Below are 72,089 nucleotides of genomic sequence, written 5' to 3' on the forward strand. Positions count from 1 at the left end.
TCATCTACATCCCTGCAGCTGGTGAGTCCTTATAGTTCAGGGACTTAGCTATTTATATTTTTAGTTATTAGTAGACGCTTTATTATTCATTTCAGACAGTTTGAGTTAGATTGGCCCTGTCCCAATGCCTCTCTAGATTTAGTCAGAATTTTCTTGTCGGACTACTAGATTCAGTTTTAGATTTTAATTACAGTATTCAAATTTTCAGAATTTGCTTATTCAGACAGTTTTCCGCATTTATTATAATTTTTCATTTATAGTTTCCCTATTTTGACATTTAGATTTAGAAAAGGCAGTCAGGGTTAGCTTAGGACTACTTGTAGTTTGGAGTACCGTGTGGCATCTCGGGAATTAGATTTCGAGGCATTACACTCATAGTGGTGCACTTTATTTTGCGAATTTTACTGTTGATAATTCTCTCAAACTCTGGGTTTTTTTTTTAAGTTCAAGTATCAAGTACTTGATGTGTTCACAGATTTTTAGGATTTGGTTGAGAGGCAGACAATAAAGAAATTAAAAAACATCTGCTCAGATAATGGTGGTAAGTATATTGGTCTTATTGATAGATATTTTAGAAAGCAGGGTATTCGACATCAGAATACTCCTCTCAAAACCCCTCAATTGAATGGTTTAGCAGAGAAGATGAACGGAACTCTAGTTGAGAGGGTTAGATGTATGCTTTCAGATGCTAAGTTATCATATTCCTTTTAGACAAAAGCACTTAATACTAATGCTTATGTTATCAATTTATCTCCTACTGTTGCTTTGAATGGTGATGTCCCTGACAGAGTTTGTTCTAGTAAGAATGTTTTTATGATCATCTTAGAGTCTTTGGGTGTAAATCTTTTGTGCATGTTCCTAAAGATGAGAGGTAAAATTTGGATGTTAAATTTAGGCAGTATATCTTTATTGGTTATGGTCAAGATGAATTTGGCTATCGTTTCTATGATCCAGTTGATAAGAAATATGTTAGAAGTTATGATGCTGTGTTCTTTGAAGACCAAACAATTAAAGATTTTGACAAGGCTGAGAAGGTTGATTATCATAGTAGTGAGAACCTAGTTGATGTTGATCCAGTTCCTTTGACTACTGCTCCTGAAAAAAATCTTTATGATGATGATAATCAAGTTGATGATGAAGATGATGATAAAGTTCACTATGACCAGCATGATGTTGTTAATGATCCAGTACAAGTTGATATGGTTGATCAGCAACCAGTTATTGATACTTCAGAGAGTTCTCTCAAATGATCTACTAGAGAGAGAATACCTTCATCTCGTTATTCTCCCAATGAGTATGTACTCTTGACTGGCGGGGGAGAACCTGAGACTCTTAATGAGGCCATGAAAAGTAAACAAAAAAAGTGGTTTGATGCTATGGAATATGAGATTAAATCTTTGCATGATAATCATACCTTTGATTTGGTTAAGCTGCCTAAAGACAGAAAAGCTTTGAAAAACAGATGGGTTTTTCGGGTGAAGCATGAAGATGGTAACCTAATTCCACTGTACAAGGCTAGATTGGTTGTGAAGGAATTTAACCAAAAAAAAAAGAGTTGATTTTGATAAGATATTCTCTCTAGTTATGAAGATGTCATCCATTCGTACGGTTTTAGGCTTAGCTGCAAGTCTAGATTTAGAGGTTGAGCAAATGGATGTTAAAACTATTTTTCTCCATAGTGACTTAGATGAAGAAATTTATATGGAGCAACCTGAAGGTTTTGAAGTCAAGGAAAAAGAGAATTATGTTTGCAAATTGAAGAAGAGATTGTATGATTTGAAACAAGCTCCTACGCAGTGGTACAGAAAGTTTGGTTCCTTTATGAGTCAGCAGGGCTTCAAGAAGACTACTTCAGACCATTCAATTTTTGTGCAAAAATTCTCTGATGATGACTTTATGATTGTGTTGCTTTTTGTTGATGACATGCTTGTTGTTGGTCATAATGCTTGCAGGATTCAAAAGTTGAAGCAAGAGTTGAGTAAGTCTTTTCTATGAAAGACTTAGGACCAGCAAAGAAGATTCTTGGCATGCAGATTGTCCGTGACATAAAGGCCAATAAGTTGTGGTTATCACAAGAGAAGTATATTCCGAAATTACTTTGAAGGTTCAACGTGTATAAGGCTAAGGTTGTCAGTACACCTTTAGCTATGCACTTCAAATTGAGCACAAAGCAGTGTCCTTCTAGTGATGATGAGAAGGAAGATACGAAGAAAGTTCCTTATGCTTCAGTTGTTGGTAGTTTGATGTATGCAATGGTTTGTACAAGACCAGATATTCCTCATGTTGTTGGTGTTGTTATCCGTTTTCCTTCTAATTCGGAAAGAGAACATTGAAATGTTGTGAAGTGGATTATGAGATATCTTTGTGGTACTTCTAGTCTGAGTTTGTCTTTTTGTACAGGAAAGTCTATTTTTTATGGTTATACTGATTCAGATATGGCTGATGATGTTGATACTCGCAAGTATACTTCAGGGTATTTGGTTACTTTTACAGGGAGAGTTGTGTCTTGGCAATCTAGGTTGCAAAAAAGTGTTACTCTGTCTACTATAGAAGCTGAGCTTATTGTTGCTGTTAAAGCTTGTAAAAAATTACTTTTGATGACGATATTCTTGGGGGAACATGGTGTTGCTCAAGAGAGGTATGTGTTTTGTTGCGACAGTCAAAATGTCATACATCTTGGCAAGAATTCTACATTTCATGGTCGATCTAAACACATTGATGTGAGATACCATTGGATTCGGGATGTGTTGGATTCTAAGTTGCTTGAACTTGAGAAGATTCATATGGATGATAATGGTTCCGACATGATGACTAACGCTTTGCCAAGAGGAAAGTTTGAAGATTGTTGCATGATCGCCGAGATGGCGGTCTCCTCCACATAGTTGGGAGAGGGAGAATCATTGGAATATGGGTCTTTGTCTCTTCCTATGTGGATAAATAAAGCTCAATTTGGACCAACCCACTTATGCCCATAGGCCCAATACTATGGGTCATATAAATATATCTTTTTAGGTATTATTTCACCATCACAAAAGAGAGTTTGTAGCATCCAAAGAGAGAAAAAGAAAGCTGATTTTCCCCCAAATTTTCAGTCACAACTGTCAACTTCAAATTGCGATTCCCGCTTGGTTTCTTATCCGATTGAGTTGATTTTTGGAAAAATTATTTCTCTCATATCAATATTTTATTAGAAACTAACGGAGATATATTTGGTGGCCTGTAGCTCCTGTTATTTATTCCCAAACTGACTATGTATTTTTGGTGTTTGTGCTCCTTTTTAGTCTATAGTTTTGGTGCTATCTTGTTGTGTTGTTGCTCATTGTTTGGCACTTGTTTGGTTACCATTTTGGATAAAAATATTGTAACTCTGGGTGATTATAGTATAATTTTGGTCTCGTAGTTTTTTACTCTTCACATTGAAGGGTTTTCCACGTAAATTTGGTGTCTCTTTTGATTGCCTTTATTCTTATCTTGTCGTATTTGTGTGGTGATTTATTTGCTGCCATATTATTTTATTTTTATTGAGTTTGCTTGTCTCCGCTCAGTTCAAATTGAAAGAAAAAGTTTAGATTTGGGTATTCTTCCGCTGCTACCCTGTCGGGCATTTTGATTGTGCCCTTGCCTTTCCCAACATGTGCCACCCTGAGCCTACTGCATGACTCTTGGGCTCAAAAATGAAACTTTTGAATAAATGGAATGATCCTATTTTACATTGACATACGTAGTTATAGGACATGAATTATCTAAACTCATATCCTTCTTGGCGTTAAATAGCCTCCATTTATCCATCGATTTAGTTGTTGTTCAATTCTGATTTTTTTTTTTGATTAACTGGATACTTGTATTTAGTAAAATATAGTTTATTACATAAAAACAAAAAGCAATACCCGGCTAAGTTAGTCCAAATTAATTATTTAAGTACATGGGACATTCCATTCCAGGATTAGTAGTAGAGTTTATCCTTCTTTCAAAAATTATATATATCTATGCTCATACTAATGCATGAACATACATGGGATGAACTACAAAATCTTAGGTTGTTGCAAAATATGTTGAACATGCCTATTTTTTGGCCAAGGCATCTGCGGCCCTATTTTGCTCTCTGTAATTATGATGCACCACCGGACATCCCAACCTCCTTAGCCTTGACCTGCAGACATGAATAATGGGGTTATAGTGGATATTTCTATTTTTAAGCATTCTAATGATTTCCTTTGAATCAAAATTAATCTCCAAAGGGATAAAATAGTTTTACTCAACTAGTTTAAGACCTTCATTTAGAGTTTCATCTGTATATTAGTAGCTTTGTGATTGCTCTTGTGAAAACCCAAATCCCAATCACCCATGTAATTCCTGAAAACTCCACCAATTCCACCTTTGTCAGGATTACCAAGGCATGAGCCATCAGTGTTCGATTTGTAGTAACCCCTGACAGGGGAGTTCCGCTTTATATTTACAATGATCATTTTGTTGAAGAAAGGATGATATTTGTTCAGATGGATGCATTCCACAGTTTCTGAGCAAGTTTGTACAAAGACGGGCTTATCAAACTTATTATTGAAAGTGTCATTGTATTTATTTTTCCAAATGGTCCAGAGACCAAAAGGAAGCAGGGTCTTCCAAGGAACATTGTTGGAATGATTTTGGTGATTGGCATGAAAAATGACACATGTTAGTTGAAATAGTTTTCACGACCCAAATGGCCCTGAGTGGCAACCACACTAATCTTCCTGTGGGAGAACCATCAAACCAAACCATTACTCAATCACTTAATCAATATTAAGAAGATATTATTATAAAATCAACATAATAATAATAATCCAGGACTAATCATTATTGATGAAAAAGTCAAACAAACTACTTACTAAAATTCTCAAGACTCAAAAGTCATCGTACAAGAACTACTAACAAAGATCGTGTCTAAAGAGATATTCAAAAATAAAGTAAATAAAGAATGTTTTATTGCCCGAAAGATGGACAAGAATAGATAAGATGACCCATAGCAGCCTGGAGACATAGTGTTCACCCTTGGATCAAGATCTACTATCAAACTCTAGATGTGAGGTCATGTCTAAGCCTCTAGAATACTTTCTGCACTCAACAAAAGAAGAATATCGGGTAGTATCAGTACAAATCACTATGTGCTGGTAGGTATCATATATAGGCCAACGCAATTTAATAGCATGTACACAACATAAATCAAATAACAAGTAGACAAGCATCGTCACATAACAAATATTCAATGAATCAATAATAAAGCAACAACAGGTCAAACAGTGCTCACAAACAAGTCACATAACCATCAAGAGTATCAACCATACTATAAACATACACAAAATCAACACAATATGTACACACATGCAATGGTACATATTTTTACCCAAATAGTCATGATCTGCAGGGAACAATCTATGTTCATGTATAGTACCGGCGTGGTACCTGATCTAACATATGCATATTCGTACCAATGTGGTACCCGATCCAACATATACATATCCATACCGGCGTGGTACCCGATCAAACATATACGTATCCATACCGGCGTGATACCCGATCCAACATATACATATCTGTATAGGTGTGGTACCCGATCCAACATATACATATCCGTATAGGTGTGGTACCTGATCCAACATATACATATCCGTACCGGCATGGTACATGATCCAATATATACATAACCGTACCTACGTGGTACCCGATCCAACATATACATATCCGTATCGGCGAGGCACCCACTTCAACATACACATATCCGTAGCGACGTGGCACCTGATCCAACATATACATATTCGTATCGGCGTGGTACCCGATCCAACATATATATATCCGTACCGGCGTGATACCCGATCCAACATATACAAGTAATATCAATATCAAATTTACACTACCTCACAGCATAAAATACGATGTATCAAGTTTACAAGTACACTTATAGTTATAACACAATTCCATCAATTAAATTTTCAATAATTATTTATACACGCCTCAATAATCCAAACATCATCAATTTCAAGCATGTCAGAATACCAATCAACAAGTATCCAATTTAGCAGCATACACACAATTAAATCTGAGTTTAAACTCTAATTAAACGTTAACCTACCTCAACTAATGAATTCAAAAGTAGTTAGTCCGCAAGCACCTTGCCCTTCCTCAAAGTTTCGAAATGGTCAAAACTTGTTCAAATATATAATCTCTATAAGATTATAAACTGGACGGTGAAGTACAACCAAAACATATCGTTATTCGATCCCAAAAAAATCAAGAGTCTTTACTCTAAAGTCCTAAGCCTAAGATCTTAATTTATCAAAATTATAATTGATATTCATATAAAAATTCTCGGAACTAAAAGTAAAACTGAAGACGAAAACATTCTCTGTAAGACCATCAAAATATGAAAAGTGTAATATTATCGTATTCGATAATTAATTACTACCGAGATATTTATTACAGTGATGTAGTATCAACTCCTTATGGGAGTGATACAATGTATTATTACTGCTAGAAATCTAACCTAATAACGAAACATACTTTTGTACTACTATATACATTAATTTAGTATAGTTTAATCTAAGGCTAACCAATTGTTTTAGTAACTAGGCAATTGTCAATTTCCTTAAAAAAAAAACCCACCAAACGCACATATACAACCATACTAATGATTTCTCGTCTAACACCTATTCACATGCACGCATCAGTTTACACAAATTTTTCTTAGCATATAGATTGTAAAACTTTACCTGAGGCTGATCGAATTCTCCTTTTCCCAATTCATTCAATGTTGTATGCCCTTGTTCAGCCGCCACTCTTGTGTTTAGGATGTTGTTTTTAATTTGGAGAAGTTAAACCCACTAGTTTAATTAACTGGAATGGAATAATATGATATAGGAAAAAAATAATGAATTTTGACTCATTAAATTACTAATTACACTAATTATCTAAAAATATCCCAAACTTTTAATAAATTCGTAAAATTTATTCGAAACCCCATAGAAATAAATTAAATATATAAATTGACTAAAAAGTAGGTTCTGAAATGATTAAAAATATCAAAATTCTAAATTGAGGTCGTCTTGACCAAAGGTTTCCTGTAGTCAAACTTAAATTTATCAAAACTCAATAATCCAACTAATGACTTCAATAATTTCTGAACACCTCAAGAATTGATACTACTCATACCATGAGCGATAATTCACATACACCAACTACGGGGAGAGCTAAAATAGGAAAGATGAGGAAATTTCACAAACAATCGGGAAGATCGTTACACTAGATACCAAATAAACAATTGTTCGTCCCCGAACGGACAAATAAGCGACAAGAAAGGAAACTAAAAGAATTACCTGAATTATCAAAAAAAAGTGGATACTTGCTACGCATTTCTGCTTTGGTATCCCAAGTGGCCTCCTCAATAGGAATATTCTTCCACTGGACCTTCACAGACGCAATCTCCTTAGTCCTCAACTTACGAACAACCAAATACCTAGCCGAGCCTATGCTACCCCCACCGGCCCAAACTCAGAAGGTTCAATCATTATACAACAATACAAGACATATTTTTCACTCATATATATACAACCTTCCTATACCGGCTAACAAATATAGGTGCATACTCACTATAAAAAAATAGCATTTAGCGACAGTTACTTATGGTCGCTATTCTATGTAAATTCGTCGCTAAACAGAAATTGCCATGGAATAGCAACGAATTTGTGTATGTCACTATATTGCTCGTTGCTAGCCTCTTATCGGTTATTAAGTTTACCGACGTAATATTTTATTGCTATATCATTGCTATTTCCAAAATTTATTTTCGTCGTGGCTAAATTTACGACAATAAATTTTGCCGCTGAGCCTTTGCAACATAGTTTGATCGTCTGAGTAGCCATATTTAGCAACCAAATTTATATTTTTGATAATCCATCGCTAAAGTTTTTCAATAGGAATGATAAAAGTTAGTCACTAATTTTTTGTCGCTAATAATTTTGTTAGAAAATTATTGAAACGCGTAAATTATTGAATGATTAAAATAACCAACATTCATATAAATAATTACTTAAATTAGAATGTTCAAAATATATAGATAGCAAAATGCATCACATAATTGTGTCCAAACATCCACAAGTTCAAGTATTTTGTCAAAATAAACTAATGTCAAATTCACATTCATCAAAATTAGTATTTGTTACTGCATAATTATTTTCTTCTTTACTCCTCCCGCAGCTTCATAACATGATTTCAATTGATCAATTTTAGATCCATTTGTCTTTTTGTCGTACAATTTCTTCATACTTTTTCTGTAATTAACAAGTGGAGATATTAAAATAGACTCGACTTCCTGTTGCTTCTTTTATTTTTATGTATAATAAGAATTTTCGGCAGATGTCAATACAAAAGAAAAATAAGAGAAGAGCATATCTAATGATGTAAATTATAAACTTATGTGGAGAAGTCGGGAATGCTCAGCAACAAAAGATTTACCATCATGATTATGTGTATGAACGTGCAAATGTAACTCACTTGGACTTGGATCTCGACCTATTGTAATAGCCTATACAAATAAATAACAGTCAATATTTACTTCATCAAGTATTAGAGAAGAAATAAATTGAAAGAAACTAAAAATTTAGCCTATTGTGATAGAGTCACTTGTGCTTACAAGTTGAGAGAGAGGAAACAAACAGCTGAGAAGGGGAAGGACAAGAAAGGTTACGGATTATATTTAATCGACAAAAAAGAAGTCTATATTTTGTAAGCCGTGTAGTATTTCTTTAATAAAATTTTATGGTGGTCTATTAACACACTAGTGCAGAAACACTCGAGAAATCTTTACAACAGCCCACCTAATTACACAAAGTTTTCCCATAAACAAAGTTCAAGGCTTCAAACAATATAAACTAAATTATAAATGAAAGGGTGATTGCTAATTTCCTAAATTTGTAAGACACCAATCCTCATGGTTTCAGTTTACAGTAACAACCTTGTCTTTTTTTCTAAAACTAGAAACATTTTATAAAATGTGAACAAATTTTGTCTAAAATAAGAACTTTTAATAAAGGGCAAAAAGTTCAAATAACATTCATAAGGCCCTTCACATTTTTAATATATTATAGATTATAGATATAGATTATAGATATAGCCTATAGATATAGATTATGAATATAGACTATAGATTATAGATATAGATAGCTTATAGATTTATATAGCTTGTAATTAATAAAAGTGATATAATAAAATTAACCTTTTATTTATGGTTTGACTTTGTGTCTAATGGTCAACTTGGCATGTCTCTATATGATTGCGTGTGTGAACTACTTTACAAGCTCGCCAAATGAGCAAATAGAGTCAAAATTGAGTGTCAGCAAGTAATAAATTTAAATCGAATGAGTTATGAGATTATTTTTTTAATAGGCCCTTGCAGATAAATTAATATTTGCACACCAATTTTGGACAGTAAAGAAACAAATAAATTGTGCAGTTGGTATATATGTACACCAAGCTACAATAACAAAAGTTAAAATCCAACTGGATTTCTACAATCTCTACCAGTATAATTAGTTACAACCAAAACTAAAAGGACTATACCAGTCATAAGCTCATGCTCATATGGTGTGAGATTCAAATCCAAGAACAAAGATTAACATGCAGTATTCATCATAAATTAGTCAGACAATTAGCACCCACAGTCATAAAAAATTTAAACAATAGAAATTGGGTGTTTTAACATATGTAGAAACACACACAAAACAATAAGAATCTTCTCAAAATTCAAAGACAAATTTTAACTATTTCAAATTTAAGAATCTATTTAGGAAACAGAAAAAGAGTAGAAGAAGATGGTGATATTAGGACAAAGAAATCCAACCTACGATGGGCTCTTACGAACTCATCATTGCCAAAACTGACCGGAGCGCTTGGCTAGATGATTTTTGAGATGGTAGCGGCGACTAAAAAAACGGCAGCATCGGGTTGCAGGCATCCATGGCGGCTTATCGGTGGTTGTCTTGTGGGAGAATAGAGGAAGTGGTAGCGGCACTGGTCTCTGCGCTATCCAGAGAGGAGAGAAAAGTTCGCCGAGAAGGGAGAGCGGTGGAAGACGATGCTTGATTATGGTTGGGCTATGGCTGAAGTTGAGAGTTTCATTGTCTGTGGCACAGTGACTGGACAAAGGGAGAGAAAAGGGCGACGATAGCAGTGCTCCGACGTCAAGCAGACGAAGATAGTGATGAGGGAGAAAGACCGTAGAGAAAGAGTGGAGAAGAAGGAGAGGTGCGGCTGAAGTGGAAAGAATGAATTAGGGTTTGTTCTTTTGGTTAAAATGGAGAGAAAGAAGGTTTTAGATCTCAACCGCTGGATCATTTTTTATTGACGGCTGAGATCAAATTGATCTGAAAATGTTTAATTAAAAATTAAAAATAATATTTTCGACAGATAATTTGGTCACTAAACCAAATAATTTTAAAAAAAAATCTGAAGCGCACCGACGAATTTCCTATTGCTAAATCCGTTGCTCCAAAATAATTAAAATAGACACAAATTTTTTGTTGCTAATCCGTCACTACATTTAGACACTAATTTTTTTCGTAATTATTTAGCGATGGAGTACTCTTATGTCGTTGATTCGTTGCAAATAGCATACGTAAAAATGAATTTATTGTGCATGCGACCAAATTGATAGTTCCATTGCTAATTTGTCGCTATATAATGACGGAAATTGATCTATCGGTAAATTTCGTCGCTAGACGCTATTTTTTTGTAGTGACTGGTGATAAGCGATGCACATGCAGAAATGAATGCAAAGTACATAATCAATATCACAACTCATCATAATTGTTCTCATCAGGATCATCATCATCGTAATCAACATCCGGCCTTGCCGGATATCAATATATCATCAATAATATCCTTCAGCCTTGCCGGGTATCAATATATTATAATTATATCCTCTGGCCTTGCTGGGTATCAATATATTATAATTGTATCCTCCGGCCTTGCCGGGTATCAACATCATCACAACAGTATCCTTTGTCCTTGACGGCAATCAATATGATCACAATAGTCATTACTGAATAACATACACTAAAATACTCAAAAAAAAAATAGTCATATCACCATAGAATATCTATCTAGTCAATACTTCCCAACTACTCTTTATTAGCTAACCGATACTTATTATAATAAAATCACTAGTTCGCTAGTCATCACATAACCTCTAGTTATTAGCCTAAACATTATCCTTCACATAATCCTTATTCACAGGATATCAACTAACCACTATTTATTTAATATCCAACATCTAACATCTAGTCAAAGTTCATCACTAGACCAAAACCGTCATTTATCCACCATTCATTATTATCGAATAATCATCCTATATCTGTTAATCATTACTAGACAACACATTACTACTTGTCACCTAACCATCTTTTATTAACTGACACCATTCATTATCTAACCATCATTTACCAACTAATCTTTGCCTATGCTAGACCCGACCTCAGCACAAGTCACGCATTAACCATCGCTAGCTACCATGTTTCAACTAAGGAAGATTCATTAACTAATACATTAGATTCCTAGCCATCACCAGTATCAAATCAATAAAATCGTAGGCAGCATACCTCTTCTTCCTCCGTCCCATACCGGAGAGATCTGTATACAAACATATATATTCATAAACTGTAATCATATCCTTTACACTGATAAACACTCCTCGGATATTCAATCATTATCATAACACATCCCTTGGCCCACTATTTTATCCAGAATAGTCATAACATCATTATCATATTTATAAGTCGTAGCATATCTCTAATCATCTCACATATAAGAGAATCTCATATATTGGATGCAAATTATAAATAGGTCATACATCATGACTACGAGGAATATCACCTCTCTAGGCCAATTTGCATATCGAAGAGGAAATAGAATCTCTATAGGTCAATCATCAAGTCTAAGAGGAAATAGCATCTCTATAGGCCACATAACGTATCTAGGAGGAATATCATCTCTAAATGTCCAATATCACTTCCACAGGAAGTATCATAACTATAACTCAAAAGCCACAATCAAGGAACATCAATACAAGTTACCAAGTTACGAAGTAACCTTATTCTAAGGATTACTAGCCTCATCTATGTCTAACATTCGCAACTAAGTCCATAAGACTTAACATAATTTTAGGCCTAAGTCGGCCAGACGATCTCACTTCTAATCCTCAATTTTCATAATTAGGCAAACTATGCCTCAAACCAGGTTAAGGTATCTAGTTCATCTTCTAGATGTCAAGTAAGTCACATTCAAGCCTAAGATAGCAACTTCGACTAAAAACAAGGGTACTCAAGTCAACTCTACCCAACTAATGATTTCAAGACTACCACACTAGCCCAATAAGGCCAAATATAAAAATCATGCTTCAAGTACTAAAACCGCATCCCAAACATAGGTTTACATCATAACCACGCTACAACTAATCTAAACTAGAAAGGGAAAGCAATAAGATTAAAAAGGGATATAAACATGCCATTTTATGAGTCCCAAGCCCGTATCTAAACTCCAAACATCAATAATTGATGCCAAGTCATCCTACTCATAATCAAGCCTAACATCCATATCCACACACAACATATATCACACATCATCTATGAAGAAAAATAGACAGAAGCCTACCAGAACCACACTTAGAAAACTTTCTATCAAGTTTTTTCTCTTCTAACAAACCCAAAACAATCCTTAAGTGATTATGTTCCTTTTTACTCTTAGAATAAACCAGAATATCATCAATAAAAACAATCACGAAAGAATTAAAGTAGATTTTAAATATCTCATTCATCAAACTCATAAAAGAAGTTGGGGATTAGTCAGTCCAAAAAACATCACAAGAAGCTCATAGTACCTATACCGGGTTCGAAAAGCAGTCTTAGGAATATCGTCAGGATGAATCTTAAGATGATAATACCCAGAGATCAAATCAATCTTAGAAAATATGGATGCACCCTGCAATTGGTCAAATAAATCATAGATACGGGATAAAGGATACTTATTATGGATCCTAACTTGTTCAATTGCCTATAGTCTATACACATACGAAAAATACCATCTTTTTTCTTCACAAACAAGATAGGAGCACCCCATGGAGAGGTAGTCAGACGGATAAAACCCTTACTCAATCCTGCAACTAAGCCTGTAGCTCTCTCAACTTAGCCGAAACTATCCTATAGGAAGGAATAAAAATAGGATGAGAACCTTGATCTATATAAATACAGTAATCAATGTCACAGCCTGGTGGTATACCAGACAAATCTTCAGGAAAAAACTCTTAGAACTCATACACAGCAGAAACTGACTCAATAGATGGGACCTCTATGAAAGTGTCTCGAAAATGTGCTAGGAAGGCCAAACAACCTCTCCTAATTAACCTCCTTGCACGCAGAAAGGAAATAAGTTTCATTGGAGTAGAACTATAATCACCCTCTCACTCAAGTCTATCTATTCCCGGCATAGCCACAGTTATTGTCTTAACATGACTTCCCAAGATAGCATGATACAGAGACAACCAACTCATACCCAAAATTATATCAAAATCTACCATGTCTTGAATCACAAAATCTACCCAAGTTTGATACCTCATAAACATAATAGAACAAGAATGATAAATCCTATCAACAACAACAGAATCACTAATAGGAGTAGATACGTGAATCGAAAAGTCAAGTAAATTACACACAATGTCCAATCCCATAGCAAAATTGACAGACACATATGAGAAGGAAGAACCAAGATCAAATAATACAGTGGTCATCCGATCACAGACAAGAATAGTACCTGTAATGACAATGTTTGATACCTCTTCCTCGGACCTGCCTGGAATTCATAGATATAGGCCCTACCACCAATTTAAGCATTATTTTTATCAAGCTGAGAACTACCTCGATGAGGTTGATTACCATCCCTACCTACCTGATGACCACTATGACCACTCTGTGAATGACCTCTACTATGACCACCACCTCCCGTACCTGCTAGAACTACAACTCAAGAAATCTGTTGTTGGCCAAACTAACCATAATTCCTCAAATTGAGAAAAAAAACTCCTAATGTGACTCGCTCCACCACACCCATCTTCGAGAATAAGAATGAAAGAAGTCAGATACCAATTGGAATCTCCAGATACTAATTCAATTCAAGTAATAGCACATAGCAAAGAAGAATTTGAATTTTCCTAGTGTCCTATAGCCTCTCGGAGGAAATCAAAGATGTCTCCATATCATTCTGCAAGACTCTACTAGACATGTTCTTTTATGACGAGATCGACGAACCTAGGTCTCTGATACCAACTTTGTCACTACCCAAATAGCCATGAGTGGCACCCACACTAATCTTTCTATGGGAGAACCATCTAAACCGAACCATTACCCAATCACTTAATCAATATTAAGATGATATTATTATAAAATCAACATAATAACAATAATCTAGGACTAATCATTATTAATACAGAAGTCAAACAAACTACTTACTAAAATCCTCAAGACCCAAAAATTATCGAACAAGAACTACTAATAAAGATTGTGTCTAAAGAGATATTCAAAAATAACATAAATAAAGAATGTTTCATTTCCCGAAAGATGGACAAGAACAAATAAGATGACCCATGGCAGCTTAGAGATGGAGTGTTCGCCCTTGGATCAAGATTTGTCATCAAACTCTAGAGGTGAGGACATGCCTGAGCCTCTAAAACACTTTCTGCACTCAACAAAAGAAGAGTACATGGTAGTATCAGTAAAAAATAGTATCAGTAAAAAATACTATGTACTGGTAGATATCATATATAGGCCAACACAACTTAATAGCATGTACACAACATAAATCAAATAACAAGTAGACAGGCATCGTCATATAATAAATATTCAATGAATCAATAATACAGCAACAACAGGTCAAACATTGCTCATAAGCAAGTCACATAACCATCACGAGTATCAACCATACTATAAACATCCACAGAATAACACAATATGTACACACATTTTATGGGACTTATTTTTGCCCAAATAGTCAAGACCTGCAGGAAATAATCTGTGTTCATGTACCGTACCGACGTGGTACCTGATCTAACTTATACATATTCATATCGGCGTGGTTCCCGATCCAACATATACATACCCATACCGGCGTGGTACCCAATCCAACATATACATATCCGTATCGGCGTGGTACCCAATCCAACATATGCATATCTGTACCGACGTGGTACCCGATCCAACATATCCATATCAGTATAGACATGGTGCCCGATCCAACATATGCATATCCGTACCGGCTGGTACCTAATCCAACATATACATATCTGTACCGGCGTGGTACCCAATCTATCATATACATATCTATACATGCATGGTAACCAATCCAACATATACATATATGTACCATCGTGGTACCCGATCCAACATATACATATCTGTACCAGTGTGGTACCCAATTCAACATATACATCTCCGTACAGGCGTGGTACCCGATCCAACATATACAAGTAATATCAATATCAAATTTACACTACCTCACAGCATAAAATACGATGTACCAAATTTACAAGTACGCTTAATGTCATAAGACAATTTCATCAAGTAAATTTTCATCAATTATTTATACACGCCTCAACAATCCAAACATCATCAATTTCAAGCATGTTTGAATACCTATCAACATGTATCCAATTTAACAGCATACACACAATTAAATTGAGTATAAACTTTAATTAATTGTAACCTACCTCAACCAACGAATTCAAAAATAGTTAATCCGCAAGCGCTTTGCCCTTCCTCAAATTTTCGGAGGAAGGAAAAGGCGTTGAAATATTATGAACTGTTCAAATATATAATCTCTATAAGATTATGAACTAGACGTTGAAGTTCAACTAAAACGTATTGTTATTCAATCCCAAAAAAATCAAGAGTCTTTACTCTAAATCCCTAGGCCTAAGATCTGAATTTATCAAAATTATAATTGATATTCATATGAAAAATGTCGGAACTAAAAGTAAAACTGAAGACGAAAACATTCTCTGTAAGACCATCAAAATATGAAAAATGTAATATTATTGTATTTGATAATTAATTACTATCATGATATTTGTTACAGTGATGTAGTATCAACTCCTTATGGGAGTGATACAATGTATTAATACTGCTGGAAATCTCACCTAATAACTAAAAATATTTTTGTACTACTATATACATTAATTAATATAGTTTAATCTAAGGCTAACCAATTGATTTAGTAACAAGGCAATTGTCAATTTTCTTGAAAAACCTACCAAACACACATATACACTCATACCGCTGATTTCTCGTCTAACACCTATTCACATACTCGCATCAGTTTACACAAATTTTTCATAGCATATAGATTGTAAAACTTTACCTGAGGTTGATCGAATTTCCTTTTCCCAATTCAGTCAGTATTGTATGAATTCATTCAGCTGCCACTCTTGTGTTTAGGATGTTGTTTTAAATTTGGAGAATTTAAACCTACTAGTTTAATTAACAGGAATGGAATAATATGGTATAGGAAAAAAATAATGAATTTTGACTCATTAAATTACTAGGTACACTAATTATCTAAAAATATCCCAACCGTTTAGTAAATTTATAAAATTTATTTGAAATCCCATAGAAATAAATTAAATATGTAAATTGACTAAAAAGTAGGTTCCAAAATGATTAAAAATATCAAAATTCTAAATCGAGGTCGTCTTGACCAAAGGTTTCCTGTAATCAAACTTAAATTTATTAAAACTCAATAATCCAACTAATGACGTCAATAACTTTCGAACACCTCAAGAATTGATAGTACTCGTCCATGAGTCATAATTCACGTACACCATCTATGGGGAGAGCTAAAATAGAAAAGATTAGAAAATTTCATAAACGACCGGAAGGGTCGTTATAATGGTCCACTGAACCAATGTGCAGAGTCAAGGTAACACAAGTTCGTCACTAAAAGATGAAGATAAGACAAGAGTACTTGAGATCAGGACTTGATAAAATCATAATGATTGATCACGTGTGAAAAAAAAAAGTGGTGATGAGTAAGACACTTGAAGATAAGCTGAAGAAAGTGTTTCACTAAGATGAGGAGATTAATTTGTGGAAGGACTTTGACTTAACATCAAACTCTGATGAGTTGAAGAGTCCATCTGAAGATAGAAGATTAATGATATAAAGGACTCTTTGAAGAGTTGTTAAATAAAGAAAGTGGTTGACATAATCACGCATGCACTAGAACAGATCGCAATCATCAATAAATTATCTCTACAGTTCCAAAGCTTGAAGGAGTCATAGTTAAACTTGTTCCTATTACTTAGAGTTAAGGAGTCTTAGACTTTATGTATTAGGTTGGTTCTTGAGTTGTATTATTTTCTTGTCTCAGTGAAGTATAAACTAAGTTAGGAGTATTGTTTTCAAGTTAGGGAACTCGAAGACTTGGGAACACTCACCCTGGGAAGGTTGGTGTTTTGTAGAAGTAGGAATTAGAAGTTTATAATTACTAGTTTACAAGAGTCTTGTAATTTGTTGAATTTTGAGGCTCAAGTGATTTAGTGAAGTTGGGGTTAAATCCTGTAGAATTACAGGTCCTGATTTTTTACACCTCTTTGAGCCGGGTGTTTTCCACGTGAAAATTCACTGTGTTATTTTCTCACTGTTTCAGCCAGTTCGAAACATGTTGGTCAACCTGTTTCATTAATAGGCAACAGTTAGGCTAAAATAAGATAATCAGTGGGGCACGTACTCTAACAAACATATTGATCAAAGTCTAGGTCACGATGGGAGTACCAAGTACTGAATCAGTTGGAGGGATGAAAGTTGTTGATAGAAAGGGAAGTGAGTTATTTGGAGAAGAGCATTTCAGAAATTTTGAGGGGTAGGGCATTCAAAGAAGATGTGTGAGATTTCTTCCAGTTAATTGTATGTTAGGTATGCAGGGTTGATATTAATGCCTCTCGAGGCAATTGGGGAGTGGCCAGCGGACAAACTTGATTTTGGATGAAATCTGCATTTTCCAAATTCAGAGAAAGTTTTTTTGATTGTTTTCATTTGGATGTCTCTTCTTGCCGTCAATGAAATAATAAGCACTGTTCTTGGTAAAAAGTTCATTACTGATGAGATTCAAAGTGGGAAAATCCTTGGAAGCTTTAAGATTAGGAAAGAAGGAGCTTTGAATGAATTGAGGAATATTATGAGGAATAATGAAGGGGAGGCAGCCCTTCTGACTTGATATACAAACTTCCCTTACAAAGTTATACCCGATAGTGGAGGAATTAAATGTTCTTTCTCATTTTTTTTTTTTTAATTTCACTTTCAAAGTTATATACGACAGAGGAGGAATTAAATGTTCTTTCTTCATTTTTCTAATTTTTGAAATTTTAATTCAATTATATTACTCCCCCTCCATTTCATTTTGCTTTTATTTTTAGATATATTAAGTCTTTTTTTTAATGCTTCATATCAAGTCAAAATTAAACAAATAAACTAAAATGAAAATAGAACTATTTTTTCTAAAATTTACATATATACACAAAATAACTTTACATTATTACAATAAATCCCATATTGACGAAGTAATTACATAAATCCCAAAGTTATTACTAAAATTTCCTATTTTTTTTACTATCTCTCACATTCCTCTTATACATAAAAAAAAAAATCCGTATTTTTACTTTCTCTCTCTTTCCCGTATTTGCTCCCTTTTTTCTCCTATTAAACAATTCTTTACTTTCTCTCTTCTTCCCATATCTACTCCCTTTTTCCTCCCATTTAACAATTTTTTACTTTCTCTCTTTTTACCATATTTGCTCCCTTTTTTCTTCCATTAAACAACCGATTGTTCCTCCATTATTGAATACCTTTTTCACGCTCAAATTCAAGGTATTGTATACTTAGAGGTTACCAATTTGTAAGTTATCAAACATTTATTGAACTTATATACTGATTTATTCACTAATTTTTAGTTTTTTTTTTCAACCTTACCAAATCACAACCTGATTTGATTTTTGGTTGCATGTTTGTGTTTTATGAAATTAATTGATTTTGCAAATCCATTTCAGTGTGATAGTTCGATAATATCATTTTTTTCAATTATTAAAAGTCAGATCTTTGTATTTTTTGTTTTAAAGTTGTTAGTTCTTATTCGGATTCTTGTTTGGTTGCATGTTGATTTTTATGAAATTACCTTATTTTACAACCTCATTCTAGTTTGTTAGTTGATTTTTTTCTTTTTTCATATAATACAAGTCAGCTCTTTGAATTTCTTGTTTATAGTTGCGATTGCTTAATCAATATAGTATAAAATTAGTAATGGATTCTCGTCCTAGTTTTAGTTTAGGATTTAGTCAGTTAGATGCTCAAGAACAAAATATTTTCGTTGGTTTTATTCCTGGCATATTTGATATTATACATTTATATTATTTGATTATACATTACTTTATTTATCAGAATAATGTATAACATTAGTCTTCTGCTTTATATTCAATTATATTATACAATAAGAAGGTGTACATAAAAGAGGTAGTTATTGTAATAAGTGGAATTATACGTTGTGAATGTTTGAATATTGTATAAGGTGACATTATACATTCTTACTTTGACCAAAGTTTTGCACTTTTTAAAATTGTATAAGGTGACATTATACATTCTTACTTTAGCCAAAGTTTTGCACTTAATAGTGTGATATTATATATTATGGAATATTACATTATAATGTATAAGTTATAATATATCAGTCATTATACATTACTTATTTTGAAAGGTGACATTATACAATCTAAAAGCTTATAGGTCATACATATTTAAGGTGAAATTGTGTATTATGACATTATATATTACTGCAGTCTATTATTTAAATGCGTAAGTTATCTTCATACATGTCTAACTGTTGTTTAATTATGTTTTGATTTATTTTTCTAAATGTATAAGTTATCATCACACATGTGTAACTGTTGTGTAATTAGGGCCTGATTTTATTTTTTCAGGACATGAAGTACCGATTAAACCGTTTAAGTAAATTTAATTTTTTTTACATGTATAACGATGTTATAATTATTGAACGGATGTTACTTCATCATTTTTCTTTAAATCAGGGACTGTGGCGTTTTTGTGTCTACCTATGCAAAAATATTAAGTGAAGGGCAGCAAATCCATTCATGTGGGTTTGATGCTGGAACTCAATGTGCACACTATGTTTCATTACTATGGCATTACAGAGTGACGAAGTCAAAAGAAGGGTACACGAGTGATAATGAGGATCCTCCTCGGCCGAGGAATAGTTATCTCCAAACAATTGATGAAAGTGCACTTGTTACTTTAGAGTAGAATTTTTTTATAATAGTCGTCATTGAAACAACTAATTTTTTTATGTTAAACGGTTACAATGTTACTTTTTGGAAGTTAATTCACATTTTATGGATGTCCTTATTTTTATTATACATACATATCTTCTGAAGAAATGTTTTACAATTACTTACACTATATTGTAATGTTACTAATATAGTTTGATAGTTATTGAGTTTGTCTTACATTTCATTATATATAACGTACAAAACTAAATTACAAAATAATGTGCTATTGTGTATCAACATATTGAATTTTTAGCAGTAGATAAATTATGTTATAAGTTAGTAATACATTGAACAAATGTCTCATACGTTAAAACTTATATAGTACATAACATCATACATGTTGTTAAACGTTCATGACTTAATAGAAAATAAAGAAAATATTTAACGACATACATATTTAAAAACTATAACACTATATCATATATTATTAACATACTCTTAATGTATTTTTTATATTAAATACTTTGTGAATGTATCATACATTTACACAAAAGTATAATCTATAACCATACACATAAAACAAAATGAAAAAGGTAACTTAAATTTTCACGAATTATGTTACATAAGTCTGTCATTTCTTATGTTGTTTAAATAAAAAATAATACATGTGGTCAGTTAAAAGTCATTATTGTCAGTAAAACATCATGCATGTTAATAAAGTATAATAGTATATCATGTATTACTTATATATGAAAGTTTAATGTATAATTGTGTAATACATATTACGTTTCAACAACTATTTACTATAATAGTTGCCAAATTACATAGTATATACACACCCACGACAGGTCGACAAAATTCAAAACCCCTTATCATGAGATGTAAGGTAATAAACAAGTATTTAACTCATCATCTAATGTCTTATGCATCCGAATGTGCGATTCCAGATACATTTGGTTCATCATATAGATATAACGGGGCATTTTTCGATATCCATCTGCTGATCCACCTCTAAGCATCACAAGCACCTTTTCTTTTGCGCGTCAAGTTTTCATGTAGTTAATATCAACTCCGTAAACAACCTTCATCTCTTCAATTATGTCCACTGGTGTGTGTATTCTCTTGTGATTAATTAATTTTAGTGCTGTAAATTCACTCACAAAATCTGTTGCCGCAACCAAATTATTCAGCAACTCCATCGCTAAGACTGCAAGTATGCCTTGAATCAAATCTTTTTATCAAAAACATTTCCTAATGATTCATACAAGACGCCTTCAACACCCACTTGCATTCTATGTTACGACAGTGCAGTACATATCTGCATTAAATTTTTACACCGAGTCATTGTATTAGACAAAAGTTCTACAAATCATATTTCAGTAAAAATGAAAAATTTGGGCCTGACATAGTTTCATTGTACATTCGTTCGAATGTATCATCATATGTTATACATTTGGAATTTTATGATTAAATTCCCCAGAACCCAACTTCAAAACATGAACTTTTTCAAAATGGCTGATAGCATATTACCATACATTAAACCATCAACAACTAAAGACAACACTTATATATCATACCTTTGTTACAACGATCTTTAACGCAATCGAATCATATTCACTACCTTCAATACAAAGTACAACCCCTGTTTCTCTTTCAAACTCGATTTAATCACTTCAATTTTTGCGTACTTCGTCGCGATTCAATTCCATGGCGATCGTAGCAATCAATTTCAGAAAGTAAATACTTTCAGAAACAATAATGACATCACTTTTGCATGATTTATAACTGATTTCCGACTCCCGGGCACCGAAATAACCCAACAATATGGGGATGTTCATCTTTTTTTTTTCAGAAATCAAGAAAGAAGTCGACTTTTTTATTCTCAAGAACGTATATCAATAGTTATGAAAATTAACAGTAATGTTTAAGAGTTTTTTTTTTAATTTAAATTTCAGTTACGGTATTAACTCATATACTACTTAATTATAGGTATTTAATGGAGTAATTTAAGAATATAGGTATTTAATGGAGTAATTTAAGGATTTGAAAGATATTTTCTAATAGCTCTTTTCCTTAATTATAGGCAAAACAGTTTTGTCATACATCTCACGAATGTATAACAAACCCACGAATGTATAAGTATATTTTATAAAATAGGAAGAGAAAAAACCTAAAGAGATTTTCTGTAAATACTTTCATATTACACGGGATTTCTGTGGTTTATCCCTATTTTTTTCTTAATTTAGGCCTTCTGCCCAGCCTCAAAGTCCAACGGACTGAATTGTAATTAGCCTATTAATTAGCCTCAATTTCAACAGGCCCAAAAATCCTTAGCCCAATCATACCCAAGTAACAGGTTATGCTAGATTGGCCTCATGGGTCAACTGGTTTTACTAGTGGAAATGGCATTAGTGCTTGAAAATTATTTAATGTTTAGCCATGACTTAAAAGGTATATGTTGCTTCTTTTGGTTCTCAAACTTCAGGGACAACTCAGCTTTCTAGTTCAAAACTTTAGAATATTATGTCTTGTAGTATATCTTTTTATTTTAAAACTTCAGGACACTGTCTTTAACATAACTTTTAAGTTCAAAGATTCAGATGATTATATATATCTTTAAGTTCAGTTTTTCAATAATTTGTTCGTAACTTCAATTTTTCCAATTGAAACTTCATAATTTTAGTGTCCTGAATTTCAGGTTTTTCAGTTAAAACTTTAAGGACATTGTGCCCTAAAGTTTCTATTGTGTAGCTCAACTCTTTGCATGTGTGTCCTAAAGTTCACTTGTTGTTCTTCCAACTTAATAGCATTGAAAAAGAAGAAAGAATAAAGAAAAGGGAAAAGAATACCGTGTAACACTTTTTAAAATATATAGCCCAAGTTTAAGATTTTGCCAAAAATGATCGGTCGGATAAAGTATTTTCACTTTATAGTCATTTTCTAATTTGAGTCATTTTGACCCATGTAATTCAGATACAGTCCAAATACAATATTGATACAGTCCATATGAAATACTGATACAGTTTTCAACTTGGGTCATTCGGAGCTTTTTAAAAAATTTTAATTTTTTTTTTCGTTATAAATTTTTTAACTAAAAAATATTCTTTTTTTTTATTGTTTAGAAATAATAATTAAATATAATTATATAAAAATGGTATAATTGTTACATAGAATATGTATCTATATAAGATATATGTATAGAAATTGTATTGTTCTATCAAATATGTATAATATATATATATATATATATATATATATATATATATATAGAAAGTGTATAAAAATTATATAATTGTTGTATAAAATGTGTAAAAAAAATGTATAATTATTGTATAAATTGGTGTATCGAAACTGTAGAATTTTTGTATAGAATATTTATATGTAAAAGATATGTATAGAAACTGTATAGAAGGTGTGTAGAAACGGTATAAAACAAACCAGCAAATTAAAATGGCTAGAAAGTGAAATTTAAATTCCATGGCCATTTCATGAAAATAGTTTAATTTGAAATGTTGTTTCTGTCCTTTGCGCTAAAGAAAATACATGAGAAAGAATTGCAACAATAATAGTGATCAAATTAATGAATTATCATGAAAATTTGATCGTGTATTAAAACAAGAAAGAACAAGAAGAAGAGTAGAGAGAATAGAGAGAGTGATTTTTATTTCTTCTATTGAGAGATGATTTACAATGAAGGAAGCCATTCTATTTATAGGGGGAATTTGCCCCTAGTTTCACACTAAAAGACAAATACATCAAATCCTAATAGACATCAAATAGATCTTGATAGACATTCACTATAATTGATATATATCATAACACTCCCCCTTGAATGTCTAACAATATGCATATAGGCTGCCTCATTAAAAACCTTACAAGGAAAACCCAGTGAGACAAAACCTCGTAAGGGAAAAAGAGTAAAGCGCGTATTAACTCCCACTAATAAGAACATCCTTGAATCTCTACATTCCGATCTTGTGCACCATCTTCTTGAAAGTTGCAGTTGGAAGAGACTTGGTGAATAAATCAGCCACATTGTCACTTGAAAGAATCTGTTGTACGTCAATATCACCATTTTTTTGGAGCTCATGTGTATAGAAGAGCTTTGGCAAAATGTGCTTCGTTCTATCTCCTTTTATGAATCCACCTTTCAATTGTGCTATGCATGCTGCATTATCTTCATATAAACTTGTGGGTACTTTGTCACATTTCAAGCCACATTTTTCTCGAATGAGATATATTATGGACCTCAACCACACACACTCTTGTCTTGCTTCATGAATAGTTATAATCTCAGCGTGATTCGATGAAGTGGCTACGATAGACTGCTTTGTTGATCTCCAAGATTTGGCAATACCCCTACATATGAATACATAGCCTATTTGAGATCGAGCTTTATGCGAGTCGGATAAGTACCCAGCATCAGCATAACCAACAAGATCGGAACTGCAATCTTTAGAATAAAATAAGCCCATATCGGTAGCTCCCTTTAGATACCGTAATATGTGTTTGATCCTATTCCAATGTCTCCTAGTAGGAGCAGAACTATATCTTGCTAACAAATTTACAGAAAAGGCAATATCAGGCCTTGTAGTATTTGCAAGATACATTAGTGCACCAATTGCACTAAGATATGGTATTTCAGGACCAAGGAGTTCCTCATTCTTTTCTTGACGTCGGAATGGATCCTTATTCACATCAAGTGATCGAACAACCATCGAAGTACTTAATGGATGTGCTCCATCCATATAGAATCTTTTCAACACCTTTTCTATGTAGGCAGATTGATGAACAAAGATGTCGTTTGTCAAATGCTCAATTTGCAAACCAAGGCATAACTTTGTCTTTCCGAGATCTTTCATCTCAAATTCTTTCTTTAGGTAATCAATTGCCTTTTGAAGCTCTATTGGCATTCCAATAAGGTTTATGTCATCGACTTAGACAGCAAGTATAACAAACTCCGACGTTGTTTTCTTTTTAAAAACACATGGGCAAATTTCATCATTCGTATAACCTTCTTTAGATAAATATTCACTAAGACGGTTATACCACATGCGTCCAGATTGCTTCAAACCATACAATAATCTTTGCAATCTAATGGAATACATTTCCCGAGGCTTTGAACTATATGCTTTCGGCATTTTAAATCCTTCGGAAATTTTCATGTATATCTCATTATCAAGTGATCCATATAGATAGGTTGTTACCACATCCATAAATGCATTTCAAGTCTCTCATGGACAGTGAAAATAATAAGATAACACAATGTTATTGCGTCCATAACTGGTGAATATGTCTCATCATAATCGACACTAGGCCGTTGTGAAAATTCTTGTGCAACAAGGCGTGCTTTATACCTTTGTATTTTATTTTTCTCACTTCTTTTTCGCACAAAGACCCATTTATAGCCAACAGTCTTAACACCATTAGGTGTTTGAGTTATAGGTCCAAAAACTTCACGTTTGGCAAGTGAATTCAATTCGGATTGAATTGCTTCTTGCCATTTTGGCCAGTCATTTTTTGTCGACATTCTGTGACAGATCGAGGTTCAAGATCCTCATTGTCTTGCATGATTTTTGTTGCAACATTATATGCAAAGACATAATCCACTACTATTTCAGATCGATTCAAATTAGTTTCAACATCACTTGAATTGATGGATAGTTCCTTATTTTCTTGAGTCTCAGGCTTATTGATTCCTTCAGGGATATCAACATTGCTCAAATGTTGAACTTCCATATATGGATGTTTCGTAGTGTCATCTTAACCTTTTTTTTCTTTTCCTAGGATTTCGATCCTTAGAACCTAATGGTCTGCCACGCTTCAAGCGTGCTTTAGATTCATTAGCTATGACACTAGTGGATGGTCCGTTAGGGACATCAATTCGAATTGGGACATTCTCTGCAGGAATATGTGATTTAGTGATCCTTTTCAAATCTGTAAATGCGTCCAGCATTTGATTTGCAATTCTCTACTGTCACATCTCTTTTTTAACTCCAAAAAGATTCGTTTTAAGTTTGAAAGAGTTTTTATTATTAAAGTGACAAAATATTGAAAATTTGCTTCGAAAAAGGATTATTTATATTTTTATTCAGAGTCGCAACTTGGCATAAATCGGGTTTGCCAAGTCACCTTTGGAAATTCTTTTCAAAATAATTTGACTCTAGAAACTGATCCGTGAACAGAGATTCCGGATAAGGAATTCTGTTGACCGAGGGAAACGTGTTAGGCACCCCTCGATCCTGTGGTTTGGCCACGGTCGCTTGGTGGAGCGTATGGATTAATCTGACATCACGAATGTATAAACCACACAAGATCACACAAAATAATCAATCAAATAAACAAAACAAAACAAAACAAAAATATAGTGTCCAGTCCTATTATACAGTCCAAAATAAAAGTGCGAAAATATAAATCCTATTCTAACCTACTCTAGTCCTAAGCTAAACTCCGTTGCTTTACCCGATACCTTGGGCCTTCATTACGAACCTCCTTTGCGCACATGATACGGCGGGGCATTCCCCGGTAAATAAGTACAAAAGACCTCGAGGCATCCCCGGCTAAATGAATACACTTTTCAAATACGGTAAAAAAATATTCCAAACATTCCAACAATCTACCAATTCTAAATTTTGCCTACCTGAGCCTAGTGCTTGCCTACCCGCTCGACGACATATCACATTCAACATCAGCAATGAATCAAAATACCATAATATTCATTTTTATCAATTTTTGATTCCTACTCCCAACTTTATTTTTATCAATTACACCATCAAAATTACTCAAATTAGCTCCTCATATCATCGAAATCACATTGTCAAGCACATAATCATAACATCAACAAAATCAAATAAATCGTAGTTACCCAACACATAATCACCAAATCACATCATCAAAATAAAGAGAAGAGATGAAGAATTGGACCTGAAATTGAGGCTTTCAAACTGTGTTATTCAATTAAAGTGAGTCCATGCTCGAAAAACTCAACAGAACCTCAAAAACAGACTCACCAACTCCGTACCAAATCAACCGCAAAAATCCAAAAATTTTGACACGAACACAAATCCACGAAAAGAAAACCCACGGCCCAAAGCAAAGATCACAAAGCTCGAAAACCCATACCTATAGCACACTTTGTTACTATTTTTGGTCATTTTTCAGCAGATCTCACCGGAATCGAGACTGATTAAACCAATTTTTGATTGCTCGCCAGCGGGTTTTGGCTCTTTCCGGTGGATGGTCGCCGGAATCAACGTTAGGGGTCAGGTTCGATGGTTTCCTAGTGCTCTACGGTCACTGTTGTAGCATCACCGGAGCTCTGGCTAACTTAACAGTGGCGGCACTGTTCTCCTCCTCCCTAAAATCTCTCCCTCTTACTTGTTTTTCGATCACTCTCCTTCTGTTTCTCTCAGCCCTCCCTCATCTTCTCATTTTTCGGCCGTGTGGGTGTATAAGTTTCCAGTGAGGTGTCTGATGTGTTCTTGATTTCATGAGGTCAGTCAAGAAAAAGGAAAAAGAAATAGCCCGTCCCCCTCCCTAATTGGAAAATGTGTGCAATTATGTATATATTCCTCCTTCTTCAATTCTGTTAGTTTGTATGGTGTGTGAAAGAAAAAATTAAGGTAGGGTGGGGTCACGTGGGTATGGTAGGGGTATGTGGGTGGTGTGGTGAGGTGAGGATAAAACTTGTTATGGGTTTTGTTAAGGGTTATTATTATTTTTTTGTATTTTTGTGGGATATAATCACATGGATGAGGGTACGTGGTGAGGTGGTATAAAAATGGATAAAATCGGACTTTGAAGGGGATAAAATTAGGTGTCTACATCTGTAGGTGAATAATCTTTTGTACTTCTTGCTGACAAATAGAAGCACGTGGATCAAGATGAGATAGTGATGAATTTTTCCACAAAATTTCTCTTTTGATATCACAATCCTCTCTCCCTAATTTTGGAAAAAGTATCTCATCAAACCGACAATCTGCAAATCGAGCAGTGAGCATATCTCCCATCAATGGTTCAAGATAGTGAATAATAGAGGATGATTCAAACCCAACATAAATTCTTAATCTTCTTTGGGGGCCTATATTGGTGCGGTTTGGTGGTGCTATAGGCACATATACACCGCACCCAAAAGTTCTCAAGTGAGATATATTAGGCTCTTGATCCAAAACCAATTGCAACGGAGAAAATTTATGATAATTTATCGGTCTAAGTCGAACAAGTGTTGCAACATGCAAAATTGCATGACCCCAAACAGAAGTGGGCAACTTAGTTTTCATCAGTAATGGTCTTGCTATCAACTGCAGACGTTTAATTAATGACTCAGTTAGGCCATTTTGAGTGTGAACATCGGGTACAGGATGTTCCACTTTTATCCCAATCGATAAGCAATAGTCATTAAATGCTTGAAATGAAAATTCTGCAGCATTATCAAGGCGAATAGACTTAATTTGATTATCAGGAAATTGAACCCGTAATCACATTATTTGTGCCAACAATTTTGCAAATGCCAAGTTGCAAGATGATAAAAGGCACACATGAGACCATCTAGAAGAAGCATCTATTAGGACCATGAAGTATCTAAACGACTCACTAGGTGGATGAATTGGTCCACAAATGTCCCCATGTATGCATTTCAAGAACGCGGGAGACTCAATCCCAACTTTTGTTGGCGATGGTCTCATAATCGGCTTGCCTTGATAACAAGCATTGTATGAAAATTCACCATTTGAAAGAATCTTCAAGTTCTGTAATGGATGCCCATTTGAATTTTCTATTATTTGTCTCATCATTATTGATCCTGGATGTCCCAGACGATCATGACAAAGTACGAAAGTATTGGAATTAGTAAACTTCCAATTTACTATAGAATGTGCCTCAATTACACAAATCTTTAACCAATAAAGGTCAGAAGATAAAGCAGGTAACTTTTCCACAACACATGTCTGCCCAGAGACATTCTTGGTGATACCAAGATATTCAAGATTCATCTCATCAAATGTCTTGATATGATAACCATTTTCACGGATATCTTTAAAACTCATCAAGTTATTCCGAGACTTGGGAGAGAACATAGCATTATTTATGATGAGTTTAGTTCCCTTGGGCAAGATTTAATGACTTTTCCGAAGCCTTCAATTAAATTAGCACTACCAGAAATTGTAGTAACATTAATCTTGTCCATGTTTAGATGAGAGAAATATTTCTTGTCTTTGAATATCGTATGTGTAGTGCCAGAATCAATCAAACAAATATCTTCTTGAAAATTATCCATAGCTTCAAATAAAATGACATACACCAAATAAAATATATATTAAATTTTTGTACAAAGTCAAAGCTTATAAGAAATTATTAATCACACTTTACTAAGAAAAATTTTTTAAAAAAAAGTACAATTAGTACGTGATTAGCTTAGCTTAGCATTCAAAAATTAAGAAAAAATAAAATACGTGCAAACAATATTCTTTTAGTTAGAACAAGCAATAACAATATAATATTGTTATATTATATTTGATAAAAAAAATTAATAATTAAGTAGTATGGAACATTAAAACAATATAATAAAAAAAGGTATGTAGTCATCTTCTTTTGATTTGTGGATTTGTTTACACAGCTTATTTCTATAGGCAAAACTATTAAAAGTGCTTGGCTTCAAGTACAGTGGATGCTGCTTATTGTTTACCTAAGAAATTTCCACACATGTTCATCTCAACGTTATCTTATTTGGTTAAGTTCACCCCCTTTTTTTTCAATAAATAATGACAAAATTAAATTTCAATTCAATTCAATAATAAACAACAATAATATAATTAAACTAATTAATACTAATCAAAAACTAATACTCATGCAAACAACTACTTTTACATGATTCTTTATTCACTAATTCTTAATAAAAATAAAATAAAATTAAAATTCATTCATTCTTTCATGTTTACGGAACCATCACCAATCAAGTGAACAATCTTTCCTTCAGGGTGCTCGTAAAAGTCTGCTACATCCAAGCATATGATGTCAACATTATTTTTAGAGAGAAAGTTAGCCTCGGGATTTCTCTCTTTCGTCTTTAATGATACTTGATAAAGATCAACCAAGTGCTTGAGAGCACGACAATCATGTGAATAATGTCCTTTTTTGCCACATCGGAAACAGGTAACTGCTTCACGTTTCTCATCTTTTCTCTTTTTGTTTGATGAATGATTAACACCTGGAACAGGATTTCTTTCTTGGTCATTGTGACCACGACCACGTCCATGACCAGGGTCGTGACCTTTACCACGCCTAGTATGGTGGGCGTGCACATCATTCACTTCAGGTAATGGTGCAGATCCAATTGGTCGGTTCTCGTGATTTTTCATCAATAAATTATTATTTTGTTCAACCACGAGAAGATGAGAATTCAGTTCAGTAGACTTCTTGAAACCTTTTTCTCAATATTGTTGCTGTAAGAGCACATTCGAAGCATAAAAAGTGGAGAGCGTCTTTTCCATCATATCATTATCATTGACCGTCTCTCCACAAAGTTTCAATTGAGAAAAAATTCTGAACATGGCAGAATTGTATTCATGAACAGACTTGTAGTCTTGAAATCTTAGATGCATCCACTCATATCATGGTTTCGGGAGGATGACCATCTTTAAGTGGTCAAACCTTTCTTTTAGGCTATTCCACAGTACGCGTGAATCCTTAGTAGTAAGGTACTCAATTTTCAGAACTTCGTCAAGATGATGACGCAAGAAAATCATAGCCTTAGCACGATTTTGACTAGATTCTGTATTTTCATTCTTTATGGAGTCTCCAAGACCCATAGCATCTAGGTGGATTTCAACATTCAACACCCATGAAATATAGTTCTTGCCCGAACTTTGAAGGGGAACGAACTCACACTTCGTAAGATTGTTAGCCATATGAAAAAAAGGAAGAAAAATAATAATACCTTAGCCTTAGCCTTCAAATTTGAGATGGTAGAGTCTCGGGCTGATAACGTGTTATAAAACAAGAAAGAACGAGAAGAAGAGTAGAGAGAGTGATTTTTATTTCTTCTCTTGAGGGATGATTTACAATGAAGGAAGCCCTTCTGTTTATAGGGAGAATTTGCCCCTAGTTTCACACTAAAAGACAAATACATCAAATTCTGATAGACACCAAATAGATCTTGATAGACATTCACTATAATTGATATATATCATAACAATATGATAGTTTTTTAGTCTAAGGAACAAATTGTCATAAAATTTGACAACGATATCTTTTGTGTTACTTAGTTATCATTCCAAATTTAGGTTCGTTAATTTCGACGCACCAAATGAATCTTCTATAACAATATCTAAACACACACGCATTATTTCGAGAAAAACAAAACAAATTAAACAATGGACGAGATTTTTGCATGATGAATAGAGGTGGTAAATGGATGGATTGAGCTGAATATGGACGGATTAAAACTGGGATGAGCTAAAAAAAATAGAAGAATCAATAATTACTTGGGTTGAGATAGATTAAAGCGGAGGTCGAAATTCATCTGTTAGATTCTTACTAAGTTTTAGTTGTTTTATTTGTTCTTTTGAAATCCTTTTAGTACCTAAGAAAATAATTGTATTCCTTTATTGTAGATATATGTAACATATTAACTTTAAAAAAAAAAATGTCATTAAGATTTCTTGTGGATTAATATGAATAAGATATCAACCCAAATTTGAATAGTCTAAAATAGATTGAAGAGAAAATACCCAATTACCCCTCTGAACTATACCCAAAAAGAATATGACACACCTTAACTTAAAGAGGGTCATATTACCCCCTTAACTAATTAAAAGTGTAATTTTGACACCTTAGTGCCTACGTGGTACACACGTGTGCCTACATGGATACTTCAATGTATTGTGTCACGTATGTGCCACGTGTGTGTCACGTAGGCAATAAGGGTGTCAAAATTACACTATTAATTAGTTCAAGGGGATAATAGGACCTCTTTTAAGTTGAGGTGTGTTATAGCCTTTTGGGGTATAGTTCAGGTGAGTAATAGGTATTATCTCTATATTGGATTGAAATTAGTTAAATCGAGAAATAAATGAGTCAATAATTAATTTAAACTTGAATCGATTGGACGGATTATAATTTGAACAAACAATAGAAATTTCGACAATTTAGAGTTTAATTATAGAAAATTTCAAAATTTTGTATGATTACAGAAAATCTCAATTTTGGGTTTGTCGGGATACATAATTAGCTTCTGATACATCCAACGAAAATATAATTTTTTTCTTTGTAAAGATACATAATTAGATCTGGATACATTTTTTTTATTTTGAGTTTGTTGAGATACATAATACATCTAAACACATTTTTTCTTGTAAAGATACTTAATTAGTTTTCAATATAAGTATTTTTTTTTATTTTGAATTTGTCGAGATACATAATTAGCTTCCTGATACATCTAAAAAAGGTACATAATTAATTAAAATTTTTGTAATTACTTAAAGGTAGAAATTTATGTAAATATAATAAATTTAGGTGTATAATTATATTGTTTTTTCTTATAATTAGTGGGTTAATTTTGCCACAAATAGACTAGGCTCTGTTTTCAAATTGAAAATGACAATACCGCAGCCAGACCACCTACCCTACCGTGAACAATTATGCACACATAAATTGGCCTCATTCACAAACTTCACGGACCAAACTTTATTTTATATTATTATTATATTTTGCTTCGTTCATAGAGGGAAAAATAAAGTATATAAAAATGAGAGTAAACAGGTTGGTGGGTCATATAATATAAAGACTTTAATATTTAACCAATTTCACATGTAACACATGATCTTTTTTGTCTGCATGTCCACTTCCACCAAATTTGCGTCACGTCACAATTCTTTGTTGTCTAGTGTATGAAAAATATATATTAAATTAAAAACAAATTAATATATTAGTGGAGTAGATGATTTTATTTACATCAAATTTGTCCCTACACTTTATTCAATAATTAGCAGTTAAAGTGAAGCGGATCTAATTTTACCGAGCGGCGTTGAGATTAGTATGAATTGTATTTTCAATAGGAAATATAAATTTATATGTATTAGTTTGTTAAAATTATTTTTTTTTATTTTTAAATAAATAGTATTTTTACCAACTTATTCTTAATATTTCTTTGGAAATGATGTAATTCTTAGTACTCCTTAAGTCATGTAAAACTTTCTTTATTTAAAAAGTGGTAAACTTATAATAACATCATTAATATCTTCTTAATTATCTAAAACACCAAGTTATTTAGAAATAAAATGAAAAGACTAAAATGTCACTTATTTAAAAATATAGAAAGTAATAATAATAAATATAAATTCATAACTTTAAAATATAATAAGGTCAATATAAAAACCTTAAAGATTGAATTGTAAATTACCTTAAAGAATGAAGGTAAATTTTGAATTTTTCAGTAGTGGCATGTCCAGATACTAGTATAGGGACAACATATTAACAAAGAATTACTAAAAAGAAAGTTAAAACTTCTAGAGTAACATATACTTGGAACTTGGGTGAAACTTGTGAGGCGGAAAAGGGTTCATCTGGATCCAAAGTTACTAATATATAGAGAGAGAGAGGTGGGGGGGGGGGGGGGGGGGGAGAAAATTTATTTATGGTAAATGTTGCATCTCTTTGATGAAAATCCTGCTTCGGACGGGGAGACTGTACTTGGGTGAAGTGAAAGTTCAAATGAAGTGAATTTGAAACGTTGCTGTCAGTTTCAACCTACATGATATTCATGGCGTTTCTTGCCAATACTATTATGGAAAATACTTTAGCATGTTATGCCAATACTATTATGGAAAATATACATTGGTCTATAGTAGACAATAGGGACCAAAAGAAGAACCAAGTTCAGTGTATTCTCCTAAAGGAAAATAATAAGACACATGCCTTCTTCCTGATATCTTTATTAGAATAAAATATGTGGAGATATACAATTCACAATATAAACGAGCAAGCAGCCAAATGAATAAATGGACTAGTTCCTTGTAGTTTCCTGTTCTATTTTGCTGTTGCATCTAGTCCAATCTAGTCTATCAAACTATCACCTTATCTTATCGCTCTTTTACGAAATCCCTTTTTCCTTCTTTCCTATTTTATTTGATGCTTCCTTTGTTATAATTTGTTTGTCTCATTTAACTTGACACAAGATAGAATGTATTAAAATATTATTTAATTTTATAATCTTAAATATGTCGTATGAAAAATTAAGATTAAAGAAATGTCAAAAAAAAAGTATATATAAAATTAGGTCATGGCTAAACTTACACCTTTTGAGCATTAGGAAAGAGGATAATCCAAGCCTTATAAGGAGATTACTCATCTATTGACCATAAATGTGAAACTTTTTTGGCATTCTTCGGCGCAAATTAAATTGAGTCGGATGGAGTATGACATTAAAAAACTCAAATGAAAGATGATAGTTTTTCTGAGGTGTATATGTAAATCCAAATATTCTCATGAAATAATCCGTTATTGTTTTTAGTCAAAATGTGATGCATAAAGGTCGTAAGCAATGACCTCCAATACAATTATTTAATACAATTTGAACATGAAGTTTGAATTGGAGAAATAGTGCATATTTCTGAAATGATGATCTCTTTCACATTTTTCTCATGAATGAATAGCTTAAAGTACTTCACACAATCCTAATGCAGCTCAAAAATTGGGTATAAGAATAAGCAGCACGACAGTAAATCACATTTGCTTCAAAATCAAATTCACCTGCCATCAAATTTCTTCATTTATGCATGGACAAAGAATACATAATGATAGATGCAATCTAACAGACAAGACGGAGTTGGAATATATGTTTAATTACATGAGCTAAAGCCCGATTATGTTGAGTTTTCGGGTAATAACATTTATGTACAAGAATATTTCGACAACCACCTAAGGTACAAGTTCGAAAAATAACACGAAGATAGCCTGATGAAATCTCTAATTCATAACAAAAACATTACATAGAGCTGCAGCAACCAGAGCGCCATCAAAGCCCACATGCTTTCTTTGAGTTCTATCTACTTTCTAGGGTCTTTTTTAGCGCGTTTCAGCAATTCTTGACATCAATGCTATCCTAAGCTGCTCTTCAGTGTAATGACGGCTACTCATTTTCACTGTGGCTTGCTGGATCATCAACTCGTTCACCAATGAAACACTGGCATGGTTCACATCTAGGTCTAGTTCCATGAGGGCCGCCATAAACCTTGCGGCTGGATGATTCTTTTTATTAGATTGTACACGAATCATAACATCCCATCCCATTATCTTAATGTCTATCTCCGCGTCTACAATCTTGGTTCCGGTGTGGCTAGACATCTTGAGATCTTGGTTTGGTGGTGGTTGACCAGGGCGCCTTGATTCTTTACTAGCTAATTCTTTCTTCAAATCCTCTATTTGGCTCTTCAAGTCTTCTTTATCTGACTCTGTATTGTGAAGCTTCGATTTCAACTCATTTATGTATGAAATTGCATCTCCAAGAAGTGATGCCTTGTCCATCTTAGACACATTCGGTACAACAGCTCTAAGCGCGTAGAATCTTTGGTTCAATTTCTCCCTCCTTTGCCTCTCTGCCTCAACATGATTCAAAGGTTCCTCCCTTCCATTAGCAGGCTTCCTTCCTCGCTTCCTTGGCTTCTTTTCCGGTTCTACAACTCTACTACTATCAGCTTCTTTCACCACCGAAGCTTCAAGATCTGAATGGTCAGAGTCTTCGCCTCCGCCTGACTTCATACCGGAAGAAGGCAAAACTGTACCCGAAACAAATGAAAGCATTCCTTCTTCATTGCTTCCCCTGGAAGTAGCTGACCTTTTCTTGGTCTTGTTCTTGTTCTCCTCACCTGCCCCAAATTGGGAATGGCCCGAAAACAAGTTCCCATTTGCACTACAAGCACTTTTCTTCGTACTATCACCAAAATTCAAGATTTCCCCAGACTCAGGCTTGCAAGAGAGCGATGAATTCCCGTTCCTATTACTACTTCCATCGAACCCAAAGTCCGAAAAGTTTAACTCCTTCGTGAAAAATCCTTGTGTTTGTTGATGAGGATGCTGCTGATTATAAGAACTATGACCATTCCCATTTCCAGATGGATGATCATTGTTCTCATTTCCATACGCAATTTGCTTATTACTATTACTTGATGGAATTGAACTTGTTTGAACTGTATTTAAAGACTCTCTAACTTCCATACCTGAGGAAGATGGCTCCGTCAACCAAAGCGCTGACGGATCGCTCTCCGGCTGCACAGCCCATGAACCTGACCCCAAATCATTATTGAAATTGAACAGTACTCTAACCTTATTCATCAGATCAGAACTCTGGATAATCAACTCCGTCGAACCCAATTCAACAACACCGTTAGCTGAAGGGATACACACCATCGTCTGAAGCCCGAACCCTTGGGCCTGCCGAGCCCGTTCACAGTGAGAAGCAGCCAATTTCTCTACTCCGGCAACCCAAATCGGGCTGGAACTGCACATAGCCTGGCCCGGAAGCCCGTTCCCGTTGACAAAAGATTGAGTCATGGAGATAAGAAAGAACCATTCGGTATCGGTAACTTCTTCATCAACAGCATCGTCTGTACCAGTTTGTGTCCCTGAAATCAACGAATTCAGCTCTCTAAGAACCTTCTTCCGATGTTCCTGCTCAGCAATATAAGCCGGAGAAGAAACAGATAATTTCCTCTTGTTTTTATCCTCCTCCCCTTTGTAATAACCATCACCCCAACCCAACACAGACGGACTCGAGAAATCTAAATCAGACGACTGCCAGAAGATAGCATACGTCCACGTCTCACGAGCACCGTCTATTAGGGTCTGAAGACGCTGCTGTAGCGTCTCCTGGTTGAAAAATGGCATGGTTTTTGACGCATCAACAGTCACAGCAGCAGCTGTAGCCGTTACGGAAGATGCACAAGAAGCGCCAGGAGGAGGGTAAACAGTTGAAGTATAATTGGGATTAGCAAGAGCAGCAGCAGTAGCAGTAGCACTAGAAGTAGTAGTACCACCCCAAAAAGAAAGATCGGAAGACATAAAAGCCTCCATCATAGAAACGTTGTCATCAGTAGTACTGTTATTCCAGAGATTCATGGTGGGCAAGCTGTAATCAGTCATTCCATAAAACACACAGCAGAAAACAGGTGAAAATGGTGTGTAGAGAGAGAGAGAATGAGGATAGAGGGGTGTGGCGGAGAAAAATGAGAGAGAAATATTGGGTTTGGTTAATAAGAGTGGAATTTGAGTTTGGGTTTTATTTGAGGTGAATTTGAGCTGAATTTGGGAGAATGAGGAAAGAGACTGGCGGGTTCCACGAAGGACCCGCCAATTAATCGCCAACATCACTACTACTCCTCTTGTACCATATGGGTCGCGGCTACGGTGCGGTAGTGGATCTGGCTCACCCTTAATTAAATGTTTTAATTTTAAAATTTTTAATATAAATATAATTTTGTTAGAAATGTCACATCTTACAGTAAGGTAATCAAAGTTTCAATATAAATATCGAATAAAAAATTAAAAAGACGAACTTCTTTAATCAGCAACCAATCAATAACATATAATGAGTGTATTCTTATATGGCCATACCACTGCTTCAAAAAAATATCAAAGAACCTCATTTTTTTTCTAATTTTCAAGAAATAATTTCAATCAAACATTTCTAATATGGTCAATAATTTTAGGATAATATCAAACTTGAATAGAATTTAAATTTTGAAAAACACATTTTAAGAAGTCTTTTTAGTTTTTACTTGCGAAATTTTTTTAAAAATTAATTCAAATTCATGTTTGGGAGACTTGTTTGGTCAAGTGGCTATAAAAATTTCTTATTTTGAGAAGCTTTTTTATTAAAATAACTTATTAAAAAATTACTTTTGAAAAAAAAAAAATTTACGTCTAGTTAATTCATTTGAAAATTACATTTTTATAAATGTATTATCTTTGGCTGATTTTTTTAATAAGTGTTTATGAAAGTCAACTTTAATTTGAATTATTTGGGATTTTTAAACTTCAACTAAATATAAATGTCTACTAAAAAGGATTCCCTCTGTTCACTTTTACGTTACATTATTTCTTTAATTGAATTTTTATTTATACTTATCATTTTGATATATCAAAAATAAGATTAAAAAAAAAAATCTTTTATCCTTAATATTAATTATTTATTCTTTAAATGTAAATTGATGGAGTATATTTGAAGTAGTTTCCCAATATTTGGTGAAAATTAAAAACTTTTTTTGCAATAGCGTTTATCCTCACCTATTATGATTCAAATCTCTTACTGCGACATATCCTATCATATATTTCAATCATTATTATTTGACAAGTCGAATCAGTTGTAATCTGATAACCAAATAAATTGTAAGGAGTATCATTTGTTTTTCTTATAATTTTTTAATATCCATAATTTAGTTTTAAAAACTAAGAAATTGATGTTTGAATTACGTTTAAACTTAGGTGTGTTGACTCTTATTAGAAGCTTGGTGTACTTCTAGAATGGAGAAAATACTTTTTCGACCACTTCTATTTATTCACTGTACCAAAACATAGTTACTTATTTTTCTGTTCAATTAAGAAAATGTAGAGTTGAGTTATTATTTAATTTTTAATTTATTTTGCTCTTTAAGAAATGTATCAAGTCAATATATATATATATATATATTTTTTGAAACTTCAGGAAAGTCGGGTGAGCACTTTGTGCGCACTGGGTAAACCCCGCAGCCACTAGCCTCTGCCCTTCGGGTTTACCCAGCCACTAGCCTCTGCCCTTCGGGTGAGCACTTTGTGTGTATTGGGTAAACCCCTCACTGTATAATCACTCGTAAACCACACAGGAGATGTAAACCGCACTAGGTAAACCTAGTGTGACGAGCTAGATTGAAAAAGCATTAGAGGGAATTGATACCGCGACCTTCGCTTTGAAAGTCACCCCTCAAACCAACTCAACCACACCCAAAGGTGCAGTGTATCAAGTCAATATTTAACAAATAACACTAACGAAGTGAGTATCTAATAATGTGGTTGATCATTTTCTTGATTCCATTTCCCTCTCAATAGGAAGGTAAATGAAATGATAGAAAAAGAATGAGAAATCAACGTATATGAATCCATTTCCATTCTTTCCTTGGGTTGAGGAGTTGAATTTAGGAATTGAAAAGATATTATCTATAACTATTTTTGAAACATTTTCAGTTACGAGTTTATATAATATGAAAGTGTGATAATTCAGTGTTTCAACTTATAAAAAGAAATAATGTTATGTTTAGCAAAAAGTATTAATTATAGACATATGAAGGAGTCGATGATACAGATAGAAATAAAATATACTAATAAGATTTATTACTTTATTGTTTAAGCTTTTAGTTATTATAAAATACACATTTAACCATTTTGATAGTTAAGTAAATAATATGCCAAGAGGCTGTTTGAGGTCCATGTTGCTATCTCTTTCTGCGAAGGAAAATATGTGCATTTATTCCTAATTCATTTTACATATTTAGAGCCCTTGGTTACCGTAAAAAAAGGTTGAAAAACATAAAGTGATGAAAATTATCCTTTTTAAAGTGTTTGAGAGTAATTATACTCCTAATAACCATTTATGTATATGGATATAAGTGTTGAATCTCATAATAAATCGTGATTGTGATTTATGTTTGGAAAAATTACATAAACTAGCAATCTTAAGACATTAATTACAACTAATAATAATAATTTGATAAAATTACAACTAATAACAAAACTAGCATTATTTTACCATTTTTTTTGAAAGACGCGTGAAATCTCCCCATATTTTTTGAGATCCCTATTTTTACTCTACTTTACCAATTTTACTTCCCCCAACTTGCTTCTACCAATTTTACTTCCCCCAACTTCCCTCTTTTTCTTTTTTTTTTTTTAAATTCCGCCTTTCACTCCCACGATCTTGATAAAGATAATCTCCACTTTTTAAAGTAAGTTTCTTTTTCAGTTAATGCATGTTATTTTTTTCATTTTATTTCTGTTAAATATTTCTTGACGTCAATTTTTCAATAGTAGTCTGCGAAAGTCGTCTTTTAGGGTTCAATTTTTCGTTTTTGTGTTGAAATTGTACGACTTAATGTATAATTTCTTTTTCAGTTAATGCATGTTATTTTTTTCCATTTAATTTCTATTAAAGTGTTTTTTGTCGCCATTTTTTCAATATTAGTATGTGAAAGTCGTCTTTTTGGGTTCAATTTTTTATTTTTGTGTTGAAATTGTACCACTTAATGTATAATGGCTCAACATGCAAATCGTAGTTGTTCATTTAGAGGAAATCAACCAAAGAATTTAGTTTTCAATGAAGTTCCATCATTTAGTCTTGGTTTAACACAAGATGGAGATTTTAACATGGGTTCTACTAATATTCTGTCTAAGAAAGGTGTTACCATTGAAGAGGTGAAATTGAAGCACCTTAACGATCCGAAAAAGATTGCGCAATAATGAAAAGAAAAGCATTGACAAAATGTTCATCACCAAATTCCATAAAATTTAAAAAATCTGTGGAAAAAAGAAAGTCGGATGAAAAAGGAGAATCCAGTAAAAGTGCAAGTCCCGTTACATCAGATTATGAATCTGAAAAAGAAAAAGTCGAGGAGGTATGGTGCTATTTCAAAGTTTTGTTATTGATATGAATTTTATATGTTACATACAATATATTTTAAATATGTATTTGACAACTAAAATTTGTGTAAAATATTTGTATTTGTGACTGGCAAGAATTTATATATGTATTGTTATATAAGTGTAATATGTATTATGAAAATACATTTGTTGTATTCTATGTTAAGTTGTATTGGTAGTCATTAGATTTTGAATGTGATATGTAATTCTTGTTATTTGATATGTATTTTTTACATACATAAGACCATTCCAGTGAGCATATGTAGTGTTAAAATACATATGACATTTGTGTGAGATACTTGTATTAATTAATGACAAGGTTTTTGTATATATAGTTTTATATAAGTGTATATGTATTCTGAAAATACACTTGTTATATAATTTGTATATGTGTTGTTATATCTTTTCTTGTTAATTAAATTTGTACAATTCATGTATTCAGAAAATACATATGTGTATGTTGAAATATAAGCGTAATATGTCTTCTGAAAATGCATACTGTTTAGATATGTGTTTTTATGTTTACAGCTATGAATTGTATTTGATGTTAAGTTGTATTTGGTAGTCATTGAATCTTGAATGTGATATGTAGTTATTCTTTGTTGAAATATATTTTGTACGTACATAGTTTTTTTTGTTATTCATCAGGTTTAGACAAATTTTGAATTTAGGTGTTTTGATAACTTAGATATTGACTAGTGATGTATTCACAAAATACATATGATAGATTTATGTATAGAATGTATAAATTCACTTCAAGATGTATTTTTTAAATACATATAAGACTATCTGTACAAAATAAATTTAAGATGTATTTCATAAATATATATAAGACACTGTTTTTACATATTATTGTATTTTTTATTGCATAGGTCATGCGTGATCAAATATACATGGCACGAATATTGTCCAAATTTGCTCCTCATATAGGATGTCATACGGTCAACGACATTGAAGACCGTATTAAGTCAATGTTAACGAAGAATCAGTACAAGATATTTTGTACTAAAAGTATATTTGGTTTCTTCATGGAGAAGAAAGATTGTGTCGTCCAAGCTCAACTAGGGAGATGCATTATGTCACTTGAAACGAAGGAAAATTCTACAAGTTGCATAGTCATTTGTGCAAAGAGCACAATTCTTCATTTCACTTCTATAGAGTTTGCTTTGGCGACTGGTTTGAACTGTGTTACAAACAAGGATGATTTTGTGTTTGACAAGGAGCGTCCTAACATAATTATTGATCAATATTTTGATGGTGAGAGTTTTATACAGAAAAAAGAGTTATTTGCGGCTGTTTCTGATAAAATTTGGGGGAATGATAACGATGAAGATGTGCTAAAGTTTGCCAATTTGTAGTTTATTCACGCATTCTTACTATCCTCAGTTGATACCGTAGCTATTCCACGCCTACATTTTGATTTGGTTGAGAGTGGTAGCTACAGTGACTATCTCTGGAAATCGGTTGCCTTTGAAGAATTAGCTAAAAGCTTGCATAAAAAGCTGAAGCCGAAAGAAAAGTTTTATATGCTTCTTGGAATGCCACTGGCCATTCAAATTTGGTTGTACGAGTGTTGTTCAAATGTGCCGCATACTGTTGCTTCTAAGGTGGACTCTCAAATTCCACGTCTTTTGAATTGGAAGATAAATTCTCCTCATCCAAGATATGAAACTCTTATGGAAAGCATATTTGATGATACAGATGACAAGGTTAGTTTTACTTTTTATTCTTTTTATGTGATGTTGATTATTTTTCAAATATATTTTCTCATCTGGTATATGTATATATACAAAATATCATTTGTCATTGTTTATTCATTATTGGGTATTGATCACGGTTAACTATTTTATAATGTCACTAATTTTAGCATCTAAATTATTTTTTTCTTTATATAATTTAAAATGTAGGTTCTTTTTAAGAATATCGAGCCAACAAGAAAAGAGATTTCAGCGTTTCAAATACCAAAGAAGCTTGTTCCTGGAGCTGCAAGTCATAATGAAGATGACATTGATTCGGATGATGACTTTTAGGATCCTCCACAAAGACAAAAACAATTAACCATAAAAAAAAAATCGTGTCGATTCCTCAGTTTCACCAGCAAAGAAAAAATTGAAGCCACATCCTAAAGGTGTAGATGAGCAGACACCCAAAAGGACCCCTTCACCCCGTGCTGCAAAGATACCTTCTGTGAGGACTCTAATTCACAAGCCAATTCAAACAAAAACTACGATACGTGCAAATAGAAAAGACATAAAAAGGCCTGATAGTAAAAAAACTATTCTGGTTCAGTCACCTACTCCGTCTTCCTTCAATTTCGAAAATAAAGACATCGTTGTCTCAAAGAAAGTGTTTGATAAGTTTCATGATAAGGTAATTTCTGTTTAATCTTTTATATAATTTATTTTTGCATTTCTAATTATTTCTTTGAATTCAAGTTTGGAAAGAGTTTAATGATATGTGTGGCCTACTATCGTCGAGGTATGATCAGATCACGAATGCAATTAATGAAATCAAGGTACATCAATTCTGATGTAAACAATTTTTGTAAAATATACACTTGCTATGTTAAATACATATTAAACAAATATGTATATTGTGGTTGAATAAAAATACAACATTTATACATACACAACATATGAATTTTTTTATGCCTGAAAATACATATACAGATTGTTGAATCTACTTTTTAAGATAAAATATATTTTTTGAAAATGACAATAAGTAAAATAATAAATACATAGTCATATGTGACATTAATTATATTAAATACAAATTCATCATGCAAATTTTGTATTTTTTATAATTTCATATGTTGGATTCATTCTTTTTGTTATATATTTACTATGTATTTTTCAGTTTGTGATATGTATAATCATATATAAATATGTAGAGCTAAAATAAATAGTTAGTTTACTATTTATTTTTTACTTGTATTTTCATATTGTAAACGCGAAGAACCAAGCAAGAATCTAACCAGCCACCAACAGATGAAAATGTTAACAATACATCATCCCATCAAGCGACTTCAAAGTTTGATCACGAATTTAATAAGAATATTGAAGGCACAGTGGCAATTAAATTGCGTACATTTATATGCAAAGTTTTTTTTTATATACTTTTCTAATTTATCATTACATAAAACAACATTAAAACAGGTGACCAAAGAGATGGCAGACAATCAAAGCAACAGTATGAATGATGTGTATAATGGCATTGATGAGTATAATGAGAATAATGACGATGTTCTGGTAGATCTTTTTTTTTGATTAGGTATACTTTTATTAATGAATTTTGATTGTTTTAATTTTTTATTGTTTCTTTTTTGAAAGGAAAAAACTGATATAGAAGTGCATGAAGCAAGAGATTTATGTGTCTCTTCGGTATGCTGAATATATCTAGGTTAGTTGATCAATAATTGAAAAATATTATTTTATTTAATTTGTATGAACATGTTGTGTAGAACACAAAACTGGTTGATGGAAGTATTGCTGAAGCACAAGTATCAGAATCTCAATTCACATTTTCAGATGACGTCCTTAGAAGCATCGATCTTGACTTCATAAATAAAGCCACTGCTGAAGTCGATGCTGACTGCAAGGTATTTTCAATACATGCATTGTTTTATTTTATTTATTTATTTAAAAATCCAACCTTACTAGATCTTTATACAATTTATACAAAACAAAGAAGCTGTTGTCGAGATGAATTTAACTAAATCATGAGTCAGAGATTAATGATGTGGATAAATCAAAGTTAGATCAGCAGCATAAAACTCCAGTCCACATTCATGACGGAGTAAATGATGAAAGCAATGCTGATCAAAATTTGCCTGACTCTCAGATCACTCTTCCTGATGAGCTTCTTCCTAGTCTTAATGCGTATGTCAATCTTGAACGAAGTATAATTGTACATCTATCGATAAATGAAGCACAACAAACGCCAATACATGTTTCAAGGATTAGGCGACCATCTAGATACAAAGTCACCATTCACAATGAATTTTGGTTCAGCAGATGGTTTGTACTCTTAACATAATTTTTTTTGTTAGCATATTTGTTTACTTTATATATTGAAATTGTTTTTTTTAATGGATAATGAAGTATTCTTTGTATTTTGATGTTCAGTTTTTTTTTTTTGGATTAGCTGTATTTGTTTTTAATGAGATATGGTTATATTTTGATGACAATTTTTTATGTTGAAGTTTGATAGCTTATATATGTAACAATGAAGTAGTAACAAATACATTTGTTAATATGTATTTCATAAATACATATGGAACAGTAATTGAACTTTTGTTTCGGCACAGAAGTGCAACAGAGAACATTCGATCAGAAACATCCCTTCATATCTCATCCAGTTAATGAATGATATAGAAGACACCAAGATCACCAACAAGTTAATGACGTGGCTTTCATTGGATCTTCTTAAATATCATTTGAAGAGGTATATAGGTTACAACTTATTTGTACTATATTTTGTAATTTAAGATTATATAAATGATCTACTAATATGTATAATGAATAAACAGAAACACCAAAGAAGAACATTATTTGAAGGGCAAGGCAAAAATACCACTTATCAGTTTTAAAATTTTATCTGTTGAAGACAAGAATTGGTTCTACGTTATGGGTACTCCTAGCCAGACATGGTCAGATGAGGTAAGGGATGCATTATTATGTTGATTAGTTGTATATTGAAATAAATATTAGTCCTGTGTTACATATGAATATTTGTAACTGCTTATATTTTTATAGTTGGAAATGTATATCTGTATATACATATGCAGTATGTTACATGTTCACTGATAAGTACATCATATTTACATAAGTAGTGTTGGATTATTTGAGTCTTAATTTGTTTATTTACTATTAACTATGAAATTCATTTATAATGCAACAAATTGATGTATGCTTTTACTATCTGCGAAAGAAGTCCAAGTATGATTCCAATAGCTCATATACGTTCAGCACTGTAGACTGCAATTTCATAAACATTGTTAGAAGGGTTTTTGATGTGTATAAAGTGGATGATGTATCTCTTACTGATGGTGGAAAGGAATACCATCTGCATGAGTACATAAGCAGATTCTGCATGCATGCTACAGTGTCATGGCATACGATTGATTATATCTTCATTTCTGTTCACGTAAAGACCAAATATCATTGGGTTCTTGCAGTTATATCTTTCAATCATAGGTGCATATATGTATATGATTCTTTGTCATCTGCTGGTCATGATGCTGTGGTGCTTAGCGAAATTGAAAAATTAGCGAAGGTTATATCTGTATGTCTCATTGCATATAAATTCTACGAGAATAAGGGTATTGACATTGACAATCATCCTAATTACAAATTGAATGAGAAGATGGATCCGTTTGGTGTTTCAGTTGTTCAGAATGTGCCTCAACAATCAAGTGGCAGCTTGTAAGTAACGAGTATACATATTACTTGTATATATACATATGCATTAAACTTGTAACAACTAATTACTTATTAATGTATGTATTTGCAGGGACTGTGGCTTATATATGGTTACGTATGTCGAGTGCCTTACTTTTGGTGAAGGTGTTCCATCTGTTGATTTTGACCCAGATCTTATTCACATAAGATACGCTTCACTGTTGTGGGATTATGCTACTAGGAAGGCAGAAGCGGCGGCACAAAGTGATGATGAAGCATCAATGAGTCCTCTTCGGAAAATTGAATTAACAAAAGGCACAAAAGTGCATGACATTTGATTTGTATTTTATTTTGTTGAAGTTAACAACAGTTAAATTTAGGTGGATAAATATTATTTTTTGAAATATTTCATGGGATTCATATTTTACTTTGATGGTCAAAGATGGTATTTTAATGTTCCTTAACTGTTATGTTAAGTTTTTGATGTTTAATTGTTTAATCGTTTAATCGTTTAATCTTTTATTTTTCATGGTTAGTATATGTCTTTATAAACTTTTTTCTGTAGCTTTTCATTTGTATTTTTTAATAATGTATGTGTTTATTTGTAATAACACATAAGTTTTTTCCAGTGAACATATTTATTTTAAATATACATATGCTTATTCCAGTGAACAATTGTACTTTTAACATTCATATGTATTTTTAGTTAACAAATCATTTTTTAAATATTATGCATATATACATATATAATAAATAATATGTATTTTAAGATACAGGAAAGTGTATATATGTATTTATCACATACTTATATATGTATTTATACTTCACGCATATGTATATATGTATTTTACACAGTTATCGATTTGTATATTTGTATATATGTATTTTACACACTAATGCAAATGTATATATATCTATATATATTTATGCATAGTATATTATCATATATACATTTATACATATGCTTTAATTTATATGTATATGTATTTATATATTCGTAAAAACCACAATATAAATACATACATTACATTTATATATATGCATTATGCATATATACATACATATGTATATTCTTATCTTGAAAACAAAATCATGTAATACTAACAAATACTTTGTATTTACCATTATACATATGTACAAAAATGCAAATATAAATATATATTTTTTGTATTTATGTCGATATATATGCAATTCTATAAATTATAATATATACAAATTACATATTACTATGTGTAGCTATAAAAAATGTATAAATCAAAGATGTTATATGAAATAATTTTACAATATATTATTATTTAATTCAACTTAAAAAAATTAAAATTTTCCAACATATTAATAACAACAACTTCAATAACATCAAACATTTTTTTCAAATAAAAATTCTTGTATATTTTCATCAAATAAAAAAGTTCTGCTAGTGTTTATTATCTAAATACATCAACCAACTTATCATTTGTTGTATTTCCTACATGAACGCCTATAATGCCCTTTACATCCACACGAACCACAATAATTTTTATTTTTCTTTTCAAACATATCTCTTCCGGACTTTTCACGATCCTTCTTAGAGGTCTTCCAGGGGGTCGCTTGTATTTTGGTGGCAGAACTACCTCTTTCAAAATTTTCTTAGGAATTATCCAGTCATCTTTGTGTGGTAAAGGATAAACTGGAAGATTATATGTTCGCAAGACTATTTTTGGCTTGTAAAGATTAGAGCAATATGGTCCCTTCTTAAAATTCTTGCTATCAAGAACTGCACAAGCATGAACACATGGTATCTCATTCAGCTAAAATGCATTGCAAGAACATGTTTTTCCTTAAGACAAATAATAAAATGTTTCTCCTTGTCGTGGACTGTATAAATATACTCTGATGAAGGTATTACCTGAAATTAATAAACAAAATTAATTATAAAATAAATAACATTTGCAAGGTTATGTCAAAAATAGTTTTGCAAATGTATTTAACCATCTCAGCATATGTATTTTTCTGCAAGGTTATGTCAGAAACAGTTTTGCAAATATATTTAACCATCTCAGCATATGTATTTTCCTGCCATGCATATGTATTTTTATAACAGAAAATAATTTCTAATGTGTATATAATCATATATATAAAGCATAATAAATAAATTTCATCATACCTTCATACGCGTACACTCCGCTTTATTTTGTTGAAGAATTTGTTGAAATTTACCAATAAGATCCGTAAAAGAATACAGTGCCTGTTGTCTGTTTTCACAGTTTCATCTACCAAACATCAATCTAACTTCCTCTATAAAATCATATATTGGTAGTTCTCTAGCTGATAACAGTGCAGCATCAATTGACTCGGCAATGTTTGATGTCAAAGTCCATCCCCTATGAATTGATGCATATGACCTAGCCCACTTATCATATCCCGCTAATTTCAAGTAATTCTTCACTCTAACATCAAATGTCTCCCCCTTCTCCATTAAATTGTGAAATTCAGTCTTTGAATATGATTTTGTCATTGTATAGAACACATCGGATAATGAATCATGTGATTTTCTAAAGTTTTTTTTTCACATTTCTCCATAAATACCACATACATGCATAATGTGGTACGTCATTACAGCTTTTATGATGCTTGCATTACGATCAGAAACTACACACATATTTCTTCTTTCGCCATATGATTCCTTCAGATTTTCAAAGAACCAAGTTCAAGAAGAATCATTTTCGGAATCAAGAACACCATAGGCCAAAGAAAATATATGCCCTGCAGGTTCAAAAAATACATATACGCATACATAATTTTTTACACATCAAATAATGCATATTGATAATATTATTTCTAAATACAGCTGGAAAGCTACTAAACTTTCAGATAACAACTAAAACTAATTCATATGTATATTTTAAATACATTTTTCTGACAACACTAATAAATACATCTCATTACATAAATAATATATATGAGTATTTTATAAAAACATATATTTGGGAACATATTTGAAGTCAAATACATTTATAATTAAATATCTTACCAGCTCCATCCATGATACATCCTGCTACGAAAGTTTCAGTAACCAGTCCTCGTAGATAACTTACATCAACAACTATGAATGATCTGCAATGCTCGAACACTTGAATGAAAGCAGTTAGTGCTATAAATATATATAAAAACTCACTGTCTTCATTCTTTTTCATTCTTATATGAGAACCGGGATAACTAGTGTTTAACACATGCATGTATACAGGTAGTTTCCCGTATGATGCCGCTGATTTTCCTCTTAATTCTTCAAGTGCTTATTCCTTGGCTCGCCAACACATAATATATGTTAAATCCATACCCATGTCTTCCTTCATGTCACTTTTGATTTCAGATGGACTGTATTTTCGTTTGTGGTATTTAAACTTTTGTTTGACTACATCACCAATGAACTTACTAGTAGCATGCAATTTAGGATAAATTTATCCTTGATCGGACAAGTATGCTCTGATAAAAATTCTCTCACCTCAAACATTCCAGATTCACCGATACCAGATGCACGAAATAAAAAAGCACAATTATCAGATCAGCACAACAATGTATAACTACAAACAAAAAAATACATATACTCAAATACAATCAACCAACTGGAAACAATAAATAACAAAATGCATAATACACTTACCACGTTTTACTTGATCTTACAGTTAGTGTTTGAAACTTCTCCCGAATTGCATAGTCCTTTATAACAGATTTTAGTACTCTTTTTGAGACATAAAGTTGTTCAACCTCAATATGTTTGTGATGTGGGTCGGAGATAATAACTCTCGTTTTATCCATTTCAAATACATCCAAACATTCTTCTGAAGGAGTTACTATTAAAGCTCTTTTAGTACTTGTATTTACCATGTTATTCGTATTGACATCCATTCTAACACTTTCCGAATTATACAATGATGAAATTACTAATACACTAAAATTATCCCTGTCAGAAACACTTATATACAAAGGAAAATTACTCAAATCCTTCAACTCCTTTTTCTGCATAATGTAGACCTTCAAACCCATATCATTACGTATACGTATTTTCACTGCATTATCTGTTAATTGACATTCGTTTTGAATGCATTTGCACGTCAAATCAACATCAATATGAGAAGCAACTACCGTGTATAGCTGTTCATATGTAGCGTTTACGCTCAACAAGATCGCATCACTAACGTACTCTTCATATTATTGCTCATAATTCTATCTACCTGAGTGTTTAACAAGAACTGCAATGCTTCCCATCTTCAATCTGTACAAAACTACAAAACAGTAAAAATCAATATAAATATCTTATACGTAGGATACATAACAACACATTCGTTAATACAAAACTTTCAAGTGAATTTTGATAAAATTGATATACTAATCATTAATTTCAATCTCGCGAACAATTACACATTTTTGGTACAATTTCTTTTAAAAAAATTCACTATAATTATAATGAAATCACAAATAGTATAAACTTTGCTGATCCATACCCTTTATTGCACAGTTAAAATATAGTTCACAATGCTAGTCGATCAGAAAAAAAAACGTTTAATAAAAAAATTTTGAATTTGAATTTGTATTTTTGGATTAGATTTTGATTTTCTGATTATGGAAAATGTTTTTTGAATTTGAATTACTTGTTGTAATTTAAGGTTTAATGAAAAATAAAAAAGAGTTTTAAATGGTAAGGGAATCTACCAATTAATTATTCCATAAATCAGGGAACCGTTTTTCAAAAATAAAAAACTCAAACTAATTAGCGTTATTTTAGGAACAAAATATTGAGTTGTATATGTATTTAACTAGCAACAGTTTACTAAAATACAAAATACATATTGCTATTTTTTGTAATTTTAAAACTGTTGCTAGAAAAGTTATAATTAAGGCTCTATAATTGCTAGTTTTGAAATTTTCCCTTAAAAGAATGACAACTCACTCAATAATAGAAAACCCATCGTTCATGTGCTAGCTACCTTGTCTCGGGCTATTGAATATCTGTGGGCAACGAAATTTTGTTAAATTTAAATCCGTACAAAAGTTGAATTATATTAAATTCAAAATATATTAGTCCCAAATAAAAATTGCGAATTAATATAATTAAATTAATTATTTAAGTCCAAATATGTATGGATTTAATTAAGGAGAAAGGACAAAAATGACACCTAAAACTAAAATAGCACCCACAATTAAATACCCACTAAATAGCCACTCTCGTGTATCATTTCATCTTCTTCTCTCCGTTTTTCTCCATTCCAACAGGAATTAAAATATAGAAGCTACCTACTGAAAAAAAAAAAAAAAAAAGGAAAATCGAAAAACTCTTCATCACCATCGTCTTTAATTCAATCTCCTCCATCAGCTCATGGTGTAGATCTAAACATGACCTGAAACAAGACGCGCATTCACTTCGTTTCAACTGAGCACAAAATCGATAAGGTCCATATGAATTTTGATTGATTTCATCTCGAGTATCAAATCAAATCAAGTAAAAACTTCTGAAACTCCTCGGCTTACAAATCTATCCTCCTGAAACCAAGATAACTGTTAAATCTCTCCCATTTTACTGAAGCAACTCGATTTTAGATGTTAATTTCACCTTCGATTTACTTTCTTAATAGGTTGAGCTCAATGAAGAGCTGATACCAATGTCTAAAAAATGAGGAAGTTTTGCATCTTATCAACTATACTCATTTTTATTGTTTATTGTTTATCTTTCTTCTTCTCCGTTCAGATTTTGTCGGAGCTCCAATAAGTATAGTTTTGTATTTTTGAACTGTAGAGGGAAAAAATTAAGGGATGTTTGGACAGTGAGGGTATAGGGTTTAATAAATTTTGTATGCGCTTCCACAAATTTTATAAAATTTTAGGTGAAGTTAACAAATTCACGAATAATGAATTACTGTACATGTTTGCACAAATTTTCTCTGTAAAGGGTGTATTTATATGGTATATATACTGTACCAACGTGGTGTAAAAGTGTATCAATCTAGTATAAAAGTGTATCAATGCGGTATTAAAGTGTATCAATGTAGTATAAAAGTGTATCAATGTAGTATAAAAGTGTATTAATGTAGTATAAAAGTGTATTAATGTGATATAAAAGAGTATTAATTGGGTATAAAGACTGCATATGCTTGCATAAAATTTCCTTTTCTCTTTTTTTAAAAGTTGTATCAACATAGTATAAAAGTGTATCAATTTGGTATAAAAGTGTATCAATTGAGTATAGAGACTGCATGTATCCAATTGGGCCAAATGACTAAAAAGGGGAATTAAAAATAGTCGATGACTACAGTTGTCTACCTTTTTAAATTGTGACCATTTTTTTTAAAATGGCCAACCCATGTCCTTTTTCCTTTAATTAAAGTCCAATATTTATTGGGTTGGTCCACAAATTTGGGCTACAAATAATGAGCCCACTTTACTAAGCCCAAGATATTGTCATATTCTAGAGGCCCAAATAAGCACCACATGTGAAATGACGTGGCATGCCAAGTCAAGGGAGTAGTCAATAGGACCATGCCACATGTCAAAATGATGCAGCAAGCCCAATAAAATCAAAGCCCATAAAAGGCGCCACGTCACTTGAATTTGATTGGTAAAAGAAAGTCCATCTTAATCCTAACTATTTCCTTTCCACAACTATAAATAGGGGTCTCATAATTCAGAAAAGGGACCCCCTAGAACTCTAACAAGAAGCAAGAGAAAGCTTGTGGATCAAACGCCGTAATTTCTCTAAAAAACTCAAGCATTTAAATCAAGTTCATCAAGATTCAAGATCAAAACCGCAATATTTAAGAACAAGCTCAAAAGCTCTTGAATTCAAGTACAAGTCAAGATCAAGTCCCTCAAATCAACAAATCAAGTTCAAATTCAAGATCAAGCTCTAAACCCTTGAATTTATATTTGAAAAGGTGAATCAGAGGATTCATAGAGATTGTAACACTCGTATTGAAATCAATAAATTGATTGTTGCAATATATATTTTCTTATCTCGGATTATTATTTTTGACCTCAAAAATTTGTTAATTTATTTTCCAACAAATTTGCCACGCCCAGTGGGACAATCTCTACCTCTCACCTCAACTTTTCTAACTAAAAAGTTCAACAACACTGAAATAACTTTCAAGAAGGTCAACTCTCAATCAACTGCTTCCAAGACTGTTGACTCAGAGTTCTTTGCTGAAAGAGAGAGCATCCTTGATGTTACTTTCAAAAGATGAGGAGCTATCACAAGGAGCAAGGCAGGCTTGCTAGGACAACAAACACATCCAGTGTCGTCCGAACCCACTCTAATTTCTGGATCTTCAACCCCAAAAGAAAATAAGTCCAATGCAAGTACTTCGGAAAAAGGAAAAAGTGTGGTGGAATCGCTTAAGAAAACTCTAGCTCTACTTGAGCATTCCGGTTCTAAATACTCTGGCACAAAGAGCGATGGTCGTTCAAGCAACTCATCATCTCTGACTACACCGCATAAGTTGAGCACTTCAAAGATCAACTGTGCAATAATTCGTGCTACTCTCCAACATATCCAGTGTATGCAAGTGATGGTGACTGATGCCTCGTCTATAGAGGAGCAGTTTGCGAATCTGGCAAAGGCAATTGAGGGCCTGACCAAATATGTTCAGAATCAAGATGCCCTAATCGATAAGATAGTGGATAGGGTGGAAGATCTGATAGATGGAGAGTCTAGCCATGCACCTAAAAAATTTCTTGAGGTTCATGAGACAAAAAATCTCGTGAAACAAACACCACCGACTAGAGAGGTGAAAGTTTTTTCTGAGGAAATGATCTCGATTGTGCAATTGAGGAAATTCATTGAAGGGACCCTCAAAGACAAGTATGATGTTGTCACCAAATCTTTCCTTGCGTATGCCAAGCCATATACTGCAAGGATAGATAGCCTCAAAATGCCTGCCGGCTATTAACCCCCCAAATTTCAACAATTTGAGGGCAATGGGAACCCAAAACAACATGTCACACACTTTGTTGAGACATGTATAATACTGGAACTTACGGTGACTATCTTGTCAAATAGTTTGTTCGTTCCCTAAAGGTAAATGCCTTTGATTGGTATACGGATCTTGAGCCTAACTCCATTGATATTTGGGAGCAATTGGAATATGAGTTCCTGGATTATAGCACATGACGCACAGTGAACATGGTAGAGCTCACAAATACTTGAAAAAGAAAGGATGAACCAGTCATTAACTTTATCAATCGATGGAGAAGTACTAGCCTAAACTGCAAAGATAGGCTCAGCGAAGCTTTTGCGATAGAGATGTGCGTCCATGGAATGCACTGGGAGCTTCTCTATATCTTGCAAGACATTAAGCCTGAATTCTTTGAAGAGCTAGTTACCCGTGCTCACGATATGGAGTTGAGCATGTCTTCTGATGGAAAGGGATTAGCGCCTATCCATAAACCTCGAAGGGGAAAGGATAAACAGGAATCCAAAATATGGGGAAAGTTTGTCCCCAAAAATGAAAATAAGGAGTCCATGAATGTTGATGTGTCTCCTGTGAAGGTCACCACAAAGGTGATCAAGAAGCAAAGTGTGAAGGCGACTTCTGGAGCACATCCAAATCAGAAAACTTTAAAGGAGATGCAAGAAAAGAAATGTCCCTTCTTTGATTCTGATGCTGCTGAGATTTTAGATGAACTCTTTGAGCATAAGCTCATTGAAATCCCAGAGATGAAGCATCCCAATGAAGCTGGAAGGACCAATGACCCTAATTATTGCAACTATCATAGGCTCGTAAGTTACCCTCTGGGAAAGTGCTTTGTTTTTAAAGATAGAGTCATGCAACTGGCAAAAGAGAAGAAGATCTTCTTCGATGATGAGATAACCAGTTCTCATCAAATCTCTATCACTTTTGGCTCCTCGACCTAATCTAAACATTTATTGAAGAGCATAATGAGAAAATATTAGATCTTGATAGGTCTTTAGTTGACGAAGGCGATGATGAAGGTTGGACTCTGGTGACCAGGCGCAGACGCAGGAGGATAGGTCTGCAAAAGGAGTCGTCCAGGTAGCCAACCAGAAGGAAGATGGTACAGAAATCAATAAAATAAAGGCTGGTCGAACTTTCAAAAAATACAAGTGTAATAGAAATTCACCACCAAAAACCTCAGCATCTGGTGACTTTAGAGGAATTCTTACCGAGTTGGTTCCGATAAATACTGCCCAAGTTAACCTTGAGGCATTTTATTTTAATACTGCCAAAGAGGGGGCAAAGGGTGAAAATATACCTATAGAATTTCCTTCATCCTCTGAAACGATTGCTGAACCTCTTGGCCAAGAGACACATGTGAGGCCCTGCATAACCGTCTCTTATATATGGTGGATCAAATTCTAGGAAAGAAGATAAATAGAATTTTGATAGATGAGGGATTCGGAGTCAACATCCTACCTATCCACAAGATGATAGAACTTGGCATCACTACTGATGAACTGTACGAGAGCCGTATAATGATCCAAGGCTTCAACCAAAGGGGCCAGAGGGCTATGGGATCTATCAAGTTGGGGATTTATACAAATGATTTCCAATTAAATGCATTGATCCATGTGATCGATGTCAAAACTTTATACAATATATTGCTTGGTAGGCTTTGGGTGCACAAGAACAAAATTATCTCGTCTTTTTACTATCAATGCTTGAAGTACCTCGAAGGTAGAGTGGAAAAAAAGATATTAGCTAGTGATAATCCATTCACTGAAGCTGAATCACACTTTGCCGATGCAAAATTCTACTTGAAGAACTATGTCCTGAATGAGAAAAGGGTTGATAATGTCACTAAGACCAAGGGTGATGATTTTGCAGCCAAGAAGTTTGTTGTGACTGTTGAAAAAGTATCCACCAAGAAGTCTCTCTCTACTTCAAATAAAAAAAGTGTCACTCCCATGAAAAAGAAAGCAACTGTTGTTCTTTGCTACGTACCAAAGGTAAAGAAAGAGAAAGATAACTCATCTGATGCCCAAGATAATGCGCTAAAGGGGATAACTTTACCTATTAGGAAGATTGACGTGATAAATCCATCCTCAAGGCTACTTGGAGAAGTTGTGGCTCAAAATCCGCCATAAGATATGATACTCCATACAAAGCGCACAATAGAGGGCTTCGATCCAAATGCATACAAGTTATTTGTAAGTGCTGGATATAATTCTAATGAACCATCAAGGTTGGGTAAACTTCCGTCAGAAGGTACAACAAGGTAGGCACCTGAAGTCCTAGGATACACACAGCCATCTCCAATTCACATCTCCATAAGAAGGACGGTTAGTAACTACATCACTGTAGAAAAGGAGTCTACTGCCTCCAACAAAAGGCCTTCTGTCTTTGATCGACTTAGAGAATAAATCGCAAGAACTTCTGTGTTCGAGAGGTTGGGTCCTAAATTAAAAATTAATGCAAAAAAAATTTTTAAAAAAAATTAAAATACTCCTCCCCAACCCCCAACATCTATCTCCTCACCCCCACCCCCAAACAATCATCTTCTTCATCACTCTCACCCCTAAATCATCATCTTCTTCATCACCCCCCATCCCGAAACTCTAACCCCAACCCCAAACCATCTTCTTCTTCATCACCCCACCCCAACCAACACAGTTTCTTTATCACCCCACCTTCAAATTCCAACCCCATCCCCAAATAACACAATTCATCATCCACCTTCATCGAATCAATGTCAATTTCACAATGAACAAAATTAAATTGTATTTGATGTTTAAACGGGCAAAACCAAATTTTATAAAAAAAAATATATATAAAATTTTGTAGCAAGGATGTTTTTCGGTGAATTCTCGTCGGAAAAGTCGAATTCATCGTCGACTTTCTCCTCGCCGTCTGTTAATTATTAATCCATCAAAAAATGTAGTTTGCTACCATATTAGTTTTTTTTAATTATATCTGAAAAATAAATAGAAAAATACGGAAAAATGTGTTGGTCATTACCATTTAAAATACAGAGGCCAACAGTCGAGTGACCATTTTTGAAACAATAATGGCCATTATAGCTGAGAATTTTTTTATTTTATTTTTAAGAAAAGACGATATGTTACGGATGCAGAACAATATTAGAAGAAATTAATTGTTATGGTAAATTTGTTGGTGGGATAAAGTTTATGGTGGTGAATATGGTGTAATGGAGACAATGGAGGTTTTAGACATTGAAGAAGAAGAAGAAGAAAAAAAAATTAAAAAGAAAAAATTGTGAAAATAATAAATTTATTATTTTTTCGAATTATGCTGACATGGTGTTGACGTGGCAGTGCGTGTAAAACACCACACAAGTGGTGTAATGCCTGACAGGGTGTAAAAAGTATCACTCTTTTATAGTTAAGGTGTGTAACATGTCACTTATATAGTTTAGGTGTGGATTCGACTTTTCGACTATAGTTTGGGGTGGAAACGATTCCTTTTCCTTATTTTTTCGGATTATGCTGACGTGGTGTTGATGTGGCAGCGCGTGTAAAACACCACACCATATGCAAGTGGTGTAATTTCTGACAGGGTGTAAAAAGTATCACCTTTTTATAGTTAAGGTGTGTAATAGGTCACTTATATAGTTTAGGTGTGAATTCGATTTTTCGACTATAGTTTAGGATGAAAAAAATGTCATTTTCCTTTTCTCCAATCAAAATGGAGTATCATCATAACTATTGGACAAAGCAACCAGTGGATATAATTTTCATTGTTGAGTTTTGAAATATGTGTTAACAAAAAAGAGGTTTAATTCTCTAATAATAGTTGCACGTAAATTATTCAATGAGAATTATGTGCTATCTTTTTGCATGAATTAAAGTGGGTATATTTTGCCTATAAGTGTAACATAAGTTACAACTTTATTTTCATTTTTAGGAAGTCAAACAAATGCCCCGTGGCTTTTCCTTGTTACGCAAATATCGTTGCAAAAATGGATACTTCAATTCTAGTTTTCGAAAGATTAAATATCTTGATAAGTTTTGAAGTAGGGGGCACTTTGTGGACAACGAAATTTTGTTAAATTTAAATCCGTATGAAATTCGATTTATATTAAATTTAAAATATATTAGTCCCAAATAAATATTACGGATTAATAATAGAGCAAAATTCAGAAATAACATATTTATCCCATTAATTAAGAGTTTCATAGCAACAGTTTCATAATTACATAATATAGCAAGTTGTATTTTGTATTTTTGCAAACTGTTGTTATAAAATACAAATACATATGATTTTTACTGCCCTTTATGATCGATATGTATTTTGTATTTTTGCAAACTATTGCTACAAAAATACAAATACATATGTTACAAAATGTAATTTGATAAAAGTGTTGTTATTTTTTGTAATTTAATACTTAAATATGCTACTTTAGAAGCAAAAAGAAATAAGTTTCAATCGATTCAATTGTTATAATTTTTGCCATAAAGTCATATATTTCATCATGTAAATAAAAGAGAGTTGGGTGACACAAAATATGCGGAGTGAAATACATGTATAAATATTTTTTCGTTTGAATGGTACTCTACTTTAAAATTCTATATTTAAAATATTTTAAGTTTTTTTTATGATGAGTGTAGAAAATATTTCATTTAGTTTTATTGTATTTTAAAAGTCAAAAAGTTTATTTCTTATAACTTTTTAATATAAAATAAAGGAAAAAGAGGGCAAATCTATTTAAATAGTTTAGATATAAAATTTAAAAATTAATATATTTTAAATATTTAATCCTTCACTTATTTATAAATGATCAAAAAAAAATCATAATTTTTTTTTCATGTATATTCTATGTTACGGTTAAGGAAAATATATTTATACAAGGATGTTATCCTCACCAAATCATTGACTTAATGTCTAGCTTTTCAATTGATAGACAATTCCTTTTTTTCCCAGATCAATGAAGGAGGGAGGCGTAAGTTAATTATTTTGAAGAATCTGAAGTGAACCCACTATTTTGTGGTGAGGGGCAAAAAATGAAATGACTTTGGAGAAATTTTTTTTGAGATTTTCAATGCTTCTTTACGCTTAATGGGATGCTTCAATCCGAAATACTTTACTCTTTATTCTAAGATGCATTTTAATTTACTCTCGATTAAAACCGTTGATGATATATGTACACGATTCTTTGGAGAGTTTAATTCGAGTGGCTTTAATTTGTAGCTATTAACTAATACTTTCTCTGTCCAATAATATTTGCCTACTATACTAATGTATACTTATTTAATTTAAAATATTAATGAATAATTTAAATCTTTTCTACTTATGTTACTCTTGTTATTTATGGTTTATTGTTCTTAATATAAGCAAAGTCAGTGGCAAATATCATTGGACCATGACAGTACTACTTAAATTTGCCGTGAATAATTTGGGGAAAGGTTTTTTCCATCTTCGAGAAAGAGCCACCGATCAGAAATCAATTAATCGTCGGCTGCGTTGCCAAAAACTCGTTACCTTTATTTAAACTTTACTTAAACATATATTCAATTAGTATGACGTCTTACCTTTATTCCATTTTTTAATTATAATCATTATCTTTATATTTGGAGAAAAGATTAATCAATAAATAATTAAATTGAAAAAGATTAGAATGCGTTGGCATCATGACAAGGGGTTGGGTCCCCAATGTTTTGTTCCTATTTCCAAAAAGTTTTGAATATCTTTTTCTATTATAATATAAAAAAAAAAAAGATTGATGCATTAAATTTTTATTATATAAATATCTGAAAAAAAATTTTATCATAAAAATTTACTATGCATAATTTCAAGAAGCTATTTTTAAGATTTAAAATCCGTGATTCCTAATCATATTACTTCAAGGAGTAACGATAATTTTATCAATTGGAGTGCTTCAAGATTTTTTTTGGTTATAATATAATAATAAGAAAATAAAATACAGTTCTGACACGTTTTGTTGGTACGCCTGGCGTAGAAATAACGTGATTTTTATTTTCAATTGATCCACTACTATATTTTCTGCTTTATTTATTAGGAACATCCCCCCAAAAAGCGAAGGAATATATATATATATATATTATTATATGTAATACTAAAAAATGAAACAAAGAAAGTACTTCCTCCTCAGTTTAAAAAATAATAATGTATTTTGACTTGATATAAAGTTTAAGAAAATAGAAAAGATTTTTGAATTTTATGACCTTAAATTAAAATTGTGTCAAATATACTAAAATATTCTTTAATCTTGTGATCATAAACATGCCACGTGAAAAGTTAAAATTAAAATATTATAAAAAAATCATTCTTTTTTATATGAACTAAAAAGAAAAGTGAATCATTCGTTTTTAAACGGAGGGAGTAAATTATAAGTCCTTATTTCTATCTGACAATTTAATTTATTATGCAAATATACTACGCCATCAAATTGTTAAATCTTTTTCCATTTACAAGAGGAATGGAGAGGGGTTGAGGAGGAGGATCAGGATGACGAATTTTTTCGTATTATTTGACAGCATGTTAACATGATAGATTCTGTGAAAAAAAAAAAAAAAATTTATTAATAATAATTTTATCAAATTAATTTTACTAATGATATTTTCGAACTCTAAACTTGATTGTTACTACTTTATATACATAGTTATTTAATATCTAAGATAGTATTAAAAATCTTTTAATTTGATAAAATGAACAAGAAAAATGAAAACATCTATATTTTATATAATGATCAAATAAAATAAAACAGATAGAGTATATACTCTATTCATCTCAATTGATGTTGCGTTATTAACTAAATACAAAATTTTAAAAAGAAATAAAGATTTTTAAAATTTGTGCTTTAAAATAATTTTTAGATATTTATATGATAGAATAATTTTAAGAAAAGTAAAAGAAATTAAATTAAAGTATTTCTAATTATAAAAAGTAACATCCTTTTTTCTTTTAAGATAACTAAAAATATATACTTATCACATGCTTTGGGAATAAAAAGGTAATTGTTGTGTGCCCTTTTTAGTTAGTTAGTGGACTATGTTGATCAGCTTAAAAAGTTAAATCCAATGTATAGTCTTATCATAAGATTTATTATTAGTTATTACTCCCTCCGTTTCTGAATTGTTGGATTTTGATGCACAGATTAAAGAAAAAATATTAAAGACATAAATTTAACACAATTTTTCATTTTTACCCAAAAAAAAAAAGTTAATCTTGTAATACCTTTTCAAAAGTTAATTGGTTGTCAAATCATAAGGGTAAATTTGAAAAAAAATTCAATGATTCACTTATTTTGAAACACCAATAAATACCCCAACAATTCACTTATTTCGAAATGGAGGGAGTATTACTATGTAGAATTACTACTATGTAGAAGAGTGAAGAAGCACACAACTGTTGGTCAACATGTGTGCTTCTTGTCATTCTTCCATAGTTAAGAACACTTCTGTCAATTGCTAATATTGATATTTAAAAGAAATTCGATAAGTCTATTTTATGTGATTGTGTTTTTGCAATTTTGGTAAAAAAAAATAGCCCTACTGTATTTATTACTTGGATCAGTCAAAAGCTATAGTTAATTTTTTTTTGCCGTGTGGGTCCCAGCATAGAAGTGGTGAACAGGTGTAATTGTTTTTGCTACACGTGTATTTTCAGGATGACAAATACGATAACTGTCCTCTGAGATTGTTCATTTTCATGGAAGCTTTGGCAAAATTCATTCTCACAATCCTCTTCTTCTCCTCTGATAATCTTCTTCTTGTTCTCAGATCTTCAATTTAAATAGTGTAAGTTTTTTTTGTTGTTGATTTTTATTCTTCAAATTTCAGAAGACGTTTTCTTTGCTGGGAGAAGTCTTTGGTTCTCAATCAAATTACCCTTTTGCTATTTCTACTTTCATACTTTTTGCTATGTATATGTGTAACATAGAAGAGTCTAGATGGATTATGTGACAATTTTTGAGAGAAAAGAAAAAAAAGTCATCTTGTTTGTGCGAAAATGGGATTGTTGCAAATAAAATATTACCCGTTTAAATAAAAGATAGTTGTTGTTGATCTATTGTTACCCTAAAAAATTCATGATTTATAATTTCGCCAAATTGCATGAACGCACTTAACTGTAGCTTGCTCTGACCTTCCCTTTGAATTTATCACTGCTCATAGAACAAGATACTACCTTAGTTGGCTGTGAGATTATTTATGTGTATCAAAAGTATTTAATTTCAGATGTTAGTTGTTTTTATTTTATAGATAACAGTTATAAAGTTGACCTTGCAAAGCTAAGACAATTTCGCTTCCCTTTTTTAAAGAGAGTATGTTATTGTATGAGTTGCTGGGATTTCTCTAAAAATGTCGTAGCATCTGTGTCGGGATCCTATAAAATGCACTATTTTTGTCGAATTCGACATAGCCCCATGACATTTTTGTAAAGTCCGAGCAACATAGGTTTTCATTAATCCTCAGATGTCACATGCAAATGCAAAGAGGTCTTGCCATGACAACAAGCTATGGACAGAGAGAATTAGATTATATTCCAATTTTATCCATGTCTGATCGGTTGTTTTGTGAAGATTTTGATTAAAATGTGAAAGTGCATAGCTTGTTCTTTCCTGTTAGTGATTGTTAATATCGAAATAAATTGATATCTACTGTTAACTCACTTCCTTTACAGATTTGAGTAGGCAAAATTTGACTTTTGGTTTTTGCCATTATTTGCTATAGGCGATTTATTGGTTGGTTCTCTGGTCTACTTCCTTAATGTTATACATTTTTCAATGTTCGCACCTTCTGCTTCAGTGTTAAGTACAAAAATATATAGATATTGTACACTATGAGAATTTACAAAATAATCATGTAGCCACCTTCAAAAGTTATGTATCACACAAGTGTTAGGTGTCCGTGAGACACAATAGAAACAAGCTGAAGCATTTAGTTGCCAAATTATCGATTTTAGCAATGCTCTTTTGTGTAGTTGTTGAGATTTGTCGTCCACTTTTTTATAATTAAATTGTTGTAGCTTCTAAGTTGCTTGGTAATATTTGGGTCTTCACTTTAGTTTTGTTTTTCATTGTTCCGCTTTCAATTTCTTGCGCTTCTTTATGTGATAAAGCTCACCTTTTGACACTTAGAGAAAGGTTCTCCACCTTACATATATACTTTGCAATTCATACAACACTGTTATCAGCAAACTGTACAGCTTATTTTTGCGTGCAAATGTTTTATTATAGGTTTGTCTATTAATTTACTATCTCATATGTCTACGTTTCATGTACACCTCCCTTGCAATAATGAAACACAGACCAATATAGTGGATCAAAGACTCCCCATGGACGCAATCACAACAGAAACTACAGACTGGACGTGTACAGTACAGGTAGTAGACAAGTTCCGACCTCACAAAAGCAGTGACTCATCCGTGCATTTCTAAACAATACTTGTGCAGAATGAAAGTATAAACTTGCCTCTCGACTTCTACTTTGAAATTCTAAGAACTTGCTACATAAATTGCTCTCGCACATGTAAAATTTGTTCCCTTTTACTTGACTACAGGAACAACAGGTTTCTATAATACTCAACGATGATGACATTCCGAAGTATAAGAATTTGTTTGACCTTTTTGAGACATATTTGGTGACGTGTGCGAAAGTTATAGAGCCCCGGGGTTACTCAATACGAGCCGGTATGTACAAATAGGTAGCTGACAGATACGCAATCATCGAAGCAGCTACCAATAACAATGTATCGGAGGCACCCCTTCCTGCTCCAGCAAAATTGGATACACTTTCTTTCTCAGCTATTGAACAACAACGTTCAGGTGTCAAATTTGTTAAACATCCATCTTATGTTCTAACCTCTTTTTCCATCAACTAACTAGTGCCTACTAATCAAATTAACTGTTAACATGTTAATATTAATTACTCCAGACTTTTTGACAGTAGTAGTTAATTGTAGCGCCATCCAATACACAACCGACCAAACCAAGCACTTTCGGGAAGCGATCGTCGTAGACCAGAGGTGAGTTACTCACGTACCAACAACAACTTCACCAAGCATTCTATTTCCTTGTTAAAACATGATTGGACTGTAATAGTTTTTGCATCTACTATTTCGACCAGCAAGAAACCTTTGCTATTTACTATATGGGGTGATCTAGACAACAACGAAGGAGCTGCATTACTGCACCATCTGCATGAGTACCCTGTTATTCTTGCCAGACTTATAGGTGTTACTGAATTTCGTGGTGGTATATTCGTTAGCCCATCTTCTGCAACTCTTCTTTTTTACTTTTTCCTCCTCTATATTGAATTAAAAAAGTTTCCTGTCTTTCACATACACAGCTCTAAGACTAGCAACAAGATATGAGTCGACAATCTTAACAAATCTTCAGTATGTGTAGGCTACTACACTGACAAACTGGTATAAACTAACATGCTTCCTCTTCATACGACTATGCAAAAACATATTTTTACTGTTTCAACTAACTTTTCCAGGGTGAAGCACAACGAGCGAATGTTGTTATCTTACACTTTAAGAAGCTCATCATTATCATCATCCTCGCTAAATCTTGCTCCAATCGAAGATAAAGTGCTAGCTATATCCACCATTCCAGAGCTGTTATCTACAGTTAGTTTATTCCGTAACGTATACATGTAGTAATTATTTTCTTACCCAAGTAAACCCGTATCACAAAGTACAACTCATGAGGTCAAACAAGTTTCTAACATTTTTTTACATTAACACTGCAGGTACAAAGTTTCCCGTGAAACCATATTATCACTCCCTGATCATCCTCAATCATTTTATCTTCTTGCATGCTTAAATTGCAGTCATTTTGTGCGCCCAAAAACCAAAAAAATGGTTCGTTGCTTCAGCTGTAAGCTAGAACAACAATTAGTTCTCAGGTAACTACTACAACTACGAGATATCATATCCATACTCTATTACGCACATTTTTTTTCCTGCCATCTATGGTAAAACTTGAAAAAATGTTCATGTTGTCCTGTTTTTGGGATTTCTGAATTTTCTTTTTGCTGATCTCAAAGAAGGGCAGCTTAGCACCTTTTCGAAATGACCTCTTTATCTCAACGAGATAGAGGTAAGATTTATGTACATTCTATAATTCCGCAAAAGACGTGATTATGTTCTGAAACAGTGACAGTAGAATAGTTTCCAAACACAACCTCTTTATCTCGCAACCATAAAATAGAACATGTTTTTAGAGAACACATGGATGCTGTTTGAACTTTCCAAAAGAGTATATCAGAGAGAAAATACCTCTAAATTTATAGATCATATCTGGCCCGTCAAAAAACCTTATACAAGAACCAGATGAAGTTATAAGCACTTCTACTGAATTCCATGGGGCAAACTAGAAATAAATGAATTAGACTTCAATAGACCGTGGAGCAAAGATGATTCTACATCTACACAGTAGTTCTAGAAGAGAGAAATGCTTGAAAACCAGTGAATCTTTTTGTCCGTCGCTAAGCTGCTGCTTCCCATATATATGTATCTCATACTATAGTTAACCGATTAGGATCTGCAGGTTTGTCCAGATTTCTTAGAGTTTCCATTAATAATACTAATAGAGGAAAAACATGGTGATCAAATAGAGGAAAAGAGATAATCAAAGGGATAAAGAAATTAAAAGAGAAACTAAGTTAAACGAAATAAGAATAGCGACGAAACAGATGAAAAACAATACGGCCTAACCTAATCTAGAAATTGTACAAGATTAGTATAAGCAATACATGTCTTCACAGTTATGGTATTTTAGACATGAAGTTTATGAAACTCTAAAGTCGTACTAGAGAAAAAGATAACACTGCAATTTTTATGAGTTAGTAATCTTTCAGACCATTGCCAATGTCTCATTCTTAACACCTTCCTTGGCTTTTGTTTATCTGGTAGTTTCTGCTGAATATTTGTTTTCTTCTTGTATTTCATATTTTGGTTGACAGCAATTAGTTGCCTCAGTTTTCTATCTCAGCCTGCCTTTTTCTCGCTTAATGAAATTGGAAGAACAAACTCTACACCTTAAAAAATGGCCAACAATTTTATAAAAGACAATCTATCGCAAAGATAACTTTACCGTTGCCTTAAAATCCCTTTCAGTTTTTGACTCTTACATTGATAAACTTGACATCATATTAGAGAACACTATGTTTGAGGGATTTACCTAATATCTAATATTGGTGGGGAGGTGGAAAGTTTCCCTTGAATTTAATTGAGGTGCACAAAAGATGGTCTACACATCGCGTTTATAAAAAAAACAGCTAAAGAATGAATAGAGGAATTTACAAAGCCAACTTTCAATGCCTCTATTTTGGTAATAGAAGAATTCGTGGTTGTGAGAACTTTTTTCTGGTGGTATTTTTGTTAATTAATTAGTTTCCGACTTACAGAATTTTGTAAATCTTAATCTCACTTAAAACGTTTAACTTTTTAGTCTCGAATGAGATGGACTATCAAATGAATAAGAGGATTCAGTAAGGCAACCCTTACTGCCTCTTTTAGTAACATAAGAAGTTGTGGTTATGGACACTTTTTGTGTGATATTTTTCCTTCTTTTATAATATTCTATTAAGTTTGAATGATGTTCACTGGTATCACACCTAGAAAGACATCTCTGTCTGCATGAAAGTCTAATACTTTTTCTAAATCCTACTTGGATGTGTTTGCAGATACATCATCACATTTCACTATATACTGTAAATTATAACAATATATATCTACACTAATTAGTAGTTGTGAACAGATAGCAGCTAATATCTCACCTACAATATAATATAAGGTTTGTACATACAGTGCACTCCCTATCTTCATGCTAACATAGTTGGACCAGCAAAAAAATATAACATAAACATACACATTAACTTAACACACTTACATAAATTCCTATACCGACAGATAACTATATATCACTACAAAGGAAAAAATGTATCTTTACTAGATACATGAAGAGCTAATGGATACATTTGTCACAAATACAACATCCTAACCAACTCATGCTCATCGGGGATGAAGACAAATACACCTACGTGCGTCCTCGGCTGTACAAGCCTTGGAGAAATTGGAATTCTAGCAAGCGGATGTGGAACTACTAAAAAATTTGAAAGTAAATATATAAAATATTTATTAATCAAATTTCATCTATTTATTTTAACTCAACTCATGTGTCTCTCATTCAAGTAGAAATTTGAAAAAAAAATGAAGAGAATGAAAATAGAGGATAGCTCATAAAAAAAATCTTCAAACTAGGAGGGAAGAAAAATGAGTCCAACAAAAGATGGATGACTAATGACTGCCGTATATTGACAGGGAAATAAGCCCCTTATTTGCATGGTAAAATGTTCCATGTCATAAGCTCATAATATATGGACAACAAAGATATCCTGGAGAGCAAGAAAGGCATTATCAGCTAAGAGGCTCCGGCAACCATGAACTGAATTTGATGTGACCTTTGTTATGTTTAAGTTTATCTGACTCCTAAATATTTTATTCTCTGTTTTATCAAAAAAAAAAAAAATCTGGGGAACTACTACTGAATATTTTTGGATTGGTTCACTTCATTTACGCGTCTATGTTAATCACAGGTGCCACTTCAAGGTTAACGTCATGGATGCTAGCGATACAATTACGGTAATGATCTCAGAAACACTGGCTGAAAGAATGTTGTCCTTAACCGCCGAACAAATATATGAGCAGGTTGTTGTCCAGGTACACATATACATACAATTAACAACAAAAAAAACTTATTTTCTTAAATTTTGGTTCTCTCAGCAAATAATACCCCTACATCAGACAAATTTTGATTTACCGTGATATCTTTTTTCTTTTCTACTTAGCAACAACCGTTGTGTATTGCCCGAATAAATCAGTTGCTCGCTCATAAATTATTTAAGCTCCAACTACAAAAGTCATTATTCAGATTTCCTGATCAAAAAACTGGTATGCTGGCTATCACCTCCTACACTGAAATCCCACTTTCTCCCGAGGAGACAGGTAAGAGGCAGAAAATTGACCCACCCACCCAATGAAAAAAATGAAGGTACCGATACTTTCAAAATTAAATTTGCTACTGTGGACTAGCTATTATGTGACTTAATTATGCATACCTTGTTCCATATATCTAAATTCCTGAGCTTATGAATTTATAAATACGCTTAATTATAACAAGTCTTAATACTGACGTTTTTAGAATCTCAGCCTTTTCATTGTTGAATATTTTCATTGAAAGAACACATGACTATCTCGGAATTAGTTTTCACATCTTTATTAAATTCACGAGCTATTTATCAACTTCTACGCGCAACTATCATTGCTTCAATCTTTTCTTGAAACATATTTATAACATATTCCTTAGTTATCAACTTTCTTTAAGGTTTGTTTGCTATAGTTATATAACCCCTTTTCATCAAACCCTTTTAGTTTGATAAAGGTGTCACTTGGTGCATGAAAATTCTTGAATGAATATGAAATACTGACTACTGTGGGGTTTGATTCATACTGGGATTATTGTGCAAAAGTTTCAATTCAACCCTTTCGATATCTTGAGATTCTTAACCTGAAATATGGTTATCCATTATGGGGTTACTGTTAGATCACTTAATTATATGTATCTGTAATTCTGCTGGGCTTGTGAATTGTATTCACATAAGTTCAACAGCTAACTATTCTACCCAAGTGAATTTTTTTAAAAATATGTATAGTTGCAGAAAATTGATATTTTGTGTCCAACATTCGCAGCATCTCAATCTCAATAGGTAAATACAACATTTCTCCTCTATTTTTATTACATTATCTATATGTATGCTCAATACATTCAAGTAACTGCAGTCATCTTCCTACTCTTAACTGCAACTTGCCCATTCTCTGAACTTTCTGTCACAGCTGACTATAACTACATTTTGGTGGCCTCTACCAGCTTCATCACATGATATGGCATGTACAAACGAATTTTGCTTGGTTATACTAGCATCACAAACTCAGGCTGCATAAACAAAACTTTTGTGGTTTTATATAATAATCACACTTTAATGCTAATAGTTTGTTTTTACGTTTTAATGCAACAATCACAGTTTAATGTACGAAACCTGCATATTAATAGTTTTAATATGCAACGTCTCCCCTGCAATATCATTGGGCCCATACTTACCCGGCCTTCCGCATCTAGTATTCACATAAGAAGTGGAAGCTTTCAAATCATGCTAACTAAACAATGACATATTGCTTTTACTTACATTAATGTGAAGTAAATAAGTTGGTTAAACAATAGTTTTATACGTGTCTATAAAAATGCGATGTATTTGTTTACATCAGTGTGCATGGCGTAAAATTTTTACTAAGCAATTAAAATGATTTTTAATTTTTAAATTTTTGATAATCATAATATTCGAATCAAGTAATCATTTTGTGGGCTCCTCCTCGACTATACCAATCTATTTCGATAAGTAACATAATGTCCAGTTGCCCTATTTGTAGTATATGCTTTTTGAATCTTTTATTTGAATGTTTATTATAGATGCTTCTATTCTGTTACAATATTATTGTCTAAACATTACGTATCTTCTTATTCATCGATCCTAAACACAATGTACGCTTGTCATTTATCTCATAATTATTCCTAAACTGATTATACCAACGTAAAATATTGATGAACCAATAGCTCCTATAAGTACACATTGATAACGACAATTATAAATTGCATGTGAGCAAATGATAAAAAACGAATTAAGAGCTAGAAGTTTTGTACATTAAGACAAAAAACAAATGATGAACATACATTATACAAAAAAAAAATATATAGTGATGGACAATTTCACTCGTTAAATAGAAAAAATATCATCACATTTAATTCTATTTAACGATTGATTAGCAATGAATTATCACAGAATCTTACTATCATTTATATCTAATGCACTTTCAAAAGTTTATGCTTTGTCGTTTATCTCATCTTTGTTCTAAATTGTTTATATCTAGGTAGCAAAACGAAAAAAGAAATAAGAAAGAAGAAGATGAATTTATGGAAAATTTGATCAAAAGCTTCCTAATAATATGCATCGGTAGTGACAAAAAAATAAGACTTGTAAATATAAAGTGCAAAATGGAGAACTGAAAACTTCTGCACATGAATATAATTACAAGATTGAAGACACAGATACACACAAAATAAATGAATATACATATTATAAAAGCAAAACGTACTAATGTCTCCCTTGGTTCATCGTACTGAATTGATTATGAAAGAATTAATGTACGTACTTGAGATAAAGAAGAACGTTTCGAAAAATATTTGTTTTTTGTTCTTTTTATTTATTATTATTTTTTGGGGGGTGGGGGTGCGGGGTTGTTAAATAGAAAGCAGTACTTGTACCACCACAAACAAGTCTCTTAGCAAAAAAAAAAAAAACACTTTCATCCTAGTGCTTCGATTGGAAAATAAAATTGGTACAACGTGAAATTCATAGAATCAAAATACCTTCGACAGAAAAATACGCCATTTATACATGGTTAAAATTATTTTTATGTATTTATAGTAGGTGTTGAACCCCCTTCAACTAGGTTTTTTTTGAATATTGAACCCCTTTAGTTGAAATCCTGGCTTTGCCTCTCACTGTAACCACATCTTAATCCATTGTTGATAAATAAGATCTTTAAAAAAGATGGACGAAGAAAGGTGATGGGATGAACGCGGTTTTTTGATTTTCAATTAGAGTTTTATGATTGAGCTCAAAGGAGGAAGAAGTGTCAGTTATGAAGCATTTTCTACTTAAAATAGGCCCCCTACTTGATGCAAATCTGAATAAGTTAGACTGGTATGTTTTCAATATCATATAGTAAAATAAAAATATTGTCAGTTTTAGAAGTAAATTTTCATCAACTTAATCCTTTTTTGGATACGTATGGCATAGCAAGCTAAAACTAGAGCAAGAAAACTAAACCAAAGCAAGAATTAACGTTAGTACGTATATCCATCATCATATATATGCCCCTATATAGATAGCAGAGAACCTAGGATTTAGGAGTCGTGAACGTTCGGGAGAGTCAATCGTGTATATTGATGCCCGAAGGTTTAAGGTTATGCTTGGAAATTAAAGTATTCAACTATCTTCTTAGTTTACTGGGTGTTTTTCCAAGCCTTATATCAATTTTTATACATTCTTTATATAATTATACATAATCTATATCGAATTTAATGGGTATCGGAGCACCCAAAAAAAGGTCACAGGTCCGCCCTTGTATATAGATAGAGCTAGACGTTGATTTGTTTTCGTTTTCTCTTTTCTTTCCGTTTTGGTGTTTGATATTTGAATTGAAGTCCAACTAATTTAGATTATCATAAGGTCCATTGGAGGGAACAGAAAACCGCTTTCTAACCCAAAGATCTTTTCATATGCAAGATTCAAAATCAAGGACTTTATTTGACAGAGAGACAACTTCATGCGTTATATCATATCTTTTAATTTGGTTTTAGCTAGATGCTGACCTGAATATATCTTGCCTTCCAAATTGAGATTATAATTTGATTATTAGTTTCTTAATTAAATACATTGAGCAATTTATGCTCCAAAACCTAATTGGGTAATTAAATATTTGAATCCCACTTTAATGAGTACTGCACATAGAGGATATCGATTCTTTTGATTAAGAAAGAGATACTAATGTCTGGAAAAAGCAATATTTTACGTGGATTGTTGGGTGCCTTGATTGAATATCAAGTGGCACAGCTACTGCATAAAAGTAGTCCATTTTAATTATCGTGCTAGTTAAT

The 72,089-nt window shown here is 32.6% G+C and overlaps 2 protein-coding genes and 2 long non-coding RNA genes across 4 annotated transcripts; 1 reads left to right on the top strand and 3 right to left on the bottom strand.

Annotated features, from left to right (window-relative positions):
* Positions 1-3,799: 3,799 nt before the first annotated feature.
* LOC107870886 lies at positions 3,800-10,318 on the bottom strand. The gene is made up of 4 exons (XR_001674492.2): positions 9,869-10,318; positions 8,485-8,554; positions 4,261-5,091; positions 3,800-4,150 (listed from the first exon to the last, which is right to left on the bottom strand). It is a non-coding gene; the product is annotated as an uncharacterized LOC107870886 (long non-coding RNA).
* Positions 10,319-35,064: 24,746 nt separating this feature from the next.
* Positions 35,065-37,796, bottom strand: LOC107870881 (transcription factor MYC2). The gene has a single exon (XM_047394607.1). It carries the CDS (start codon positions 37,697-37,699, stop codon positions 35,402-35,404), a length of 2,298 nt encoding a protein of 765 aa, XP_047250563.1. The 5' UTR covers positions 37,700-37,796; the 3' UTR covers positions 35,065-35,401.
* Positions 37,797-48,181: 10,385 nt separating this feature from the next.
* LOC124897251 lies at positions 48,182-48,892 on the bottom strand. Its single transcript, XM_047410089.1, has 4 exons — positions 48,711-48,892; positions 48,542-48,629; positions 48,367-48,450; positions 48,182-48,283 (listed from the first exon to the last, which is right to left on the bottom strand). Exons 1-4 carry the CDS (start codon positions 48,890-48,892, stop codon positions 48,182-48,184), a joined length of 456 nt encoding a protein of 151 aa, XP_047266045.1.
* Positions 48,893-62,026: 13,134 nt separating this feature from the next.
* Positions 62,027-64,124, top strand: LOC124886428. Its single transcript, XR_007043592.1, has 3 exons — positions 62,027-62,104; positions 63,615-63,765; positions 63,866-64,124. It is a non-coding gene; the product is annotated as an uncharacterized LOC124886428 (long non-coding RNA).
* Positions 64,125-72,089: the final 7,965 nt, after the last annotated feature.

The sequence above is a fragment of the Capsicum annuum genome, chromosome 1 (assembly GCF_002878395.1).
Source record: "Capsicum annuum cultivar UCD-10X-F1 chromosome 1, UCD10Xv1.1, whole genome shotgun sequence".
Lineage (NCBI taxonomy): Eukaryota > Viridiplantae > Streptophyta > Magnoliopsida > Solanales > Solanaceae > Capsicum > Capsicum annuum.

What these genes read in the sequence shown, in the direction of transcription:
- LOC124897251 (XM_047410089.1), bottom strand. Translation starts at nt 48,892, where the DNA reads ATGACAAAATCATATTCAAAGACTGAATTTCACAATTTAATGGAGAAG. An exon ending in GAGTCAATTGATGCTGCACT is followed by an intron (nt 48,630 to 48,710) that starts GTTATCAGCTAG and finishes CTGTGAAAACAG; the next exon opens with ACAACAGGCACTGTATTCTT. An exon ending in CGGAGTGTACGCGTATGAAG is followed by an intron (nt 48,451 to 48,541) that starts GTATGATGAAAT and finishes TATGCATGGCAG; the next exon opens with GAAAATACATATGCTGAGAT.
- LOC107870881 (XM_047394607.1), bottom strand. Translation starts at nt 37,699, where the DNA reads ATGTTGGCGATTAATTGGCGGGTCCTTCGTGGAACCCGCCAGTCTCTT.